The sequence below is a fragment of the Semicossyphus pulcher genome, unplaced genomic scaffold (assembly GCF_022749685.1).
Source record: "Semicossyphus pulcher isolate SPU_LCO1_2020_fin unplaced genomic scaffold, fSemPul1.0.p SCAF_11, whole genome shotgun sequence".
Classification (NCBI taxonomy): domain Eukaryota; kingdom Metazoa; phylum Chordata; class Actinopteri; order Labriformes; family Labridae; genus Semicossyphus; species Semicossyphus pulcher.
Genome location: NW_027211615.1, coordinates 9,056,048 through 9,127,526, shown reverse-complemented (window position 1 = coordinate 9,127,526; position 71,479 = coordinate 9,056,048). Strand labels below are relative to the sequence as shown.

At 42.0% G+C, this 71,479-nt stretch overlaps 1 protein-coding gene across 1 annotated transcript; it reads left to right on the top strand.

The window, feature by feature from the left end:
• Positions 1-12,464: 12,464 nt before the first annotated feature.
• On the top strand, positions 12,465-51,150 carry kcnk3a (potassium channel, subfamily K, member 3a). Its single transcript, XM_069657467.1, has 2 exons — positions 12,465-12,750; positions 50,231-51,150. Exons 1-2 carry the CDS (start codon positions 12,468-12,470, stop codon positions 51,148-51,150), a joined length of 1,203 nt encoding a protein of 400 aa, XP_069513568.1. The 5' UTR covers positions 12,465-12,467.
• Positions 51,151-71,479: the final 20,329 nt, after the last annotated feature.

Below are 71,479 nucleotides of genomic sequence, written 5' to 3'. Positions count from 1 at the left end.
GCTGCAGCTTACGGGTGTAACAGCTAGTCTCTCCAGTGCTGTCAGTCACTGGCGGTGGGAAGGCCAAGGTGTTGGCTGGCGCTGCCTTCATAGCCAGTCCAGCAGCGGCCTAAGCCAGGTGGGCCGGAGAGCCGTCCGATAGGGCCGCGTAGCGGTTGGAGAGGCTCAACCGAGGGGGTAAGCCTGACCTGTCCAAGACCCTGCCTCGACCGCGGCCGAGGCAGGGTAAAAATGAGGTGAAAAATCAACTTCTAGCGGAGCTGATCCGCTTCAATCTCCGTTCACTCTCGTAACTCATTCGCACACGCTCACACTCACTGTGTAATTTTATTCATCTGAAAAACACTGGAAGCTACAGTCTTCGCTCTGTGACCCACTTGCAAGACTTCATTTTCACATGTAGTGTAAAAGCGCTCTCAGAGGAAGACTAGGCAAGCGCTATGCAAGTACAGTCCATTTACTTTAATGACTAACCTTAAAGTGCTAATCTTGAAGATTTCAGTTTCGTTCTCTTTGGCAGCACCTATGGCGATAAACAGTAACTGCACACTTCCCAGATATCCAGACAGTGTTGCATGTGTGACGTCCACGGTTGGCTCCGGTTGTAACTCTTGATTTTCCTCGCTGATGGTCGCTTTCCTTTTCAGACTGTTTGCCTTCATCTGAGCGTCGAGTTTGTTTCTTTTTCTTTGGATTTTCACTTATTTTTGAAGTTGTATCTGTAGTCATCGATCTTTTGTTTGTTTGTTCAGCCATAGTAGATTACTGTTTACTCACAACACTTGCAGAGACCGGAAAAGCAGCCGCTTAGCTCCGCCTACCCTCTCTGGCAGACCAACCACTGCTGGGTGATGGAAAACACGTCACTAACTGAGCTCGGCTTGTGATTTTTTCCGCACAAGTCGTCACAAACACCCAGTCTGTAATTCTGCAAATGCAAAGGCTTTCATCAGTGGGCCATAGGCTCAATCACCATTGTGTTACCTCATTCAGCGATAGATAGAGACTTAACAGATATTTATTAAAATTAAAATCTTCGAGATTATAACTTTAAGGTTTCATACAGTTGTTACATTTCTGTGTGTAGGCTTTGTAAATAAAAAAAAGGAATAGCAACATTTTAATCGTCCATGCTTAATTCTTAGGACTCCAAAAAAAAAAAGTATCTCCAAAAGTCACAGTAGAAAGTACAGACAGAAAGTGTGCTACATTGACAGGCCACAAAAGCAGCTTGCAGCTTGTTGCAACAAAGCCGAACAAGTTGGTTTGACAAGCTGGCAGCAAGGTCAGACTAGTCATCAGTCACTTAACATCATCGGTTATCACATTTACATAATTTGTGTTAATAGCCTTTTAGCATTTAATGTCTGAGGAACATGTGAACTAAAATAAACCTCTTAGACCTGAGAGACAGACAGACAGACTCATGTCCAGTCCACGGGAGGCTCAGCTGGAAAGCTAAGGAGCTGTTAAGTGTCTCATTACTGTTTGTCAGACGTGTCACAGTGGGACGCCAGACTGCACCAAGAGCCCCAAGTTAGCTCTCTCAATCATTAACTTCCATCAATATTCCAGCAGGAACAGCAAATCAAACTGTCACCTCAGAGAACCTCATGAGATGCTGGGACGCTTGTCATTCACTCTTATTGTGCTTTTTTTCTTCTTCTTTGAAATTGAGCTAAATCAGACTTCAATTTTGAACGTAGAACATGTGGATAGGAGCGGCTTTACACCGAGCTGAACTGTCAAAAAGTTGAATGAAGTAAATGTATATATGATAATGGCATTGTCCTGGATTTAATATGGAGTATTTCTAATAATGTGTGCTTTCAATTTATATTTCTAGTACAGATAAATAGGTTTTCAATTCCATAACATCAAAGTCAAAAGTGAAAGTGAAACTATCCTTGTCTTAATTTGCATGGCCTTAGCCATCAGTTATACCTGAAAGCATATCAATCTTAATGTCTGTATTATATCACCCACATGAGTTTATTTTTAGCCCGATCATTCTTCCCTGTGTTGTCAATTGCCCATTACTTATAAATATATCCCTGCTATTTGGTGTGTCATTGATCCATTTTGAGCTAAATCAATAACCCTAAGCTGATGCGTGACCTTTCACACTGTAGGTTTAATGAGGGTCATGCTGTCAGTGTTGATTGTGGATCTATGCGAAGAAGCTTCTGACGGGGGGGTTAATCACCGCTATAATATTCATAAAGAGAGACAAGTCTTATGTAATGAAACAACAGACATGTGACAGAGTTCACAGAGGATGGTGGACATGCAGGGATGACTTGTTAGGAAGGACAGAGACTGAGACACGCTGTGGGATACTTACAGTATGTGTATTATAAGTAAGTGTGTCCTAAGAGCGGCTGGTGGGTGGATGTTGGCAGAAGTGTAATCAGCAGCTAGTGTGATAATCAATTAATCATGAGGGTCATTTTTTTCAAGCAACACTACCTAAAAGAAGGGTTCAAGATTGGTAGATGTGAGGACTGTCTGCTTTTCTTGGTTTTATGTGATTAGTTACTGAACATGTTTTGGACTGTTAGCGTGGTGGAGAACAAAACATGATCATTCAAACACATAAACATGAAGTGTTCAGCAGTGGTGGGGCAGTGGTTAGCCCTGTCGCCTCACAGCTAGAACATTCCTAGTTGGAATCCTGGGTCAAACAAAGTGGGCCTTTCTATGTGGAGTTTGCATGTTCTCCCCGTGCATGCGTGGGTTCCCTCCGGGTACTCCTTCCTCCTCCCACAGTCCAAAGACATGCTCGCTAGGTTCATTGGTGACTCTAAATTGCCCATAAGTGTGAAGCTTGTCTGTCTCTATGTGTCAGCGCTGTGATTGACTGGTGACCAGTCCAGGGGGTACCCCGCCTCTCACCCAGTGACAGCTGGGATAGGTGCCAGCCCCCCCGCAACCCTGAACAGGGAAAGTGGTTTATATAATGAATGGATGGATCTTCAATTTCAACAGCTATTTGTAATTGTACATTATTTTGCAACGTCCCATTCTTGTAAGCCTTGTCGTTTTGTTTGTATTTGTTTAATATTACACACTGTTGTATACAAATGTATCAATTGCAGTTGAACCATTTCCTAATTCTGCAAAGATATAATCAGCAAAAACACTAATAGAAACCATGCTTGCATCGAGAAATGTGTTGATTTTTGGGTTTGGTTTTGGTCTCTGAGGGATAGCAGAGCTTTGAGCTAATTGCTACATCCAGATGCTAGCATTCTATCAATTTTATTGCTAATGCTACAGCGGAGTCTGGTAAGAATGTCATTAGTATTGGATAAAATCTGATGGCCCTCGTCCTCTGGGGACCTTTAATGTCCTTTAAACAAAACGTTATGCCAATCAATCCAACATGTATCGAACATTTCTAAAATTGAAGTTTTCAAATTTGATCGCACTTCTGACATTTATCGTTCACATTTTCCATCACAATGTCTTGAGTACATTTGTTGAAGACTGCTGATACAACATATGTTCATAGCTTCTCCATTTTTAAGTCCTGTATTCAACCAGATGGAAGTAACGATCAATATAAGAACAGTGCAGGATTGGGGAAAGCATCCATGGTTTGACAGTCCGATAAGTTTCCTTATAGGATAGAAAAGTATCTGTTTCCCCACAGATAAAGCAATCAATTCTGAAATTAACAAATGTCCCAGTGGATGATTTCAGGTTTGACCCAGAGTCACATGGTTCAGGAAAGAAGGTCAGAGGTGAAGACTCATGAACCAGAACTGTTTAAACCTTCTGTACTCAGTTCTAAAAATCTACAATATCCTCCGTCTGCCATCCTGCACAGGTGTGTCTCAGTCAGCGGGGTGTCGAAGCCAATAAATTGATTCACCTTTAATTAGAGGGATAATAATTATCCAATGACAGCAGGAGCAGAGTCACGGACGCAGAGCAAATGATGGGAAAATTGAAGACTTTAATTGAATGTCAGTGGGAAGCTTCAGGACACGTCGAGCCTCATGTAATGAAACGTAGGCAGCCGATGGCCTCCCCTCCCAGGATGCTTTGCTGGTGGGGATGAGGCGAGGGTGCAGACTCGAGGGGTTTGGGATGGCTCCTGCGTCCCGGGCATTTCCTTAATGATGTCCTCATATTATGTCATTATGTAATGTGCTCTTCAGTGATGTTTAGTCAGCCCTATTCACCCCGAGCCCTGACAACGAGTGCTAGCTAACATGTGCATGCTTGTGTGTAGGACTTCTTATGTACAGTATATGTTGGTTATAGTTCTTTCCCCCTGAATGGTCTTAGAATCAATGTGCGTCATCGCTACAGGCCGTATAGATTTTTCTTTCACCGCAGTTTTTCCAGTTTTCCAATAAAGTACTTAAGAAGACGATCTGGGAATTCCTAAAGGGACATTCAGACCAAAGTCTCAGGTAAGGACTGATCAATTTTCAGTGACTGGTTTAAAGATGCTGTTCTCCAGAAAGACAGACAGTATTAGCTGGAGCACCTGCGTGTCTTCACTCATTTCAAACCAATGTTGTTATTCTTCCTTTCATTCAGCAGTGTCTGACAAAAGTCATGTGAGAGATGTCGTATCTACAAGAAACTATTGTACTGTTGGTTGTGAAAGGCCAGGTTATCCAATGGGCCCAACTGGAGGCTGTTCCAGGTTTCAAGGCCTTTCAGGGACTCAAGGCTCTTCTCATTTCTCAGTTTGTACCTCCTCGAGTCCTTACCTCGACTCCTCTCCTTGCGTCTTAGTCTCTCCCCCCGGAGATGCGAGCGGAGGAGGCGAGGAAGAGACACGAGGAGAGAGGAGTCGAGGCAACAGACATTTAACAACACGAGATATCCCTGCTTCAGAGCCGTCATTTAAAAGCGACGTCAATTAAATGTGATGTGTGACACAGCTGCATCATCTGTCTGTTTTGTTACAGCCTGCTGTTTTTATGATCTCTGTCAGCAGAACAGTGTTTATGACAAGTTACCTTTAATTCACTTCTCAACGTGGCATAATGTGACGCGGATGTACAGAAGTCATACATGTTTACTTTTTAATTTAACATACACACTCACACAAATAAGAGGAACACTATTATAATCCTCAAACATAACTACGTGGCACCAACAATCCTGCCCACAGATATTAACTGTCCAGTGTCACGTGAGCACACAGCCGTGGGATCCAGCAGCAACAATAAGTAAATAAACATTTACAGCCGACCTTTCTTTGATGGTCAGCACAGAGAACTTTAATAAACATGAGATCCTGTCCGGACCTGACGGCGTGTCTGCAGATTTAAATAATGAATGAGTTACCTGCTGTGCCTCGCATGTAAATGTTATGTTTTGTTTCTGCTCAAAAACAGTCAATACATGAACATCAGGCTGTGGAAACTTAAAATAAAAAGTCCAGGCCTACACCTGTCCTTATTTTGTAGGAGACAATCTGTCTTCTGGTTTTGATGAAGAAATAGCAACATGTGGACATGCTGTGGGTTAGCCTGGTGTGCCTTCTGTTAAATGTGAGACACGCCGCGGAGAATACCTGCTCAGACGGAACAGGTGTCCCAGGAGCAGAGATATGCAGCAAAAGGCTCCTGCCGTGGTTTGTATATTCCAGCTGTGTTTCCCGCCTCTTTTTACGCCACGAGTGCCGGAAAGACTTCCGCAAAGGATATACCGGTGTATCCTCGCTCATAGCTCCTCCGGCAAGCCTCCTCGATCCTTCATCCTCTCTCCTCGAGATGCATTTTATGAATTGAGACATCCTTCAAGATGGCGTGCTGAGATCGATTTCCGCGTCACAGGAAGGAGGAGCGAGGAGGCACAAAATAGAGAAATGAGAAAGGCCTCCTGACAGGTGTAAGAATCTGCACTTATAAATCAAGTATAACATGAAAATGGCCATTTTGAGGTCCAGTCTTGAACACTATTGGACACAACCTCGAATCTTCTTCAGGTCTGAACTGAAGAAGCTTTTTGCACCTGTGGAGAACCTCCACAGACATCTAACCCTGCCAAGTGTCACACTTTTGTGATAACCAGAGCTGCCAATGACTGCTGGAAAACAGAGACCATGCTCCCATCTTCTAATTGGTTGTTTTGTCTGACCAAGAGTGCGACAAAACAAAATGAAAATATTGACAATATGGCAGTGATTTTTTTGGGCTTCTCTGCTTGATAAATTATTCTTTACTTTTCTATTCAGTTTCTTTACTGACCACAGAGCACAACTGATACTTTCAAAGCCCCATATTACTGCCGACATTTCAGTTACCTTAGCTTTTTTAAACGCATCCAAGTGGCCAAGGCGTTAATATTTTGATCACCTGTCGCTCCTTCCCCTTAATTCCTGTCTAGCCTCAGCTGTGTAATAACGGCACAAAATAATAATGATAATGTAATTTGTTCACTTAAAGATGACAGGATGCCCAAACCAAGGTTGCAGGAAGAAGAAGAGGGCTAATGTTTGCAGGTCTAATAAGGTTTTATCAGTCATTTTTCAAGGTTTGCAAACTCTGCTGCGAGGTCTCACTTCTTCCTCCAGCTCAGCCGCAGTCACACGTGGTGCCTGGTGACCTGCCCGCATCTATTGTTTCTCCTCCTGAACTTTCCGCTGACTGCCTTATTATCTGAATGTCTTTGCACATCACAGAGGACACGATTCAAGGAGTATGTCATCAAACTGAAGGCCAGGGGAGGGGATGAATCACAGCTAAATCACAGTTAAGAGATGCACAGCAAATACAGTGTGACACTTATTACGTCCGCTGGGTTTTCCTGTTTACTTGATGCATTTAGAATCAGATAAAAGTCACAGCACTTTAGAGACCAAATAAATATTGCAAGGGGCTTTACTTTTGCAATTATAAAATGCCACTTTGCAGTCTGGAGATTTTCCCTCCGTCAAGTCATAAAAGAATTATGCTTTGGTTTCAGAAACCAATTTTAAAGCACCACAGCATTAATAAAACAAAAATATAATCAATATTTGACCTATTTATTAGTTTTCCTCAGAGGACCTTCACCAGTGGGAAGTTTAGCGAGGCGCTAGTGTACTTTTTGGAGGCTCCATTTCTGGACACACACGAGGTTCAAAGTACATCAAAGCTGTGACCTCAGTGGGGACTCTGCAGCCTCTCCAAAATCGCAGTAATGAGGGTCCAGGCTCGATCCCCTGCTCAAACTGCCGGGGGTCAGAACCTGCCACCGGAAAATTTGCTCTGATGGGTCAGTGGCTACAGGAAGTGCTGGGGCTCATGAGGATGTATTGGCGATTACGCAGTGGAGGGTACGCAGAGAGCTGCCCGCCCTGCAGCTGAAGCCCTGCAGGTCCGCTGGACTCCACAGCTGAGACCAGCACTTTTATTTCAGATATGGAGCCAACCTGAGAGATAAATAACACAAATCAGAGCACTGTATTAAAAACATTTATATTTGTTTCTGTAGGCTTGTTAGATTGTGAAGTGGTTTCTTGTTTGCGTTTGAGATCTGTTTGGTTCCCATAACATTAAAACCTGTTGGTATGTAACCAATGTAAGCATATTTTAACTGAAAATATTAATGAATGCTTGGGTTCATAATCACAATATTCGCAAGGCAGCCATTTCCTGTGATGTCAAACTCACAGTGGGATTCCTGTTACATTTTTGTACTGCTGTACTTAAGGTTTGCAACTCCTATACATGTAGAAAATCAAACAAGTAGCGATAATTTCACTGCTTCCCAATTGATCAGCAAGAGGGACTTCTGGCAGTATATCAAGGTTAACCAACATACTTGATCACTCATTAGCTAACATAAGACAACAGCTAACATAAGCATTGTACCACTTCCAAGGTAACATAACTCTATGATAGTGGAACACAATACAATTTGAAAGGAAATGTAAGCCAGCTAACATTATTACTATAGCTAACTATCATGTTAAACTAGTAAATTAAGCAGGAATGTAAGCTAGGAATTGGTTAAATGCTAATGTCCTTTGCTAACAGCTTACAAAAGCATTCAACCACTTCCTCTGTAACATAACTGTATGATAGTGTAACACAATACAACAGGAAAGGCACAAATTCCTAGCTATAGATAATGTTAGCTAGCTGAAGGTAAGGTACGCCAGCTAACATTATTGTTTAACTAACCTCAGTGAGGTAAGCAGAAATTTAAGTTAGGAATTGGTTGAATGCTAATGTCCTTAGCTAAGGTTTGACAACAGCTAACAACTGTAAGATAGTGTAATATAATAGGAAAGATGCTAATTCCTAGCTAAAGTTAGTGTTAGCTAGGGAACTAGTTAATGTTGTAAGCCAGCATTATTGTCATCTAGCTAACTATAATGTTAACCAGCTGTGAAGTAAGGTAAGCAGAAATGTAAGCTAGGAATTAGTTAAATGCTAATGTTCTTAGCTAAGGTATTACAACAGCGTGAGCATTCAACTACCTCCAAGGTAATACAACTGTATGATAGTGTAACACAGTACAATATGAAAGGTGCAAATTCCTAGCTAGCATTACTGTAAGCCAGTTAACATCATGGTTATCTAGCTAACCATGATGTTAACTAGCTATCAGTAAGGTGAGCAGGAATTTAAGCTAGGAATTGGCTCCACGCTAAAGTTAGCTATTGTGACTAAGCTGTCATTAGCTAATGGGTTATCAAATATGGGGTTTACCTTGAAATATTGCTCGACATCCCTCGGAGTTGTTGATGAACAGTCTGAAAGTATTGAAATGATAAAGATTAGTCAGATTCCCTGCTTTTTTAATGATTTAAAATCTGACACACACATAACACATAAGCTTCCCACCCTAACAGAGTCACAATCTTTCTGTGTTTTATCTTGATTAAGCCAAACACCACAATAACCATTCCTCTCATAAATACATGATGTGTTCATATCACAAAGCATCTTTAGACACAGGGGCATAGATGCTATGTGCTTAGTATTTACCTCCCAAAAGGCCCTCTTTGAAAGGCCACCTTTTCGATCAAAGTGTCATGGATTAATTGACGTATTGATCGGGGCCGGGGCTTGCAGCACTTCAGTTTGTGAAGGGAGGATTTATGCAGGCTCAGTCACGGTTCACTTGACTGACCTGGTTATTGAAGCCAGAGCTATTTTTGGGCGCCGGCTCACAGCGTGCAACTGAAGATTGGCCAGGTCCTATCAGTCGATGATGGAGCAGGTGAGGGGCAGTACAGATGTCACCGTCTGTCACAGGTTGGAAGAGTTAATGTCATAGATATGTTTTACATTGTAAGGATATCTGTGCACACTGAATAAAACACATAGAAACGTAGAAACAGATAGTAAAAGCATTTCTTTTCCCCATGAGTGATGTTTAAGTAGAGCAGGAACTAAACTATGAACATGATGTCTACACTCTTTTGACCCCATTTGTATTTGGGCAAAATAAAGCATTTTTTCTGAGGATAAAAAAACAGTGATGACAGAATAAAAAGAAATCAAATCAGATCAGGATTGCCGTAACTTTGCCAAGCAGTGTCCCCATTTCCCACTGACGTACAAGCATCAGGGAACCACCGACTGGAAACCATTGACACTAAAGGTCATCAAAGTTGGCCCCAGTTAGACTTTCACTTGACATTTTGTCTCTCTACGTCAAATCATCATCATCACATGCTTCTCCTTCTGCGTACGCACACAGAACATTCACTCAGCACACACCGATTCTTCAACCTAATTGTCGCTCAGAGTAAACATACAATATTTTAACAAGGTTGGAAAGTTTCATATGAGGTTTATTTAAACACAAGCTTGAAAAAAATGTGCGTGGTTTATTCGTGCTGCACAGGGGAGAGATGAGGTCAAAGAGCAGACGTTTGAGTTTTCCTTGGAGCAGAAGTAACAGCTGGATTCTGGAGAAGTTTTGTGGTGAGTCATGTTGAGAGCATCACTCATAAATGGAGAAGTTTCCTTTCAATTGAAAAAAAAAAACCTCTCATAGCAGTAAAAGCGAATGATTAACTGGCTTTTTACCCCCAGCTGCTCTGCTAAAGTATCTGAATGCACCCAAAAAAATAGTCCACATAGTCTCAGAGGAATTCTTGTGATGATTTTAAGTTAAAAGTGACATACTTGTCATGGCTAAGTTGGTCAAAAGTCAGTTTTGTTGTTGTTTGAGAGTGAAATAATAAAAGGTCCATCACAAAGCTCAAGTTGACTCCTTGAAAATGCTCATGTTGTAATACAGAGGAGTTGCAGATCTGCGAAGATGACAGGAGAATGATCAGAGTGGAAGATGGCATTTAATCACACTTTATTTTGAATATGTGCTAATGATTGTGCACTAGCGTCTGGGTTTTCTGTTTTCACTTTGGTGTCTTTGAACATCTTTTTTCTGAGAAGACTCACTCACCTGTCAACTCACTCTTCAGACATCCTGACAGCCTGAAAAAGCTTTTCACTAACAAGACAACGCCATTGTTCGGTATAAAACATAGTTCATTTGGAGTATGCTAGAGGGTCAAGGTAGGGTAGTTTGAGAAGGGGTTGAGGTAGCTGGAGCTGTCGAGACTCATGGTGGGGGAAATGGTAAATGGATAGTACTTATACAGCTCCTTTCTTGTCTTCCGACCACTCAAAGCACTTTTATACTACATGTCACATTCAACCTTTCACACACACTGATGGCAAAGGCCTAAGTACCAATCCCCGATGGCTATGCAATTCAGGGTTCAGTGTGTTGCCCAAGGACACTTTGACGTGTGATGGTAGCAGTCAGGGATGGAAACCCCAACCTTCCGACTGAGAGACGACCGGCTCTACCACTGAGACACAGCCAGCCTGTCCCGACTCCTACTGGTTGAGCATCCCCTGTGCTTCCTGTACTGAAAGAGGAGAGAGGAGAGGAACAGGGTTTTCGGGGGTCTTCAGAACTGAGCTGAACAGGAGGGAAGGGGTTAGGTAGGCTTCTGTACAGTATGCATTCAAAGGTAAAGGCAATAGGGAGGCATAGGTGATTAAACTAGTAAGAAAGGCGTATCAGTAATGATAATCCAATTCTGTCATACATTATGATACAGATCTGAATTACTCTGTATAATGAACAGGCACTCAAGCACCGTGCTCAAGCTACGTTATAATTCTACTCCACTATTTCTCAGAGGGAACACTGCTAGTAGAACTAATTTAAACTCCACTACATTCTTCTGACAGCTTTAGTTTCTCCTTTTTTCTTTTTGAATACCCTTCCTGTCCAATAGAAATCATACAGTATGTATGCAAATTTAGTGAATTTGTTCAGATAACTTTTTATAGATACATGATTCACACAGAACAGAAAATTGTTGTAAATTCAACTAGAATATGTACAAAGTATAGTTAAAGCTCCTGTGAGGAGTTTTTCACTGGTTATGAAACAGGCTGAAATTTATTCTGATATCTATATGAGCTACAAAAGCAAACCAGACCATCAGCAACAAGATTGATTATTTCTATATAGTTATTTTTAATGCATGAAACTGGTTGGGGGGTAGGTATCAGACGAAGCGATTAACTGCACACTGCCTTTGTTGACATTTTCCAGTGCAGACATTTAAAGTGAGTGATATGACTGTTAAAGAAAGCAGGGTGAGATTTTTTGTTAAAAAACACCACCTAAGCATGTACAGGACAAAATCAGCACAGAGATAAGAGGCATGGCTTTGTCCACAGGGGGCGCCAAAATCAACACAAACTGAAAGTTCCTCACAGGAGCTTTAAAGTAACATTAACCTCAAACATCCAGCAGTAAAATACAGCATGCACATTAATGCAGCGTTAATATTGATCCAAAAACATTATGTATAATAGTAAAAGTCTGACTGGGACCAGTTTCTGCAGAATGAGTTCAAAGTATAACTCCAATGATAAATACTTTTACTTGGGTAACGTTGCAGGACTTTTACTTTAGCAAGTTATTAGTACCTTTATCTAAATGTAATACTTGTTGCATCACAGGTGATGAGTACTTTAATTTAAGTGTATTTTGCTGTTAATGGTTCTGTGTTTTTCTGTAACCCTCTGACTGTAGGTTTGAGTGAGACTTGTTGTTGGAGGATTTTACCTTGTTGTAGTTCTACCTTTACTTTAGAGAAAGATGTGAACAATTTCTGTAACAATGCTGATAAAATATGACACATGCAATGATGAGAGCACTCAGTATTTTCAGTGAGGGTCACACACAGTTTTTCTCTGCTATGGGAGGGAGAAGGGAGAGAGAGAGAGAGAGAGAGAGAGAGAGAGAGAGAGAGAGTGAGAGAGAGAGAGGGGTGGATTGACGGATGGGTGGAGGGGGAGGATTCCTGTGGTGGGAGGGAGACAGGGAGGGAGGGAGGGTGGTGCTGAATGAACAGCTCCTCGGCTCATAAAGTAATCAGAGAGCTCCTCTGCTCCTCCGTCAGAGCCAGCCATGAGCCAGCCGAGCTCCCCGTCCTCCAGACCCGCGCAGACCCTCAGCTCAGCACCATGAAGAGGCAAAACGTGCGGACCCTCGCCCTCATCATCTGCACCTTCACCTACCTGATCGTCGGCGCGGCGATCTTCGACGCGCTGGAGTCCCAGAAGGAGACGAGCCAGTGGAGGGAGCTGAACCTGCGCAAAGCGGAGCTGCTCAACACCTTCAACTTGTCCACGGAGGACTTCGACGAGCTGGAGAAGGTGGTGCTGCAGCTCAAGCCACACAAAGCCGGGGTGCAGTGGAAATTCGCCGGATCCTTTTACTTCGCCATCACTGTGATCACCACCATAGGTAAGAGACTGAATCACTCTGAGGTCAGCGGTGGATACTTTAACTTTATTTCACTGCTGGGGGACAAAAGTTGACCTGTTGGATTATTATTAAGAGCCAATTTCTGTTTGATTTGAAGCAACATCCCTGACTGTGAAGCCTTGAAATTAAGTTAATATTTAGCCAGGCATCCATTTTTGACAGACTCCAAAGACTCATAAATCCTACAGGGAATATTACAGCAGGTATCACGGAGGAATTAGTCTTCACACACTCACTTAACCTAAAAAAAACACTTCTAGGAACAGAATATTATTTAAGTAACAAAACAGGTTGAAGAAAGGCCCAGCATTGAGTACAACAGGTAAAAAGTGGTATAAGGCTGCAAAGATGAAGTAAATATTCAGATGTCTTGACATTTTAAAGTAACAGTGGTAATACTGCAATATAAAATATTACAGATTAGAAGAAGCCTAATATCGTAAATTGGTATTATTTGCAAAATAAGCTTAAAGTTTCAAAATAAAAGTCCTCAAATTGCAGAAAAATTTGTTGTGGCTTAAAGCATTCATGTGAAGCATGTTACTGCTGTTTACTGCAGATTATCAAGCAACTCCTGTACTCCTGTAAAACTCCTGTGAGGAACTGTTGGTTTGTGTAGATTTTGGCGCCCCCTGTGGACAAAGCCGTACCTCTTATCTCTTTGTTGATTTTGTCCTGTACATGCTTAAGCTTATGTTTTATAACACAAAATCTCACCCTGCTTTCTTTAACAGTCATATGTATCACTCACTTTAAATGTCTGCCCTGGATAATGTAAAGAAAGGCAGCGTGCAGTTAATCGCTTCGTCTGACACCTACCCCCCCGCCAGCAGTTTCACACATTAAAAATAACTATATAGAAATAAGCAGAACTGAACAAAGAGAAACCTGTTGAACAAACAGTTTTTCATCAGCTCCTTTTGTATTTGAGTATTTTTGCATCAAAGTCAAACTGCAGCAGTCAAGTGAAAGAGGATAAAGGACAAGCTTCGGAGGTCCTGCTGCTCGTAACTAAAGGATTCATTAGAGAAGATGCTTTGGGGAACTTAAGTTCTGAGACATTCATTTGTGCTCGTGCTCATTATTCCTGCTGCAAAATGCCTCGAACATTTCAAAGCTCCCGGCTCTCACTTTATTACACAGCCTTCACATGTAGTTGGCTTTAGTCATTTCATTATGACACGACTTCAATTAAATCTTTGCACAACGCTTTGCTTGTTCATCAGACATTTTAAATATTGGGAAAGTGATTTAGCCAAACTGCCTTGGTTGTGTTTAAGCAGTCATCCTTACTGCAATGCATTGTGGGATATTAGGCCGACATTCAGTGCTTGCATGCAGTGATATTTCCTCGAAAATAGTATTAGAAACATTGGTTTAATACCAAAATACCTTATGTACATACTTAAAAAAAATCACACAGTGTTTTAACAGAGATTTTGGGAAGCAGTGTGGTACTGGCTGCACACCTGTGAGTCTGGTTGTGTTTGAGGTTTCTGCCTGTAAAACGAAGTTTATCTTTGCCACTGTTGCCAAGTGCTTGTTTATTGGTGGATTATTGTTGGGTGTCTGTATATAATATTATACAGTACGGTCTAGAAACAGTTAGTGTCTTGTGTCGTTAGATAATGTGTGATGTGATTTGGTGCCACATAAATAAAAACTGAAACTTAGCTTTTGCCCAACAGTGACCCCCTTTGGCCATGAGTGGTAATTACATGTGATAAGCTACAACATGCTGTAACAGGAGCCCAAGCACAAGTAATTATTGTCAATTACATTCACTAACAATAGCTGACATTAGCTACCGTATGCTAGTAGCAACCACAATAGTGCGTCTGCATGCAAAGATGGAACCAAACAATTAAGTGATTTTAAACATATATTGGGCCCAGAAAAAAAGTGTTTTTTAATGTCACGTCAGAGCTTCCTTTGTTGTGCTCCGCCATTTTCTTATGTTGTTGTCGTCACTATTGCATTGCATTGTGGGATATTTATGCTGGCTTTGTTTCCGGTGCTTACATACTGTAATATCTCTCCTAAACAATATAATTTCATGTATACTAAAAGATATCACGTACTGTTTCATTGTGGCATTTCAGACAGTAACAGTTGAGGCAGATGGCTGTTTTCCTATGAGTCTGGTTCTGCTTGAGGTTTCTACCTGTTATAAGAAAGTTTGTCCTTGTCACTGTTGGTGCTTGTCTATTGGTCGAATAAGTTGCGCCTCTGTAAATAATCTTATAAAGAGTATGACTGCTGAGTGTGTAGAGTCATAACATAAATTTGATGGGATTTGGTGCTGTAAAAAATCATTGGAAAAAGTGAATTTAAACTGATGTTATGCGCAGCAGTGATCCCTTTGGCCACAAGTGGTAATATGGAACTGAACTTGTCTTAACTTCTTTAAAATCATTTGTTTTAAAGACATAATGTTTATCTGAAGCTGAAACATCTTGCAACTGGAGCACATGTAGAAAATAGTTTATGAAATCAGATATCATAATGTCAGTTACACCACATCTATCTATCTGAAGTTAGCTAACATTAGCTTACATTAGCTTGTACTCATACCAAACCAACTGAGGCAGTAGTGGGAGAAGTAAACATATTATATAGTGAAATGGCATATTTTCATGTTTAAAAATGAGACATTTCAATTATAAGAGAGAGATAAATGTAATTTGTTGATACAAGTGACACAGCCTCTCTCTCTAACAGGTTGTTTCCATTTGTTTTGAACCGGTCCCTATCACCCTCTCTATCTGAGCTTTCCTTGTGTATTTAGTAACCAGGCCAGTCGTCAGTGGTGACCTGTGACTTGTAACCAGATCAGATGTTGGCCACTAATTGCACACCAACCCAACCCCGGGTGTCTGTAACTGCATTCTGTAATTGTGAGCCCAGCGGCTGCAGCAAACACAGTGATTGGCGTTTCAGCCTGCCATTAAGTATTAATGACAACACCAGACCCTCGCTGTTCCACAGGCCCGCTGGCACACAACATTAACACTGTAGATACCGCACTGTACAAGCTATATCAGGCAGCCATGACTTACAGTGGAGTCCACAGAACAAGGATGAAACATCTAATTTGTTCAGGTTTTATATGATTAACTAAAGCTGGGATTTATTAACATTTTCTCATGATGAAAGAGAGGCTAAAACTATTTCTGTCACCAACCGGAGTTTAAAAATAGAACCTCTTATTTCCTGTCATATTCTTTAAAATTATAATTAAAATGAGGACTGACGACATTCAGATCCAACACAGGACACCTGCAAAGAACAGGGTGCTCCAGTGAAATCAGTGTGTATCTGGATGTTAAAGTAGGCTCCTAAAGAGAGGCAAAGCAGGCGATAAGCTGGGGGATTTCTACACTGAACTTACAGTAATATAAAACAGCAATCACATGATAAAACGTGGCCCAAGCATGCTCTACTTATAATCAAACATAAGTGAAGAAGGCCACAATCAGTCATCACTTTCCACAGTGGAAAGATGAGGCGCAGGGCAGGGTGTCCATTTACTCCCCAACTGTGATGTGACAAACATCACAAGGGGGAAATTAATGAGCTTTCAAGATGGCCGCTGATTTTGGGGATCTCCTCTGCGCGTTCAGGATCGGGTTTGATAGAAGTGTGGGGCCTCTGGGTTGCTCTCCAAACAGTCACCCACCTCCAGGGCTGCTCATCACATTATGCGACCACAGTGCTGCAGTTCAAGGTCATCGCGAGCGCGTAGAGGACAAACACACCACATGAAAACCTTGTTGTACAAATAAGGGGCGGCCTCATATCCTCTGTGTGTTATCTGATGTGCGGTATGACATCTGATAACGGAGGGAACATGTGAAACGAGGACATGCAGGGCTGTGGTGTTGTTCTTGGACAGCTGGTCTGTGTGTGTTTTTCTTTAACGCATGTTGACATACAGTAGTCTTTGTGGGACGTGCAATATGATATCTTATTATGTTTATACAAGCTGAATTAAAGGACCAGACACACTAAAACATCATTACAAACACACACACACACGGCATGGTGCATCATGATCATTCCTAGCCAATTCCCAGTCTAATAGTTCCCTCACTAGCCGTCACCATGTTTAAACATACATGTTATTAACAGCAGCTGTTCCCTCATCTTAAACATCAGATAAAAAACATCTTCCAGCTGTGATGTTTTTGTGCTGTGATAAGGTTGATTTTGACTTATCTGACATAGTTGTGTGTTGTACAGTTAAGTTAAAGTTATAATCTTTAAGATTTTCATTTAAATAAGTCACTATCACCGAATGAGGTAACACAATGGTGATTGAGCCTATGGCCCACTGATGAAAGCCTTTGCATTTGCGTTTTCCATCACCCAGCAGTGGTTGGTCTGCCAGAGAGGGTAGGCGGAGCTAAGCGGCTGCTTTTTCGGTCTCTGCAAGTGTTGCGAGTAAACAGTAATCTACTATGGCTGAACAAACAAAGAAAAGATGGATGACTACAGATACAACTTCAACAATAAGTGAAAATCCAAAGAAAAAAAAACAAACTCGACGCTCAGATGAAGGCAAACAGTCTGAAAAGGAAAGCGACTGTCAGCGAGGAAAATCAAGAGTTACAACCAGAGCCAACCGTGGACGTCACACATGCAACACTGTCTGGATATCTGGGAAGTGTGCTCCCGCAATTACCATTTATCGCCAAAGGTGCCGCCAAAGGAAACGAAACTGAGATCTTTGAGATTACAACTTTAAAGGACCCAAATATGACAGGGCTGTCTTACCAGGTTTTCTATATATTTGCAGAGACATTTGGGTGTCTGTCTCTGAGTTTTCTGCCTTCATACCAGATTATAGCGTTTTGTATGTGGCACTTACACAAAGCATTAAAGATTGTAATGGCTATGAAATATATAACTGCTTCCTAACAGAAAAATAGTCCCTAAATAATGTGTGTTTGGTGGAATATCCAGTTTAAACAGGACAGGAAGTATTTTAAATAAAATGTCTAGGCAGAAACCTCGTGGTGAAATCACAAAAAACTGGACACTAACTTAAAACATTTATAATAGGGAGGTAACAGAGACAATATGGTGGTATTGGTGATGGTGTACTGACCCTTTAAATGCTAACTGGAAGTTTTTTTCTGCTCTCCTCCTCGGAAGGTCTATCTCACAAGTAAAAACACATTTTGACACATTCTGATCTTCAGTCTAATATCTAATCCCTGCAGTTATTAACCGTCCTCTTGGCTCATGAACAACACTCATTTCAAGATTAGGACCCTTTAAAGTCTCCATATGTTTGCAGTTAGAAAAACATTCCTTTACAATCACCTGCTACATCTGCATTTTTATTATTGTGAATCACCTCCTGTTAAATAGTTTCTGTTCACAGATCATTTGGCCGTTTGCCTCTTGTTTGATCCGCAGACATGAGCTCATCGTCTGTCGTTTATGAACGGAGTCTGTTGTAGAGAGGAAGCAGGGGCATGTCCACACTTTTAAGACTGAGGGGGGCCCAGTTGGGGCAGTCACGTATTCAGGGGTGGCACACACATGTCTGAAGAGCATTAATTCGCCGTTTCAGTCTCCATTAATCAGGTCTACTTAAACTACTAATACTAGATATCATACTGTTGTTACATTCCTGCACTTTTTTATTTAAAGAGCAACAACAGAGTGGCGAAATATAAATCCGCAATGCTTCATATTTTCAGGAACAAGAAAATGTGTTACATTGAGATGCCATAAAAGCAACAAATTTAGCCCAAAAGGTTAGTTTGAAAATAAGTCCCGCCTCTGACTGGGCAGACAGCCAATCATGGTTGAGGATTACTGGGTAGCACCTGGGGTGGCAACCCAAGCACCGTTTACACTGCCAGTTCAAGCCTGGACTGTTACGTCTCTGTTGCGCCTCGTCGCATACGGAGGCGAATTAGAGGGGCGAAGTCGTTCCGCCTCTGAGCCAGCATCGGAGGTAGCATCAGTTTAAATCGCGCCACCAGGGTGGAGCAGCGGCATGTTTGTTTACACGTTATGCACCTAATGCTTCCAGAACGCCTGTTCGCTGTGAAAATACACACACTGGGGCGGTTTTACGCCAGTGTTGCTTGGTTGAATGTAAAATGGCAAAGGCAGCGTATAATGGAAAAAGGGCAATAGAGGGGGCCCAGTCCACCCCAGGCCACCCCCCAGACACGCCCCTGAGAGGAAGTGAATGCAAATTCATTCAGGGCATGTACAAACAGCTTTAATCCCAAAAGATAGCATCAAGCCAGCGTTAGAGCCTCGGACTAGTGAGGAAAATCTGCTGGTAAATTTGCAGGCACCACTCCTTCTTCACATTAAAAGAGTCTCGGATCAGAAATGGATCAGACCCTTCCAGCACTGGTTCTGTCGCTCTGTCACCACCAAAACATCGTCTGTTGATGTGCTGGGAAGCTACCGAGTGTGGAAGCACATTAGTGCTCGAATGTGAAACAGGCTGAGGCTGAAAAAAAAGAGCAGACAAGCTCAGCAAATCCTCTCTGGGTCAGTGAATCTGACGTCTGTGTGTGCGGACTGACAATGAATTAAACATTTGATCATTTTTCTATTTTCATCACTGACATGGACTTTGAATCGGCACCAGGCGTGAATCCATTTCCAGCCGAGGCGTAATTAGAGGGCACGTCCTGAATTATTAATGATAATTACTTACATTAGTATCATCATTATTATTCAGTCAGCTTAAGAGGTTAGTGCGGTAAGTGGTTGAGTGCACAAAGTATATAACTCTTAGCAGCTATTCCACATGGGCACCGATCATCAGACGGGCAGAGTGAGACGGGTACTTCAGCACTTTGTCAGAGGAGAGGGGAGGAGTGTGGGGACTGAGAAGATTAAAAAAGGTGACAAAACAAATAAACATAAATCTTTAACACGACATGTGACTGTGAAATATGCATCACTAAATGATATATTGTCATCAGTAGTGAGATGATAGAGATGTTCTCCTGTGAGAGGGCATGAGGTGAAAACCTCATTTAAGGGATTCTTTCAGGGAGTCTTCTGGCTTTTATTTTGACAGGAATATAGCAGGAAATGACTCTCGTGCACTTGTTCAGCTCTAGCTTTTATAAAACATGAGCACATCAAACAGGATGAAGAGCTTTCTGAGACTCAGGCTGTGATGTGTTTTGGTTCTTTTGGCGCCTTTGTGGATCAGACAGAAATGTTGCGACCAATTGATTTGATTGATTTGGAGATCTGACTGTTGATCCTTTTCTTTTAGGACTTAATGACTAAGTGCCTGCAAATTTCCAGTACCGGTATCTAATCAACTGGTCTTACACTAATTAGCAAACATTGTTATGCTAACATGCTAAACAAAAATGGTAAACATTCCAATTACTTCTAATTTCAATCATCAACATGTCGTCATTTGTTACTGTTAACGTCAAGCACCACTGTGACCCATTAGCTACAGCAGGACAACAGTTAACGTTAGCATTCAACCACTTCCTTTCTAACCATTTGATATTGTTTCGTGATACAGTACGAAAGGTCTAGTGTGTTTTACGACCAGACTTAAATATCTTTGTGTCCAAGATGTGCGTTGCTATTTTGGAATTATTTTAAGTCATTTCTATTGTATTGTGCGACGCTATCAAAAGGTAATGTTAGCTAAAAAGTTGAATGCTAGCGTTAGCTGTTTTACATTGATGTATGGTCAGATGTCCCTCCGTTTTTTCACAACGTGGTCTTTTCAGTTGGGTATCAATCTTTGAGTGGTGAACTTCCCTTCATTTAAACAACTTGAAACCTTGAACACAACAATGATTAGTGAGCGTGACATCAGAGGAAAATGGCCGCCTTTTAAATATGGTGAATGGATCTCCTGATCTTGCACAGTAGACCTTGAAGTTTTTGCAATTCTTAGTGATGTACCATGTTCAAGATGAGAGCTTTACTCATCGGCATTGTTAAGTTAATTTTAAATGATCAAAGGAATACCACAGAGGCTTTTGATTGTTGTCCTGTGAAAGAGAAAATGCTTCATGCGTCCCATCTGTAAAGACGTTTTTAGATTGAAAGGTTTATAATCAACCAGATCAGTGTCAGTTTACACTTTAATTTAATTGGATGGTGAATGGATCCTGGCCCTGCTGAGGAGCTGCTGCTCTGCTTCACTTGATTATGGAGATAATGTAACTGTAACTCTCCCTGCTGGTTGCATAAAGAGCCCAAAAACAGAACAAATTAGCTTGTATAACACAGTGTCAAGCTCTGCAGGGAGGCGCTGCCCTCCTCACTTATCAGGCGGACACACTCAGATGTGATGTGACAGATATATTTTTCACTAAGGACAGAGTGAAGGTTCAGTTGTAATCAATGCTATAAAGTATTTGTAAAATTACACAACAAATAAGTGTCCAAAGCTCAGACCGTGCATGACATACATATTGTATATGTCCACGTTAGCATTAAGCTAATTAAAAAAGAGAATAGGACTCACAGTCTTTGAGTCAGTGCTGCTGCAGGCCTGTCACTGAAAGGATGAATAAGCTCTCTTTGTTTGCTGTGTGCCACTAAGGTTACAGGAAGATCACCAACTTTAAAATACAATGTAAGTGTGAAGCTGAATAAGACAGGCGGGTGGAGGTAGGAGAAGGTGTCAGCGAGGGAAACTCTGTACTCCATCAGAAATGTCAGCTAATAGCTATGGGCAAACTAATATAATAACTCATAAAACAACCTCTCTACACACAGCGTGCACATACAGGAGGAATCATAAAGGGTCAAAGGTCAAATTGTGTTCAAACTGCAGCTAGAGACAGTTGTTTCTCACCTCTTTGACCTTTGACCCTTTAAAATGATGCAAAGTCAACTCACAATCCCTCCTTAAAGGTCTAATACTGTATCTCCATCGAAAGTGAGCAGTTAAAGCAGGAAAAAATAGATTTTTCTGTTGATTTAAATATATTTTAGAGACAACAGCGTCAGTTGGTTTAGCCAACCCTTCAGCCCTCTACTAGCAGGAGTAAGTATGATGAGAGTGGAACAAATCCTATAAAAGGAAAACAAACCTGAACACATCGACTTGTTTTTTGTTTCCTATTTCACCCAGACTGTTCGTTTTTTTAAGAATGACCTCAATCGCTCCCTAACCTTAATCACATGTTTATTATTGTAACTATGACGGCGAGGGCACCCTAAATTTATCCAAGTAGTCTTTGTAACCCAGATCAGGATGTTTCCATAAACCTAACCAATCATTTTGGTGCTTTCACATAATGAAATGTTATTCATGATGATTCATTGACGTCCTCTCCGTTATGGAGATAAGAAGCGGTTCTATGCATTGTTAAAGAGGGCGTGGACATGTGCACCACAAAAATATTTAATTTAAGGGACTTGTTGAAAACTATTCTAGAAGAAAACAAATCTATTTGCTATGTTTTTGATATGTTTGTCCTTTTGGTCGAGTTAATCAATACATTATAGCTCCATGTCTGTTATCAGTGGATGAGCCTTGTTTGAATGCTAACACTTAAACACATTTTGATATATAACTGTAAGCTTAAAGTGACCATGAAACCATGGAAACTGAGATGGACTATAGTCCCAGTTAAAGATGTCCTGATGACAGTTCTGAGGTTTTCAATGTTATATTATTGGTTCCTAATAGACGTATAGTGAAGACTGATGATTTGCTCTCAGCAGACCGTGAACCATAGTTAACCTTAATATACAGTACTAAAAAGCTTCTGTCTTCACACTGTGGTCAATGCTAATCGTATCTGTTTACATGAGTCTCCACTGTTAGGCTAAAGTGCTAGCGTACACACAACACCACCATTAGCGGTGGCACAGAGGTTCATTTGATGCCTGTCCTCTCGTTGTGTATTTGTTCAGGTTACCTGCTTGGCTCAGATCTTTTCTTTCTACACATCAGACCCACCTTTTGCATTTACAGAATGTGTCTAATGTCTTACGTGGATGGTTTGATGGGATTCTTTTTATCTAGATGTGCCTACTATTCCCTGAAATTCATGTTGATTTGAAATAGCATTTTATTCAAGGTTTGGAAAGGTACTCTAGAAATGAAGTTGCCTTTTTTCCTCACACATGAAGAAGGATTGCAAGGTCTCAAATAGTTAAGAAGGTCTAATTTATGTCACATGATGTTGTAGAGTGTAATTATAGAGGAAGGTCTGTTTTGTCAAGGTCCTCTGTTCTTAGGATGTTTTTACCACGTGAACCTAAGTGAGCAACAAAAGGGAACCTAATGGGACAGTAGCATTCCAGTAACATACATTTGAATAGTTTTTTTATTTTGTAATACTGCACTTATTGACTAGAATAATATTACAGAGCCCAAGAAAAGTAAAAGACACTATATGTCAAGTAGGAGGTTCAGGTTACAAAGTAAGCTATCATCATTGGGCAGAGGAATGTATAAATCCAGCCAGCAAGTTCAGATTTAGACACGGTTCATTTTCTCTAAATCAAGTCTGAGCAAATCTGGGCTGCACGGGTGTGCAGTGGTGAGCGCTGTTGTCTCACAGCTAGAACGTCACAGGTTCAAACCCCAGTTTGGACAAAGTGGGCCTTTCTGTGTGGAGTTTGCATGTTCTCCCCGTGCATGCTTGGGTTCTCTCCGGGGTCTCCAGTTTCCTCCCACATTCCAAAGACATGCTCATTAGGTTCATTGGTGACTCTCAATTGCCCGTAGGTGTGAGTGTAAAAGGTTGTCTGTCTCTGTGTGTCAGCCCTGTGATTGACTGGTGATCAGTCCAGGGTGTACCCTCCTTCCGCCCAATGATAGCTGGGATAGGCTCCAGCCCCCCTGCGACCCTGAACAGGATAAGCGGTATAGATAATGGATGGATGGAACAAAACACACGGGATGTATCAAACATACCGAAGCCCTTAGCGGACATGCACCCATACATCATTCCCGTGATAACGAGTTATTTCTCGTTTTCTCGAGATCTCCACTTATTTATTAGGTTATCACGATAACGATGCAGCACCACCGTAGTGTCAGATGATCGTAACTTGTATCTACAGAGTTGTAAAAGCACAAAATAAACATAGAAACAGGCTTAACTTACCTCATTAGTGTGGGCAATGGCAGCATGGTATGTCATAGCCTGTAATATCACTGCAACCAGCCTGTTGGTTCACTGGAAAATGAAGTTTAAAAAATGTTCGGGTGCATGTCCACTAAGGGCTTCCGTACAAACCTGCTAAAAGACAATAAACATGTGAAGGTGAAACAGTGAGTGTAAGGGAGGGCAGCCTTAAAACAAGGAGTAACCAGGTGAACTGAACTGAGGTAACGGGGACTGACAGAGCATTCAAACAACAGCCAATCAATGATGAGGGAAGGAGAGGTCGGGAAGTAAATACAGGAAGTGAGAAAAGTGAGGAAGGGAAGAAGTACACAATAAGTACGTTTACATTCAGTCTCTTTAATTAAATTAACAGCAATCCTTTTATTTTAAGCATCACTGGTCTGTGCAGAGAGAAGCACTGAAGCATCCACAGCTGTTATTGGCAGAGACGTCTTGTTTCTGTTGAGGATCTGAGTAACGTCTGAGAAAGTAGAGAGACGTGACTCTCAGTGCTGCTGCTGCTCCGTTCACATGACCAGCCAGTGTTTACCTTCTGTACGCCTGTTTTACGCTCAGTGGAAAGTTGCCTGGCTCACTAAACAAAACATGACTTTGTATTTATTAGGCTTCATAATCCAGTGGGGCCCGGCTGGAGTTTAACCAAATAAAATAGTACACAGTAGTGGGATCTGGATGTGAAGTCTCCTACTGGTTCTGTTCCAGAGGGTAAATACACACTGCAGGACGTGTGAAGTCTCAGCTATCAGGCAGTGTGGAGTTTATTTGATTAGAATTTAGAGTCTTTACTTTTGTCTCAATGGAAGAATGCCAATAATCTAATGTGTTTATATATTAAATTATGCAGCTCTCTATGATTCAGAGCTTTTAGTGAGCCGGACACACGCTGCCGCTCGATTAATGTCCTAATCCTTCAGTGGAAATTTGAGATTAACTGAGATGTGTCCCAGCGCTCCAGACAATAAACATGTGTCATAACGCCATCAACACTGTAATGGAAATATAGAGCATCTGCTTATATGAGAATGATATAGTAGAGTTACATCTTTTAAGGGTGACTCTGGTATTGTTCTATAATTTTCATACGGTTACCAAATCCCATAAAAAAGAAACACTGTAAATCTTCGTTTTCCTTTGTTCTTTCCTTCAGGCACATCTGGTTCATTCTTAAGATCTAAATTAAAAACAAAAAAACAGAACATCATTTTTTGAAATACTAGGCCATTATAGTTTCATTAAAAAAAGTTAGAGAAAACAGGGCTTTTATTGGGGACTATTTTCAGCAGCGGATTAACCCACATTTGTTACTCTAATGAGTATTCACAGCCAACCCTGTCTCTTAGAAAGTATGTTGTAGATTACGAAACTATTTCCTTATTACGTTAAGTGGACAATGTAATCACTGCATGGATTATGTTCAGTGACAACCTTTTTTGTTTTTTTGTTCCGAACTTTATTCACAAGGAGGTGGTCTGGCTGAATGGTGCGTACAAAGAGCAGAGGAGTCCCGGGTTCTGTCCACACTTTAGGCAACAAAACACTCTGGTTAAAGTTAAAGTATACCAACTTTATCTGTATTAAACACAACTTGAATTAAAGCTCTAGCGACACTTGTAAAGTGTATTAAAAGATTGCCAACTTTGGGGGGAAATAATTAAATACTTCATCAATACACTTTAAAGCTCCTGTGAGGATTTTTTCACTGGTTATGAAACAGACTGAAATTAATTCTTTTGACTATATATGAGCTACAAAAGCAAACCAGACCATCAGCAACAAGATTGATTATTTCTATACAGTTATTTTTAATGTCTGAAACTGCTGGTGGGGGGGGGGACGGTACATATGAAAGCAGGATGAGATTTCATGTTTAAAACCACCACCTAAGACTGTAGAGGACAAATTCAGCAAAGACATAAGACGTACGGCTTTGTCCACAGGGGGCGCCAAAACCAACACAAGCAGAAAGTTCCTCACAGCAGCTTTAAACTGAAACTGTTAATAGAATAGCAAGTCAGCTGGCATTACATTTACCCCAAGAGGTATTTACAACTACAAATTAGTTGTACGTGAACAGACAGGGCTGTTATGTGGCAGTGTGTGTGGGATATTTTCAAAATAAACTACAGCGCTGATGTTTATAATAAATGAAGGCACATGCCTCCTTTGTTTGAATAGTATTTGGACACCAGGGAAACAGGCATAGTGGAGCTTTTATGGGATTTGTTGACAGTAAGAAAACAGTAAAATATCATCAGATTTACAGTTAAATATGGAATGAAATTGCATGCTAGAGGATTTTTGAGTGTTTCTATGCTTTATGTTTTTATATTTGTATTTTATTTAATGTGTTTCTGGTGTATTATTTGAAATAAGGAGCTCAGTCTTAACCTTTTTCTCTTATCAGCCACATAAAACACCTCTGACTTACCGAGACACAGAGGGAAATAAAAGATGTTACATGTACCTCAGTGCAGTGTCGACTCAGAGTGTCATGGGGCCGTCTCCTGAATATGGCTCTGTCACTGCGTCTCATCTCCTGACCTGAAAAGGAAAGGTATTAGAGACATGTTCAGAGTGCAGAGTTGGGATGTGATTCCAGGAACAATGCTGGTAATAAAGCTCTTTGTCCTGTAGTGTTCGCTGCAGAGAGGAAGGAAGGATTTACAGAAACCTTCTCTGCACTCAGGGCTGCCAGATTTTCTGCAGAAATGGGAAACGATTAATTTGTAGCTTGTGGTTATTTGGGTCACGTTTGTGCCAATTTGGCAGCTTTCATCAATGAAAGGCTGTCAATATTGTTGGCCACTTCTGTCCTTTAATGAAGCCTCTTTTATAGACCTTTACTTTATTGTGATGTCAGTGAAACATGTTGGGCGTGCAAGTGTTTCAGAAAATCTGCTCTCATGTCTGAATTAAGCCATAAGACATCTACAGTGTGTTTGTATACCAAAAACGTACCACTTTACCAGATACAGGAAGTCAGCAATGTTACACAGAGAAAGGGAGAGCTAGCAGATTCAACATGCAAGGACAGATGACTTATATAGGAGAGAACCAAGTAATATTTGTTTAAATTATTTACACAATATCACATAAGAGTGAGTGATGTTGTGCTCTACATCAGCACTCATGCAATGCCTCTTATCCAATCAGATTACCCGGTCTGAAATTACTGTTGTATAATTTGCAATACCCGTCCCTGGATCACAGATACGACAATGTTCTTTATACAACAGTTAGTGCCGTCCAAGTAATCACTGGGACTTTTCACTCTGTGTATCACTCCTCAGCCAGGTGTTCGGAACACTGTTAATTAACATCACAGCAGACCGTGCGTGTCTACATTAATCACGCTGGCACCTCGTGCCTACGTCTGAATCACAGCAGTGCTGATAATCAGAACATCATCACTCCCTCTTATGTGATATTGCTTAATTAGCCAAGGCTATAAATGCTGTAGTGTGTGGCAGCCGTTTACTTGCTTGTCCCCACAAATAAACATTAAATAAACAAGTAACATCTCTTTATATCAGTGAAGACGTGTTACATTTAGGCTAATATGACTTTGTCCAAAGGACTTGGTGGTCACATCATCACTGTGACACATTTTACATATTAAACAGAAGACTGTAAACGCTCCTTTGGACCAATACTTGGCATGACCACATCATAAACACGAGAAGTATGTCACTCACTGTTGTTACTGAGCTCTACCTTAAAAATTCAATGTATAAGACGCACTTTTAACACATTTTCTTCATCTAAAAAATGGGCTGCATCCTATATTACAGTGCGACTGATACACCAGTATGAACTGCAGAGAGAGGTATTTTATTTTGTAACAGTATTCTACCCAGACAATGTTGCTATAATCTAGCTAAAGCTTCGTCACGGACATGCGTCGTCATGACCGCCAGTGCGGCCGGCACCCACACAACAATCAACGTTAGCGTGGCTGAACTACGGCATCACTAGCTAGCAGGATTGCAAAACTCAACATGGCGCAAACAGATGTTAGAATATATATTGAAATAGTGTTGAAATAACTTACACATTTGTACACATTTTAGAAATAGCTATACAATAGCTATAGAAAACCTTTTTTCCCTCTGGGATACCCCCCCAAAAACAGACTCATCTTATATTCCGGTGCGACTAATATTCTGAATTTTACGGTACATGAAGGCAGATTTGCGACCATGCTGAAGGCGCTATTAAAAAACCCGTTATACCTGACTGCAGACTTGAAAGTCAAAAAGAGAGGCTGCTTTTATGACAGTTGGGCACTTTTGAGGCCTTCATTTAAAAACGTAATGTGCCTCTATTCTGCCGACATTACGTACATGTCAGTAATCGAACAAACACTTATGGCGTTCATACTATATACCCAGAGATTTACTCTGCACTTGTTGTCCACTCTGCTGCAGTTCACAACCTGAGAGCATGCAAGCCATTTAATACAAACCAACTGAAACTAACATGCATTGTGTTTTGCAAATTATGCAGAAATGTGGCAGAAGGCACTCACAAAAACATCGAGACACTTTCCCCAATGATACTTAAGAGACGAGACGTTATAGCCCGCACTGAGGCGCAAATTGTCTGCGTTTATTTCACCGAGCAGTGTGTGAATGCTGATGGGACACTTGCACAGAAAAGCTCATTATACATAGGCATGTGTGTGTGATTGTGTGTTGAACTCTTTTTACCCCGTCAATGAACACAATTACAGCCACGGTAGATGTGTAGTGTGTACACTCACACAGCACACACACACACACACAGATTAAGTGAAACAATATAAGCAGACGGATAACATTTATAGAAGCAGAATCATGATTTTAAAATGATTGTAATGACTGTTTTAAATTACAAATGTAATCTAAATGTGGAGTGGATGTGGATTAATTTTAGGGCACGAAAACCAAAATACCAGCTCTCCTCTGCTGCTATAAAAAAATCAGATTCACAGCCAGTCACACGACCGCACTAGTGAAAATCTCCCCGAGGAGCACACAATGTCATGAAACACAGCTCTCACACACATTTCTCTGAGTCGGGAGGGGGAGAGGGGGGCTTTAAACCAGCCGTCTGAGGGCTGAGCCTGTGCCCAAAGCGCTGAGCTGTCTCCCCGACGCCCAGAGACGCTGGAGCCTCTGTAGCCTTAGCTTTTCTGCCTCAGTACATGCATGTGCCATAAAAAAAATCTTTCCACATCAAGCATCGTCGACTCCTCAGCAGAGAGGAACGCGTGCTGTGTGTTTATGGTTCACAGACGGAACAGAGCGCTCTCATCATCCTTATCATAACAACCTGGAGTGATTTTCGCACAACTCGCTGCCTTCTGACTGCTCAAAACTTCTACCGAGTCCACAGAGAAGGACTGTGCTGAATGCTTTGCTAACCTGGCTGTTGTGTTAGCTTTACGCTAACTGGCACAAAGCACTTCAGTGATTCAGTCGGACACGTGCCAAGCGTCTGCAGCTCGCCTCGGCATATATTCTGTCTCCTCGGGGGAGTTTGTTTTCCAATTTGTTCCCAGCATCTGCTTAATCTCCCAACAAGCCAACCTGGATGAAGTGCACTGTCACACACTGTGGGCATAATGATAATAACAATAACTGTGGTAGGTGAGTTTTGTTTCCCCCCCGAGCGCTGCGAGCGGAGTGTGAGCTTATGAGTACATGTTTAATATCAGTTAAAAAAAAAGAACACTGTGAGAACCTCGGGCGACAACAACAGGCTGCTAACCTATTTTCTCCACTATAATCCTGATATCACAGCTGTCAGTGGTTATGTGTCAGCTCCCAAAACACATGGTGAGCAACAGGGCCAGGGTATTTATTGTTCATGGAAATGTACACAAATGGCTGCAGAAGCAATCTGATTGGTCAGAGAAGGATTTCAATCACTGTAACTGTGCCGGTAATACCAATCATGACACAGCGGCCATGTGTGTGCTTTGCAAGTGGGTTCTGGTCAAGCGGCAACCTCTGGTGTTAAAAAATGAAGCCAATGCGGAAGTGCAAAAAACTGCAGTTCCTCGAGTGGCCACTTGAGGCTGGCTCCAGAAAACATGAAATAACATTACAGCAGGTGGGAAAATGCCAATTTTTACAGCAGAAATAAACATGTTTACAGCCTGGTACAAAAAACGGTTTTGTTATAAATAGGTAATTTTATTGTTCAGGATAACTGTACAGGGGGTGAATTTTTTTATAACACACCCGTTTTAATTATATTAAGCCTTAAATCATAGGTGCCGGATCAATTGATTGACAGGTGGATCCTGCTGGCTGTCTGCTAGACGTCAACACAGACACAGACACTGAGCTTAACTTCACCTGTTTGTGTTGTTGGAGACTTTTGGGGATTTTTTCATTCAAAGTTTGGACAAATAATCCGCCTCTCTCTCTCTGTGGGATTTATGGAGCTTTTTGGCTGTGCAAGAAGTCTGAGCTCCAGCTTTTCGGTGAGTTAAATGTTAGTGTTATTGTACTGAAATATTTTTAGCACTAAGTAGCAGGTATACTGTGCTCCCTTTAGCTGCTTGTTAGCCGGTGCAGTGTTTATCAAACATTTATTTAATCGTCGGTCAGTAAATAGGAGTCAGGAGTTGTTGGCTTTTCCCCGGAGAGATTACAGCAGACTGCAGTGTTGAGCAGAGCAGTTATTTTACGTTTCCCGTTACGTGTCGGCTCGCCGCTCTCTCATCGGGTGAGCGAGCAGCGAGTCCGCTACTTCTTTAGTCTGATAACTAAACACCTGCAGTCAGTCACCGACAGAATCTCCTCCTGGCAAAGTCAAACTAGCTCATTCATTATTTCTATGGCTAATAACCGCTACACTGAGGAGCATATAGCCTAGCTTCATAGCCGTAGCTGGCTGACTCATGCAGCCCATACCATAGTCCTCAGCCATAGGCCTCTTTGCCTGCCTCTGGATTAGCCGGCTCTGGCATTTCCAATATGGCGACCCCCAGCGACGGCGCAATTCGGGCTTCAAAACGCTTCTTCAGAAACCAATGGGTGACGTCACTGAGACTACATCCATTATTTATACAGTCTATGGTTCTGCCTCATCATGTGTCTATATTTTCCACAATAGACAAAACCTTTTACCTCTGAAGCTAACCAGAATTTGGCCAAGACAGGTCAAATCAGTCCGCAGGTCCTCAGCCAGACCCCTCTCGAATTTGGTGCCAAAGAAGGAAATATTGTGACTTTGCTATGTAGCCAGGCGCAACGTTAGAGAGGTTTAGTGCAGGTGTAACTGGTGGACATCCGTGTTGTGTTCGTAAGAGAGGAAAGACGCCTTAACACTAGGATCTTTTTTGGCTGACCATCATTTAATCTGAAAAGCACATAGTGAAACCATAGGCTGTGTTCAAAATCTGTATCTGACTGTATCCCACAATGCAAAGCGCTGGAACATCAGAGCAACAGCTGAAATGGCAGACAGCAGTAGCATTCGTACAGAAGGGGGCGCTATAGGTAAAGAAGCAGTGGTTTGCTTTTAGTGGGCTATTGTTTACTTTTGCTTTCCAAAACCGGAAACTGGCGCCTGGCGTAGCATACTGCAAAATACATTTGAACAGCTCCGTACAACATACTAATGCCGATTGCCATATGTAGTATGCAAAATGTAGTATATAGTATGCGATTTCGAACACAGCTACGGATTGTATAAAAAGATGGATGACATGACAGCTCCCCCAAAGTGACGCCAAACCCTCTCTATCGCCCCCTGCTGACTGGCTGCAGTATAGGTCATAAAGCACGCCTCCTCCATGTTAACAGGTGGGACATGAGTCAAACTATAAAATCAAAATACACGTCAAATACATTTTCCTCAAACATGGTTTCTGTCATTATAGTTTGTTCTTATCATGCTGATTTAAGTCCAAGTGTTCATTTTTGGCACTAGTTTAGTTTAATTAGTTCTTTGATGCTGTCTTATCAAATGCAAGAGAGATTACTGCAAGGTAAGCAATTGAAACACAGCATTCATGTTATAAAGTAAGATATTTGCACTTATATTTAAGTGACTAAATCAGCATGTTTGGCAAAGTGTCGCAGCAGAAGTTTAGTCAGGTTCAGCTGTTTTATTGAAGCCATCTGCACTGGCAGCCCTACAGTGTCAAGAGAGCGGTCTCATTCAAATAAATGGGGGGGCCTGATGGTGCCAGCATGCTTCATCAGAAGTGCTTTTTGGATGGCCAAACGGCTTCAGAAAAAACATCTCCTGACACCTTTTTGATGTCCAACAATTTCTGTGACTTTCTGAAACAAACAGTGAAACATTAAAAAACCCTCAGAGCTGTGACCGGCCGACTGTAAGGAGGTGAGACAGTGAGCAGAGTTTAAAAGTCTCTCTCAAGCTCTCTTTTATCATTCGTGACACAACTGCCTTTCTTATCGTCAGTGCAGCGCTATGAATGAGTTCAAGGGAAGTCGGATTCAGCTGTTTATTCCCATAATCAACCAATTAAAGTGTGACCAATCAGAACATTAAAACAAATTTCTGCCCCCCAATTGTGTCACATATAAAGTAGATCCTTTCTAGCATGAAGTGAGGCGTGTGGAGTGGTCATGTTGAATGGGCATTAAGAGAATAAGTTTTCCCAAATCTTAAAGGGCCAGTTCGCCGATTTTCAACCTCAGTCCTATCATGCTATTACAGGGAGCTAATGCCATTATGTTAGAAAAAAATGCCATTTGGTTCTGTGCCTTTGGAGGACGCTATCCGCTTCTCCAATGGGCCCTGGAAAACCTCCGCCAGACTACGTAAAACGTGTCCTCTGGTGGAGGCCAGGGAGCTTGCTAAACTACACTTCCTCTATCTAAGACGCCCGCCTCTGATGTCATGTCTCGTTCAAAATCGTCAGGTTTGAAATGTAGACTGCAGACCTGAAGATTTTTTAGACGATCCACCGGTATATTCTCATCGGATTTAGGATTCTGTTCTGCTCTGAGCCATTGAGCCATCTCGCAAAATCTCTCGCCGTCAAACAAGACTTATGAGTAAACAAACATGGTGGACGACGGACAGGAAGAATTGGCAATGAGTTTTTAGACTTTTTTTACTGAAAATTCATGAAGAAAAAAGAAAAAAACTCTGGATGAAGTCGTGGAGACGAGGTGAACATGGGCTGCGTGATACAGCACGAGTTGTGCTTCCTCCTTTTGTCAGCTTGCTTCCCAATTGGCTATCGTTTTGTTCCACCGGACAATCCAATGAGTGCGTGCTCAGCTGTCCACAGGGTTCCCTGAACACAACAGGACATTGGATCGTAAATATTGAACATGTTTAATATTTACAATTTGAAATCAGAGCAGATTGGGGAAGTAAAATCACTCTTAACATGCCTCGCACCCCAGGAGAATCGGCCAAGATAATCTTTAGAACCATCATACACTTGGGACTTTGGTTACTTTTGTCTGAAGGGGGCAATCAGGTCCAAATTAGCCCAAACCAGGGGCGGATCCAGAGGGGTCGCCTGGCCCCCCCTTGAAATCTGATTGGCCACCCCAAACACCACCCCAAAATTCTAAACTAGGATTGGCTATTAGCCTTGTCTGAGGCGGGACTTGTGTTAAAATCAACTTTAAACTTTACTTTGAATTGTTACTCTGACCACACACCTTCTGTTTGAGTCCTTAAAGAATTAAGCTAAGAAGAGGGGTTATTTAAATGCTTTTCATTTGTGCGTCTGTGGACACATACTTCATGCCACCCCTGCATAAGTCAGCGCCCCTGTTGGGCCACCCCAGTCAAAAAAGTCTGGATCCGCCCCTGGCCCCAACGTGTACCCCGCTTAAGTCGTCTAAACTTATCATAGCCATAGTTTATTCGGCATTAAAGGCAATCTCTTCTACCATATCAATGCTGTTATTGCCATGGCCAGTAATGAAGAAATCTTAAAGTGCGTACCCATTAAATGTGTTGCACTGGAATTGTCCAATATCCAAGCTCTTGTCTGGAGACATCATTGTATTGATTGCATAAATATTATAAATCATAAAGACAAACCATTCTTGTGTGTGATCGTGGGTACACTGAAGATGCTCATTCCCATCATTAGAGTGAAGCATGTCCTCTTGAGTGTACTCGTCTGTCCAGCATTACTTCATTACGTCCTTTCCTGTAAACTGCAGATTTCTTAATGGATGCAAACTAAGAATAGAGTTTGAGAGTTAGCGCATATTTTTTCCTCTCTCCGATTATGGTCAGATTTTGATCGAACGAGCCTCTGACTAATCCTATGTATTTGTTTGTACCACCCAGCATGTCTGACTGTGGAGTGATCCAGATACCAAGAGGGGAGTTTTTGATCTCCTTCTTTGGTGCTGAAACAAAAACACATCACCTACAAGATATTTACACTACCCTGCCAGTGAACCTATCATTACAACAATAAAAAGTGTTAGTGATATTTATGGTCTGTGGTTTCTCTGAATCACCCATCAGACGTCAGAACAAATTGGATGTACTACAGTTTCAGACTGATAAGATGCAGTGTTATGGGAAGTACAACACACTGTAGGCTTCATGTGCTGTATTTCTCTACACGAGCTTAACACATACTTGGGAACAAAACAAGATAATAACACGAAATTTCCAGACAATATTGTACAGTATATACAAGATTCATGATAGCAAATTGAGCTGTTGGTATTGAATCACCAGCTCGGATGAGATATTATTGTATTTATCAAAATCATGATGCTGCAGCATTATATCTCATCCATCCTGTTCTCCACGTTAAAACAAAAGCTCTGATGGACAGATCCTGTGTGACCCCAGTCTGCTGAGGTGAACCTGCAGATTGAGCGGAGGTGGAGCTGATGCTCTCCTGTCTCTCTGCTCCCGCCATATGGGCTGCCTGAGGCAGTGGTTACCTCACCAAGGTGACAAGGAGACACGGCACACAGTTAAATTTGGATTCAGCAATAGTTTGTATACAATTATGACACATTATAGGTCTGATTAGGAATATGTTGCATGTTACATTACACCTAATAAAAGCACAAACATGCACACGCTACTGACAGGCAAGTTTATCATAGGACTTGAAGTTGTTATCTTTGGCGATAAACGGTAACTGTGGGAGCACACTTCCCAGATATCCAGACAGCGTTGCATGTGTGACGTCCACGATTGGCTCCGGTTGTAGCTCCGGTTCGATACGCCATATTTACACAGCGGCCATTTCCTCTGACATCAAGTTAAGGACGGGAAGGTCGAATGCTGTCATCGTAATGTTGTATCCCTGTGTTCAAGCTTGTAAATCATATTAACCCAGGGAGTCTGACTATTCATTATTATTTTACTGTTACTGAAGGGTTGGCTGGGCTCACCTTAGAGCTAGGCGACATCCGGAGGGAGCTCGGAGAAGAGCTGCTACTCCTACGCATCGAAAGGAGCCAGCTGAGGTGGTTCGGGCATCTGATTAAGATGCCTCCTGGGCCGCCTCCTTTAGGAGATTTTCCGGGTACGCCCAACCGGGAGGAGACCCCGGGGCAGACCCAGAGCTCGCTGGAGGGATTATATATCCAGGTTTAGGAATGTCTCGGAATCCCCCAGGATGAGCGGGAAAACGTTGCTGGGGAGAGGGACAGCTGGGTCACCTTGCTTAGCCTGATGCCACTGAAAATGGATAGATGGATGGAAGATTGATTAGCAGCTGAAACAGACAATGGAAACTCTGTAAATTCTACAGGATACATTTACAAAAGTCTCTGTAAGCAACTGACAACAAAGCTTTACTCAAAGAATGCATCCAAATTTAGATACATGCGCAGAAAATGTAAAATGTTGCACTTTGAAAAGCTATTTGTTGCTTTTGCAGATAATTTATTCTACATGACTTTAAATGTTTAGCTTTGCAGAGTTTTACATTAGAAAAATAAAATATTCAGAATATAAAAATGATGTTCAGTTCAGAGGAGGATCAGTAGCAGCAAGCGGTGCAGTTAGCGGTTCATGTAACGTCTTAATAAGATCCATTACTCCATTTAATTGCATCAGGTCATTAAGTCAGGTGCCAGCGTTAGCCCCATGCATAACATGAGATGACATACGATAGCTTTACACTGTGGCAATGAGCCCAGTCAGACAGCTCAGACGGGACGTTGATGGGCACTTATGTCTTCAGTAGAAAGCCATTGTCCACAAGGACCACACACACGCTCCTGCCTCTGTGAGAGTGTTGATGGGTGTGCTGTGTGTTGTAAAGCGTGTGGGTACATCTCTTCATGAAGTGTGTGTGTGTGTGTGTGTGTGTGAGGTTACAATCAGCCTCTGCTAGATCAAACAGTATGTAGCATCATTGATTCAACTCGACTAGAATCATTTGGACTTCAGTTCAGAACAAAATGCTTTAATTTGATCCAAGAGCACAAATTCCTCTTGACTTACATATGTTTGGTTTCAGTGTTACATTTTGCATTTTTTAACTTTTAAACATTTACTTTTTGGAAAAACATAAACTATCTACCCTAGTCCACTGTAGCTTGTCGGCCTCGTTTCTGATACAACAGTTAGTAAGCTGTGACAATAAAAAGCCAACTATTTTGCTAAACATATCCTGACTGTGTAAAAAAAAAAAACAATTATTAAGAAATATAGGGATGTGCACTTGTTAGAGGAGAAAATTAAGATACATATCATACCCCCCTCCTTCTATATGAAGATACCAACAAGAGACTGTTAGCTTAGCTTAGTTTGAACATTTGAAGCAGAGGGAATATAACCTGGCACTTTCCAAACATAACAAAACATAAAATGGTTTTTCGTCCAAAGAAAAGGAAAGGTGGGTGTTACCTTTTAAGAGAGCTAAGCTAGCGGTTTCCGAAACTTTCCGCTCTTAAGAACAGAGTGCACAGTAACGTTAGCCTAGCTAACGCAACCTCAACAGCCTCAAATAAGTTGTTTCTCATATATGAAAATGAAATGAAACTTAAAGCTTACTTGCTACCATATTCTTCCAAAAAAAAATTGGTGATAAAAAACAGACTGCCCAGTTTTCACAACTCCTTACTATGGGCGGAAATCCCAGGGGGGTGTTGGGTCAGTAGCCCTTTTTACACAGCGGTTCCACCTCAGTGCCGTAACAAAGCTCCGCCGTCATGCAGCCTTTGCCATTTTACATTGGACCAAGCAGCACCTGTGTTAAGCCGCCCCAGTGTGTGTGTTTTTACATTGTGCCAGCGTTGATGAAGCAAAACGTTTCGCCTCTGTTACTACCTGTGATGCCGGCTCAGAGGCGGAACGACTTCGCCCCAGCATTCCGCCTCCATGTGTTCTACATAGAGCACGGAACGTAGTGGAGGTAAAATAATCCCGCCTTGAAATGGCAGTGAAAAAAGAGCTAATATTAGGGTTGGGTTTTTGGATTCGGTTCCTAACTGATCGGTATCTACCGGACCGAATCACAACAAGGATTACAGTGTCTCATTTCGTTGCCACTTATATCTAACCTAAAGCTGTCGATCGAAATATTTGTGTTTGTAGACTAGCTAGTTAGTCAAAACAACTGCCATTTATGCTAACAAAGCTACCCAGGGATTTAAGATTTTCGGAATTATGGTTCCTCATTAAAGCTACTTTTGATGTCCCCCTCAGGAATTACTCTTGCGAAAAAGTCATGTAATTGCCCCCCCAAAAAAAGTGGATATCACATTTCCGCCGCTGTTCCTTACACTGAAAGGCCAAACCATCTTTTCTGACTAACACAAGCAGTTGGCCTCAGGACTCTCTCCTTCCAGGTGCTGAATGATGAGCTGTGTATGACCATGTTTGTTCCTCACAGATGTAATATGAAAAATCGAAACCTCTAACGCCTCTTCTTCATTACCCCCATACACAGAAAGATTTTTTTCTTGCCCCACATTTACTCTGCACCATTAAATTGTGCTAATGTGACGCACTGATTTTCTACACGGAAATTATTGTAAACAAACATTGTAAATTGCTTCAGACCTCCCACTAACATTATTTTAGTAATTAGAAGTTGTTATCATGAATAAAACAGCAACACAAGGGTAACAAGGTTATATGGCTCCCTTCAGTGTGTAGCCTACAGGATGTCATTTCTGGTTGCATAATTAAATTAAAATTCTTTGTGTAACCTGACACTGATGTTTATCATCGTTCATCTGTCCTCTCATTTAATCCACGGTTTTCCATATTGTGTTCCTTTTCCTAAGTAAACTGATCCGTATGTGCTATGTGCTGGTTTAACCATGCTTCCCCTTTGCCAGCACATGTCAGTTTAGGACAGCATCTGCTCCCCGAGAGCAGCTGAACAGGGGACAGAGCATGTGCGCATATATCAGTGGAATCAGGTGTCAGAGGCAGGTGCCTGTGCTGCGCAGGCTGCAAATAAAGAGCAAATATATCTCTTTGAATTAGAGACTAAGAGGACGGAGAAGTGGAGAGAGAGGAGGGCAGAAAGTCAAATCTGCATGGAAAATAAATGAGTGAGGGAAAAGAGATAGCAAGACAAGCAGCAGCTATTTTTAAAAAGAGCATTTAACTGAATAAAACATTACCCGGCTGCAGTCCAAATTACCAGAAATCACAAGGCAGGCGTGAAATAACCACGTCAAATTAAAGCAGGCTTGTCACATATGTTTTGTTTTTTAATGACACCAGCCTGGACTATTGCACGTGCAATTTCTCACATGCTGAACCAGAGAGACCTCTCGAGTGTGTCAGGATTAACAACCACAAAATGCTGTGTATGTTCCCAAATATCAGCTGTCGCTTTACAGTCACGCGTGGCGAAAAAACTAAATGTTGTTTGGAGTGCAAATGGATCAAAGGCAGCTAATAGTGTGTGAATTTTAGCAATCGTCTTCTGATTCACACTTGGCCCAGTTCCTAGCCTAGATGTAAGTGTGTCTCTGCTCTTTTTATACTCCACAGAAAATTATCCTCGTCATCCTCACCACCATCATCAGCAGCGACATCTGTGACTAATTATGCATACTGAACTCTAGGCAAGTGCTTCCCAGTCTGACGTACCCACAGCCCTGTCAGATGGACTCCTTCATTTACAACAAAAAATATTTTGTTCTTTTACTGATTTTAAACTGGATTGTAATTTAACTTTGGCTTTGTTGTACTACCATTCGGACGTTTCAACCATTTATCTATTGGCCAAAAATATGAGCTTTCGATGCTAACTGTTTCTATGCTAGGCTAGTTTGAGATATTTCATATCTATAAATTACTTTTAGCTATCTATGAAAAATATTTCTGAATTGCTTTAAGCTCCTTTAAACGGTAATTCATTAGCTATTTAAACATGTTAGCTAACCTATTCAGCTGTTTATCCTTTACCTTTAGCTATCTTAAACCCTTTTGAACTATTTTCTATCATTAGCATAACATAACATTTACTTTTAGCTACTTCAACTGTCTATCCATATATTTAGCTTACTATTACTACTCTTTATTCAATACTTATAGCTACCTTTTACCACCATTTTGTTTTATTTGGTCTAACTGACATTTAATTATGATGTTAGCAACAATTTCAACTGTTCTTCAAACACTGTAAGCTAACTATTACAAGACTTTTAGCTAGCTAATATGTCTTCTATTCGTTAGCTAAGAACTTCAACTGTATATCAGTAATACACGTAACTATCAGTTTATTTTATATCTTTCTTTGACATTTTTTTATTAACATTACTGTTAGCTAACATTTTACACTTATACTATCATCTGTCTGTTTCAGAGGTTTCAATTCCTTTTAGCTAACTATCCATTGTTGAACTATTTATGTTTAGCTAACTAAGCTAAATTTGTCACTTTTAAACAAGTATTTGAACTGATAATTTATAACTTTAAGATTTTTAAATGTAGCTAACAAACCATTTATCAATAATTGTTGCTATATTTAACACACGTTTTTGAGATCAAGCCATTCATTTTTCACTGGCTATTTCAGCTAGGCTATTTTTTTTGCTAACTATTACTTCTTTTTTTACAACTGTTTTACTTTTGATGTTATCATTCTTGACAGTTCAAGGCACATATTTTCCTCACAGCTGTTTACCACAGGGAACTAGCATCTATTCCCAGAAGTCCCAGAATCATATTACACAACACATCAATATACTTCCTCTTCACTCTGTCGGCTATCATGTCCTCAAAGGCAGATAGCCCAAATTGAGCCTTTGAAACAGATACATGTTATTTGAGTTGACCTCCTAAAAGCCTGGACAGAAATCCCAACACAGACTTTCTACATTAGCAATGACTACAAATTAAAGACTTCCTCCTTTAACTTGAGATTTAAAGCTTTAAATGCCTTCATAAATATTTCTTTTGGTTTATCTACACTGTGCAGCATGAGTTATGTATTCGAAATCTGTGTTTCCCTTTGGTTTCATTTCTATTTCCCGTCATATTTCATCCCTCCTGTCCTCTCCTACTGTTCCCTCTGTGTACAGTATCCACACATGTGAGCCCCACTTTAGTCCAGCTGTGTTTTAAGTCTTAAAACAAGTCCAAATCAACTGTGTATCAGGTACATAAATCATGTGATTTATTTAATTAGCCAACCCTCCCAGAGATCTCACACTCTGCCTGGAATGCCTTGCTTACTGACCTCATGGAAAACTGAGGCCTGCCAAGGTTTTCCTCTCATATCCCCTAAAAAGGAACCTACCGAGTACTTTTGGAAATAGACCCTGATAGAGATTTTTTTTCACAGTGAAAGCAAAACATAAGACTAGGATTGTTGGACGCACACAGACACAGATTGGTGCTTTTGATGGAGGATAACGTGCAGATAATGTGTGAATGTCGTGGGTGTTTTGCGTGACAGTGAAAGGCTTTTACTACAACACAGGTACACTCAGCTCGCTGACAGCCGAAGTCAAAGCTCTCTGATCTAACCGCTGGTCACTTTAGTCCGCAGGCGTGTGATGCTTCAGCGTTTGGGCCTCAGCTGTGAGCTGGATGAGAGCAGCACATGCTCCCAGGCCCGATCTGGAGCCCACACAAGGGGTAACCGAGTTAAAGCGAACCCAGACAGACGCTTTGCCAACGTGCCGTCTCCTCTGGCGTTACATCAGATCGCTTGTGATGAATACATCACATTCCCCCCACTTTCTCTCCCTGTCGTAGAGGCTGGACTGGCTTGTTTTTCACTGTCGGAACATATAATGAAAGTTTGATTAGAGAGATTATTCGTACTGTTTTGCAGTCTGCTGACAGCAAAGACTAAATAATGTATAAGTTGTCATAGTCAACACTATTGCAAGAACAGTTTACAAGAAAGTACATCAGATATTGAGGACAGACCATGCTCTATATATAGTGTAGTTTCAGTAAACTTAGAGTGTCTTTATTTGCTACACAGTGAACATACTGTATCAATATAGCACTTTATACTATGCAGTTAATCACCCATACAGACACACACACTGTTGAAAGTGAACTACTTTGCAAGACTGTTGTCTAACCATCCGGACAATCAGGTCTTTGGTGTCTTGCTTAAGGATACTGTCAAGTTGAGTATAGGAGAGAAAATTGAGTCAAAAACCCTGTAAGTAGTAGAGTAGTACCTCTCCTGTACTTGCTGAATTTGGGTTTGGAAACAATACATCAATCTCAGAAAAATGCAACTTAAACTGTGCAACATTATGAAACTTTTTGGTGACATTTAACCTGCAATCTTTAAAGACTTTTAACCTGGTACATGTTAGCATGGACCCAACATGGATTCCTTTTGTTGTACTTTTACTGTTACAGTACAACAAGTTACTTTTTCATTAAGTAATCCATTACTCAAAAGAAATATTGTTGTACTTTCGTTTTCCTTTTGTCACAAAAAAAGAAAATCCCAGAAGCACTGTTTCTGTTACTCTCCTACTTCTTGGCAGGTAGAAGTAATATTCCCATATATTGTTTGGGTGAAAGGGACAAGAGCAACATGACAGTGAAATGTAAGTTGTGCCTGGAGGATAAGTGCTCCTCAGCTGTAAAGAGCTCTACTTCAAATGTGAAGAAGCTACACACAGCTCCGCAACACTGGTGGGACTAAGAGCCTGTGTTGTATTGTTGTTATTGAAACACCTGTGCCTAATCCTGTATGCCTCTGCCCAGTTCACTGGCAGATTGACAGAATAATAAAGACCTGTAAAGGTTAATGCAGGAATGCTGTCATTCCTGTTAACAGGCTGCAGATTATGGGCCGTAAACGAGGCTGCAATGAGTCAATACATTCAAAGGTAGACGTATAGGCTACACGCTGTCCTGATGATATAATCAACATGCAGAACGAGTCGCACAGGAGTTTTAATTTTTGTTTTAACACAGTAACGTAAGAAGTAAATTTTAAAAGTAACGCAATACTGCATATAACGCAATGCTTGCACCTTTGCATCAGTAGTTATCTATGGAATAATGCAGCGATTAAATTAGTCATAAAAACAGCAGAAAAAGGGCCACTTATAACTCATTGATAAGAAATGAAGGAACTCTCTTCTTTCCCAGATTAATTCTATTGGTCAATGTTTTTAGATATTGATACTTCTTTCAAATACAAAATATTTCTTGTATTCTTTGTGCTCACACACGGACATTACACAGCAGCTGTCAGCAGAGCCTTGTAGGTCAGAGGCTAAACAGAGTAATGGAGGGAGGTAGGAGGACGAGAGCTGTGTTTGAGTGCCTGAATAAACAATCACAGGGTCGTTTGGAGTTTGAGGTGTCTGTGACGGAGAATTGATGGGGGTCTGCGGGGCCACGTTTCAGACAGAGATGAGACAGAATTCGTGGGAAAAACAGGATAATAGTTGATTTTTTTACGTAACATCTTTGGGTGTTATCCACGGAAATGCTTGATGCCTTCAAGTGGACATGAGTTACAGTTTTGGGGTTAGGTAATGGTATCTTTGGTCAGACGCAGCTGGAGATGAAAGCGGGCTGCGGGGAAGGCGTGCTGGGAAGAAGAGAGGGCTGCTGCTCAAAGACAGCCTGTACCAAACACATGACATGATCAGTGTTTACTTGCACGATGATACAGAGCATTCCACAACCTGCGCAGAGTATTCGGGATGGCGTAAACGCAGATAAGAGTGACGTCACGCCACCTGTACGAGAAAAACTAGGCTGGCCTTATACGGCTGAACATTGTGATTGTGTGAAACACCTCTGAGTTCTTCAGCGTCGCAGGAGGAATTTGTTTACAGTCCACTACAGTGATACACGCTGACGGTCATAACCTCTTAGCACAGACGTAAATTGTTAAATCAACTCCAGAAACTCTGTTCCGGTGGGAATGTACAGCTATGTAAGAAAAAGTTTGTGTTTGTTTTTCGAATTTGGTGTGTCAATTTGTCACTTTTTTTGTAATTTACTGCCATACTCCAAATGACTCTGACTTCAAAATGTTGTCACCCTCTGTTGTTACCATAAGTTACCACATAATACCTACTTTGTATTATGTACATTTATCTGTATGCTTTAATTTATTATCAACCAGTGAAGAGTCAGCTGTGTGATTCAGAGGTACTAGCTTGATCAATGTAGACACACACGGTCTGCTGTAATGTTAATCAACAATATTCAGAACACCTGGCTGAGGCGGAGTGATACACGCAGTGAAAAGTCCCAGTGATATCAGCACTCATGGAATGCCTCTTGTCCAATCAGATTACTTGGTCGGAACTAACTGTTGTATAATTTTCTATATAGCATGATGTATACAACTGAGAGGTTTCAGATTGATTACCATTGTATTTAACTTTACAAGAAAAAAAACATGTTTCCCTTTTTTGACCTTAGGTAGCTTTAGCATTGGAGAAATCATGTATAATGACTCTCTCTGTCATTTACATTTCATCAGGTTATTCAAGCGTTTCCCTGAGGCCTCCTGGTGCTCCATTAATCGCATATATTTTAACCTAATGCATGGTGGTATGCACCACCTTTGGAAACCTTTAAAGTCCACCCAAATTAAAGTGGTAATCTCAAAGATCTCAGTTTCATTCTCTTTGGCGGCACCCATGGTGACCAAACGGTAATTGCAGGAGCACACTTCCCAGATATCCAGACAGTGTTGCATGTGTGACGTCCACGGTTGGCTCCGGTTGTAACTCTTGATTTTCCTCGCTGACGGTTGCTTTCCTTTTTAGACTGTTTGCTTCATCTGAGCGTCGAGTTTGTTTATTTTTCTTTGTATTTTCACTTATTGTTGAAGTTGTATCTGTAGTCATCGATCTTTTCTTTGTTCGTTCAGCCATAGTAGATTACTGTTTACTCGCAACACTTGCAGAGAGCGGAAAAGCAGCCGCTTAGCTCCGCCTACCCTCGCTGGCAGACCAACCACTGCTGGGTGATGGAAAACACGTCACTAACTGGGCGACGCTTGTGATTTTTTACGTGAAAGTCGCCACAGACACCCAGTCTGTAATACTGCGAATGCAAAGGCTTTCATGAGTAGGCCATAGGCTCATTGTGTTACCTCATTCAGAGATAGATACTTAAAAGATATTTATTTAAATTAAAATCTTACTTTAAATATGAAGTCATTTAGGCTTGAACAATAATTAGGTCACCACAATGTTGTAAATGGTTAAAAGGGAGAAGAAAATCTTTAAAACTGTAATATATCAATAAAGTTATTTTAAATATCAAGTTAAAGCCCTTTACAAATACAAACCGTGTCTGTTTTATGTATAACAGAATTATTCCTAAAGTAATGAACCACATGATGTGCTGTTATTTCATTATACCTGTCTAATATAACAAAGACAACAGAATCCAGTCGGCCCCTGTTTACACCTTCACCTCTCAGTGGAGTGAAACCCCGCACCACACACACGCAGATGAGCGTAGTATACAGCATGGCTCTGGCTGGTCTCCAGGGCGCAGAGATGTCTGAGGACATTATCAGTCACCAGTGAGGCCCGGAGAGCGATGCTGCCGCCAGCAGTGCTGTTACCACAGTCCACATCCAGAAGTTTCCTCTCCAGAGACTCCGTGGAGACTTCTTGTCGGATACACTGTATGTGAATACTACATGCCATGTTTCATAACGAGATTTCCCACTCGAGGGACTGTGGGACTGAACTGGCATCTGAATTCACCTTTTAGGTCTTTTGTTTGCACAGTTTAGATATTTTTAGTCACATTGCTTCTCCATTTTTACGAATCCCTGGTAAAGATAAGACCTTGATAAATGCACCTCCTCTCTGAGGTAATGTTCTTGATGAACAGGCTGTGCTCCTTATCTCGTTGGTGAGAACAAATTGTGTCTGGTAATCAATGAAAATTTAATCGAGGAACAGAGAACCTGAGCTCTTGCAGGGACAATGTGCCAGCCTTTCATGTATTTTTAAAGCCTGTTTTATCCTTACCTAATAAGTAATTAGTACTGCAACTTCAGAGTGGGCCCCTGTGTTACCACAGCTTCTTTGGCTTTTCATTCATCACTGCATTTTATGCAAATAAGAGCTGAGAGGCACAAAGATGCACAATTTTTAGAATGGGACTAAAATGCAGTTTTTATGCCTCCCTGCTGTGTTAACTGTAGCCAAAGGCATTTTTTCTTGGTTGTACAGTCTGTCCATCCTTTTGGCATGAGCGCCCAGAGGCAATTTCTTCAAATTCCCTTCTGACTCAAGGATTAGAATTTGGTGGTTGAAGGTCAAAGGTCACTGTGGCCTCAAAAAATATGTTTTTGGCCAAAACCATAGATTCAAACACTAAGTGACAAAATTTCACACAATTGTGAATGACTTCTCTTTATCAGTTCTTTGTATTCGTCTTAAACATGGTCTCTAAACGCAGGCAGTTTTTCTCTTTCTGAAATCATACTTATTATTATAGCTTCCATTTGGCAAAAAAAACCCAAACTTAATACCTTTTATATAATGTCTCAGAGTCGTCACTACATATATTAAATTTAAACTGATGGAATATAGATCCATCCATTATCTATACTGCTTCTCCTGTTCTGGGTCGCGGGGGGCTGGAGCCTATCCCAGCTGTCAGCAGGCGAAAGGCGGGGTACACCCTGGACGGATTGCCAAACACATAGAGACAGATAACCTTTCAGGCTCTCATTCAAACCTACGGGCCATTTAGAGTCACCAGTGAACCTAACAAGCACGTCTTTGGACTGAGGGAGGAAGTACCGGGAAAATAGTCACACATGCACGGGGAGAACATGCAAACTCCTAACAGAAAGGCCCACTTCTTTTAAACTGGGATTCAAACCAGGAACCTTCTCACTGTGATGTGACAACGCTTACCACTGCACCACCATGCAGCTTCGAACATGGGTGTTAACTGCAAATTGGATGGTTACAAAAGGCAAATTCAGAGTGGTGACTCTGGTTTAATATTAAATCTTGACTATGCTATACATGGAGGATAAACTTATAACTGTGTGTTCACTCCGAACGCGAAGCGAATATTTGCCTCGCCTTACTTGCGCGACTTTGACCGCCGGATCAAAATTCACGTTTAAATAACAAGCGAATAAGCTTCGCTTCCGGAATCGAGGAGAGGAAGCGGGGCTTATCTCCATGTCATCGTTACCAACGATGTCAGGAGAATCTGGGTGTTGATAGGCTTTCGCTACACCACGTGACGCGAATTTGCCGAGGAAGTTCTATTCTTTCAACTCTGTTACTGTGCGCAGTAACAGATATGTGTCACTACACTGACTTGTTGCATGAAGAATAAACACATACAATGCAATGATGTGACTGTGAAAAAGCCTCGGGCATTTTGAGACCTGATCTAACTTAAGAATTGTGTTTGAAGTCTTGCCTTAAACTTCCAAATAATAAAATATTGTCAGTGTTTTCAAGGCAAAGATATCAAAAGGGAAGAGTTCTCCTCTCTCTGATACAACTTGTTCTTACGGATTTAAATGAGGCCTATAAGCCTGTTGCTAAAAGGCTTAAGCTTTGAATGATTAGCTGTGAATTAGGACTCCCTAATGAGAGGCAGCAGAGAGGGAATGAGGGTTTAGAGTGTAGTGCACCTGTGTCCTTTAAAGTCTTTTAAAGGCTGTTATCGCCTCTTAGTGTTATGCAATTAAAATGTTTCCTTTTCATTATAATTACAGACAGATTAGTAGACTCATCTTTCTAGTCTTTGATACTTTGTATATACTTTGTTTATTGTGTCATCCTTACACAAATTGAGGACAGAGCTAATTCTAAAAGGGAGTTATTGTTTTCTTGGAAAAACCTGTTAGCCTGAGATTTCCCAGATGTCTCCTCTGTTTTTATCAGTCTCCTCTGTTTTTATCAGTCTCCTGATGAAATTCGTGCAAATAGTTGCAACTGCATGTGTTCAATTTTAATGCTTTGGCTTCAGACAGCTGGTGCAGGAGTCTGGGATTCTTCAGATGTCAATCAAACCTCTTTGGTCCACTTTTTTCAGAGCAGTTAGGTTGCACTTTTTCTCTGCTAAAAGAAATCCATGGAAACAAGAAAAACGAGCAAGTGGCCCTGGTGGCTGCGTGCCAGGACACGCCGTTCAGTAGACGTCCTGTGTCGTGATAACTTTGTCACATTTGTGGGGAGCAGGAGAGGCTTGGGGAGGAGAGGGGTGGATGAGTCTGTCATGCGAGCCTCTCCACTCTCTCACACAGCGGCGGGACTGGTGGCCTTGTCGCCTCCAGCTCCTGCGTCTGCTGGTGACGAGCGTTGCTGTCACTCCAGTCGTCCCCGTGTCTCGATAAGCTGCTCCCTGCTACTAACAGCTCATGACAGGCCTGCAGCTCAGCCTGTGTGCTCACCTGAACACACTGTCCTGTTCTTACTGTACTAAAGGGTAAAATAAGTGTACTTACTCTTATACTTATGGACAAGACTTAAGGTGAAGCACCAGTTACACTTTATAGAAGAAAATTACACAAACTTCCTTAAGATTTAAGCCTCATTTCAATGGGATTAAAACTTCCCTTTGCTCAATTGAATGAACAATGAACCTTACATTGTCTGGTATGACCGCTAGGTTATGTTAGCAAGGGTTAACAAACATTAGCAAAGTGTAGCTAGATATTGCTTAACAATAGGGGGAAATTCTGGGAACATATGGCTGAATTTGACACTTTAACTTTCAGTAGAGATCTATTTTCTGACAAGTTCCCTTAAAAAAAGTGACAGACGCATTAAAAACAGAAATTGTTCCAGTTTGAAAAGTGTCTATGTAACTACGTCAGGCATACATTTTAGCTAGCTAAAAGTACCAGAGAAACATTAGCCTGCTAAAAGAAATAGAAAAAAACATTAGCTAGCTATAAGTAATGAGTAGACAGTTTAAATAGTTAGCTAGTATTATTAAACAGTTGAAATGGGTTATGGATAAAGCTGGCTTGAATTATTGTTAGCTAAGAGAAATAGACTGCTAGTTAGAATGTTTGCTAATGTATTTAGCTGAAATAAGAAAAAGATCATTGAATCAATGTATTGAATCAGTTAGCTACAACAAGCTAGGATAGTTTAAAGTTAAGAAGCTTGAAGTAATGAATTGTCTACTAAAGTACAGTTGGCTGTTAGCTTAAAATAGCCTAATGGCAAATGGTAGAAGTCGTTAGCTAAAAGTTAAAAGGTAAGATAAAACTGGACTGCATATAAAACACCTTTCTAGTCTTCCACTCAAGGCGCTTTAAACTACGTGCCCACATTCACCCTTTTGCACATTAATTTGGTGCCATACAAGGCAACCGACAAACCAATCATCAGCACACATTCATACATCGTAGGCTGTGCAGCAATTTGGAGTTTAGCATCAAGGATACCTCAGGAGGAGCTGGGGATCAAACTATCAATCTTACGATTGAAGGGCAACCCACTCTACCTCTGAGCCACAGCCTCCCACAAAAAAGTAAAAAGAAATTCAAACGTGACCGATCTGTTTAAACACAGAGTTCAGCTGTATGAAACATGGTTGTCAGTTCAACATCCATCCACTTTAAAAGATATTTAACTGAACAAATTAGGAACATTGTGAGTGGTGTTAATGGAGAGGTAATTTTGTCTTTTAGACAGGGGTGTTGTGTTCAGACAAAAAAGTCATCAATTGGCCAAAGAATCAGCCTCTCCGGTAAAGTGGACTGTAATATATTGTCTACTTATCAGAGCAGAGTCCTCGTCCGTCATCTCTTTGTCATCAGAATTGGGACGAGACCGGCAATGCTACTAAGAAGCAAAATGTCTTTCTGCTCGGCACAGGGTCAGGTTTTTCCTTCCACAAGGAGATACATCAACTTTAATGGCTCTCATTTTGGCGGCACAATTGGGAAAGCTTTAAACAGATTTGGCACCAGACAGACAGATGGCTCTGCAGCACGGATCAGCGTGACAATAAAACCAGAGCCTGTAGAATTAAATCAACCCTCAGAGTAATTACATTTAAACTGTTGGTCAACCTTTTCCATTTGCTGATCCCTTTGTTATCACGGACGTCATCTCTCAGCTCTTGTGTGCAACAGGTCCACATGAAGGGGAATAAATTGTAGGCGGTAATGATGTTGCATGCGGAGGCACCATGTCCTTCAGGACAACAGGAGGGAGAAGATGACGTTATGAAATGAATGGCTGACGCTTTACCTGACATGTGCTGGAAGGAAGATTAAATCTGTACTGAAATACATGAGCTTTACAGTGCGAGTGCGTACAGAATAATTCTGCCATATTGGAAATTGGTTGTTGGTGAGCACTTGAGTAGTATTCTCCATGTGGCCTTTTTAGGAAGTCCGTATGAAGTAGTAAGTTGTCATTCAGCTGTCTGTTTTTTGGGAAATCTTTTGGCTGTGTCACTGTCAAGAACACTAACTGGATCGCACACAAACCACACCGCTGAGTTTCCCTATTGTGCTTTAGGGGGTTTTATAATCAGAAGACCCAAAGGACTGCTGGACAAAGAGAGGTTAAATTGCATAGACCAAATAAAGACAGATATATGCAACGGTCCTTATTCTTCTATGTTTATTTGATCTGGAAAAAAGTAGAGGACTAATTAGGTGCAAATGTCCTCATTAGCCGGAGCCACTCTGCAGGGAGCAATTGTCAATGAATTATTCAAGCTCTCTTCCCATACACGACATCAATACTTGGTCATTCCCGCTGCCACACTACTGTGCATTCTCATCTTCAATTGCGTTCTGTCGCTGTGAAATGAAGGGTCTTTGAATTTATCCGAAGTGCTGCTCAATGAATACAAATCAGTTCTATCTGTCTAGTCCAGGTTTGACTATCGTTCACAGCCTCCAGCCTTCTTTTCTGAAGCCCCTGTCCTCTGCACTGTAGATTTAATTAGTTCTACCCCAGTAACCCTCTCCTTCTTCCCCTCAGGATATGGCCATGCAGCCCCCAGCACAGATGGAGGGAAGGTGTTCTGCATGCTCTACGCTCTCTTGGGAATCCCTCTCACCTTGGTTATGTTCCAGAGCGTGGGTGAGCGGATCAACACCTTCGTCAGGTACCTGCTCCACCGCCTGAAGAAGTGCCTTGGCATGAGGCGCACAGAGGTCTCCATGGTCAACATGGTGATCATCGGCTTCATATCCTGTATGAGCACGCTGTGCGTAGGAGCGCTGGCCTTCTCGCAGTTCGAGGGATGGAGCTTCTTTCATGCTTACTACTACTGCTTCATCACGCTCACCACCATCGGCTTCGGGGACTATGTAGCGCTGCAGAAGGACCATGCGCTGCAGAACAAGCCGGATTACGTGGCCTTCAGCTTCATCTACATCCTGACGGGCCTGGCTGTCATTGGAGCCTTCCTCAACTTAGCAGTTCTGCGGTTCATGACAATGAACGCAGAGGATGAGAAAAGGGATGCGGAGCAGAGGGCTCTCCTCGCTCATAACGGTCAGGCGGGGGGACACATCCACTGCTCTGTAGACCCAGCCTCCACCTCCTCCACGCCGACAGGGTGTGGCGGAGGAAGTGCGGTCGGAGGCAGTGGTGGAGGAGCAGCGAGCCGTGGTCTACGTAACGTTTACGCAGAGGTCCTACACTTCCAATCCATGTGCTCCTGCCTTTGGTACAAGAGTAGAGAGAAGCTGCAATACTCCATACCCATGATCATCCCACGGGACCTCTCCACGTCGGACACCTACATGGAGCAGGGGGAGGCTTTTTCAAACCCCCTGCACTCTAACGGCTGTGTGTGCAGCTTGCAGCGCCACTCGGGCATCAGCTCAGTTTCCACTGGTCTGCACAGCATCAACACCTACAGAAGACTAAATAAACGCAGAAGCTCCATCTAAACCAGGAGGACATTATGCTCCGAGGTCAAGTCCCACTTGTGTTCACCATATGGTGAGGGGAAGGCCCTCAACTGGTCCTAGATGAGCTGTGGGCATCAGGTAAAAACTGCTCCAGTCCTAAAGAGAGGCAGTTATCCTGATGTTTGCTTCATTCTGGCACAGAAGACTCCGGCCGTGTATTTAACTTCCATTAGCTGAGCACAAACCGTTCAGGACTAACATCATTATTGATGTCTCTGGGAAATAATGCTAATGGTTGTGTAACAGGCATTCATAACACAAACTCTGAAACTGTTGCTATTCAAAGACATGGGGAAAAGGACACGTGGAGCTCTCTCTGCATCTCTGAATTCTAATATTTAACATCATAATATTTAATTCAGTCAATTCTTTGTTTGTAAGACAATGTAAAGGGACAAAATACACTGTGAGCAATGTTTATAAGTCAGATTGGGGTGTAATAACTGTATATAAGGCCCTGCTAAGAAATATTTTATTGAATATTCTTAAATCCACTTTCCTTTCCCAAAGGAATCTTTGGTTGTAAGTATTATACTCACTTAAGTGAAATTAAAATGTGTATATATTTGGACACTTCACTTGCAGGTGATATTGAGGGAAAGCCTATTTTTTCAGTGAAAGATTTCAAAAAAAGTTCTCAGTGTCTTTTCCTTTGTTTCTGTAACTGAAGTTCAGGTTCAAGCCAAACTTTCTGATCCATTTCTTCTTTTGACCTTCCACGATGAAACTCATGTTAATGGCATTTAAACGATTGTGCTGATTGAGATTGACTGAGCAGGTTTGGCCTAAATGTCTTTCTGAAGGACGGGACACTAATTATTGTGGGGATCAAACTTGTGACAGTGTCTCTAACCACTAGGACTCCATGCCGGCCCTTTCAGATCTCACTGTCGTATTTTGTACAAACCACTCTGAATTTGTTTTCATGGTTTCTTCCTGTATGTCAAACTGTTTTATTTACTTATTGCTCACATAGACTCTACATAAGACGTAGATGTAGCCACCGTGATGTTGCCCATTTGTTTGTGCACTGCAACTTAGAAACCTCAGTGTTTAGGTTGCCGCCATCTGGTTTTGGGTTGCCAGAAGTGACCATATTTGGACGAAATGGAAGGGATCTAGGGTTAAGCTAGCATTAGCTTATCAGCTAGTACTAGTGTGGTTATCTGGGTGCATGCATCATACATGGTAACTTTAGTATTGATTGGATTTTTAAATTTGGCGAGCCAAAAACAGGCTTTAAACAAATTGTACTTACTTTACAAACAATGGACTCCTTCGAGTGTCTTTTTGTACACCTAAAGACTGTACAAAATACTGTAGGAGGCTGTGCTGAAGACTTGTCAAACACAATGAAGCTACTCCATAAAACATTCCAAATGGGACCATAACTTACTCACTGAACACCGTGATGTATTGAAGACGACTTAAACTAATCAATAAAGAAAATAAACTCACAAGGAAACTGTCTAGTCATGCAATCTTGGGACCCATCAGCTGTCATCGTGATGTAGTCGTTGATAAAGCCTCTGGCAGCAAAGAGCATAGGATAGACAGCGGTTATTAAGTTAAGTTATAAAAGATATCCAGCCAAAACTTCCTTTTCCGTGTGCTGGTCATTGTTGAGAGTCCGACGGGCAACACGAGAATTGAGCAGGAGTTGGGAGACGACTTCTAAGAGCGGATTTTTAGTTGCATTGATATACATGTATCTGTATAGAGAGATTAATAAAAAGCTGAATGTTTGTCCGATAATAGCGGATGGGTTTGAGGCTGCATTATGGTCGATGCTGTCCACCTCTTTTGCAGCCAAAGCCCACTGTAACATGGTCGGACTGTACCACTCAGGCAACAAACAGAATCCTGACTGCTTCAAGCTACCAAAATCTTCTCCCTCACCAACAGATACTGTCATTGTATGGAGATATCTGTTTATAGAGATTATTAGGGAAGTAATACATCAAGTGAGAATTCAGGTAATTGCCCTGTTGGCCATTAGAAAGAATGCAGGCTCCAGCTACTGTTTATATTAGCTTCCCTTCTCAGACTCGGAGGCTACGTCTACGTCTTTCACATGGTCTGTGGTGGCTCGTCATATCTTTTCATATAGCACAACTATATTCTAATAGTTTAACTAAGAGCATGTAAGCTCACCATAGTAGAGAGTCATATCTTACCCACTGCCGCACCTTAGAAAACTGTTGTATATGCTTTAGGACACTGGAACTCAGTGCACTATTTCATTTGATTTTTTATTTAATGGAATCACATTATGTTTTGTTTTGTAAATTATAAGCCCTACATAATTCTTTCTTGTGTTATCAGTCTGACATGTTTGACTTGATATATATGTTATGAATTATTGACAATAGTTGCAGTAAATCTAATTAATAAATGGCCTCAGAGTTTGCACCTCATGCACTTATAGGGGGGTCTCTGCCCCAGCCCCAAACACACTTGATTCAGCCAACTGAGGTCTTTATGCAGTTTTTGTTCTGGTTTTAGACCTTGTGAAGGAGTTTTCTTACATAAAGTCTTTATTATATTTATTTTTTATTTTATTTTTGTAGGTTTACTTTACAGTGTCTCGATATTTTAGTCATATTAAATTCATTTCTGTCACAATCTTTTTTTTCCACTGGAACATTGTTATCAACTGCAATACGCTTGTTTGCTCAGCATCTCTCAAGAACTGAAAGAGGGATTGCAGTCGGCTATGTGTGTGGCTATACATTAACTGTATGTTTTTTCTTTAGTCATAATAAAATATTATTTAATTTAAAGTTGAATTATTTGAGTATTCATTTGAGTGTCTCTACTTGGACTTTGGCCTTTTAAAGGAGAATTTTAAACCTGGGCCGTGTTTGTACAAATTTGCGTGTCGAAATGACTCATAGGAACAAAAATGGTCCAGTTGATGGCCTCTGCTGTAGCTACGATACGGCCGCGATGGCTGCAACATAATCCAGGGCAACTGTGCCCGATCAAAGTACGTCCACTAAAAGTGCTTGTTTTTGCCGCTGGCTCAGATTGTTACTCCAGGTGTCTGACAACATTACGGAAATTATCCCAACAAAGATCGTCCTTTTTGTAAAGAGTAAGATCCTTTTTGTGTAACCAGAAACAGACGTCTCGCTCTGAAATTACACGATCTTTGTAGGGATCATTTCCGTAATGTTGTCGGACACCTGGAAGTATTAATCTGAGCCTGTCAGTGGGGAAAAAAAAAACTTTTAGTGGACGTACTTTGATCGGGCGCAGTTGCACCTGGATTATATTACAGCTATTGCAGCCGTATCGCGGCTACAGTTGAGGACATTTACTTGACCGTTTTTGTTCCTATAAATCATTTCGCACACAAATTTGTACAAACACGGCCCAGGTTTAAAAATACCGAACTTCTCCTCTAAGAAACTACATGAACGATCAGGGGACATCAATAGTCATATAATACAAAATGAACTCTAAATGTTTGGACAATTTATCATTGCAACCTTGAACCAATGTTTTACTCTAATCCTACATCTTTCACCTCATAATTTATTTACACCTCATCATTTGACCTGCAGCTATCTCTAGAAAACTGTGTACAGCCATGAAGCATGTAGTAATATAAGTATGCATTGATTTTGCTCCTATACATACGTACATTGATGCGCCTTGTCATGGAATATACCGAGCAAAAAAGTTGAGTTTGCAGAAAATGGTGGGAGACATGGTTACATATAATGCAAGATGGAAGCACAGGTAAAAGGCTACCTGTGGGGCATTGCTGCCTGTCGTGATGGTGATGGTGCCACTGGGACAGCTGCAGGGTCATCAGCCGGGGGTCAACCTTCATTTTGCTCCATTAACCCCGAAACATCTAGTGGTGGTGAAGCAACGGTAAGGACATCTCCCCACCGCCCCCTGCAGCTGTCCCAAGGACCCTTGCCTTCCCCATGTCTGATCCTCCTTAGCCAGAGCCAGAAGCTACTCTGCTCTGCCTCCTCAGCTAGATCTTTAAGGGCCTTCTTGAGTTTAGAACCAAACACTCCCACGCTCCTCAAGAAGTGCTGGGTGGATGTTCCCATGAAGCCTCTGCTTCCGACTTCCACGGGGTAGATTACAGCTGACCACCCGGCTTCTCTACATTCAGCTGTCAGCTCTGTGTATTTGTCCTTCTGCTCAAAGGCTGACTCCAGCCCTCCCTCCCATGAGACAGTGAGCTCTGCCATGATCACCATCAGGGCTGTGGTGGACCATAGGACAATGTCTGGACGTAGAGAGGTTGTAGTGACTTCAGTTGGGAACTGTTGATCGAGGTCCACTCTCATGTTCCATTCACATCCAGGTGTAAAGGCTGATCTCTCTTTTCGGGAGATGTTCTGTACTGTGCCTCCTTGTCCAACAAAGTGGATCACCCGCTGTGGTGTTAGCGGGTGGTCTCTGGTCGCTTCCAGCCTGCGTGTCTCCAGGACTTCTGCCAGCTTCCGCAGGACTCGGTCGCGGCACCACCTGTACCAATGGTTTTGTACAAACATGGCCCAGGTTTAAAAATACCGAACTTCTCCTCTAAGAAACTACATGAACGATCAGGGGACATCAATAGTTATATAATACAAAATGAACTCTAAATGTTTGGACAATTTATCATTGCAACCTTGAACCAATGTTTTACTCTAATCCTGCATCTTTCACCTCATATTTTATTTACACCTCATCATTTGACCTGCAGCTATCTCTAGAAAACTGTGTACAGCCATGAAGCATGTAGTAAAATAAAGTATGCATTGATTTTGCTCCTATACATACGTACATTGATGCATCTTGTCATGGAATATACCAAGCAAAAAAATTGAGTTTGCAGAAAATGGTGGGAGACATGGTTACATTTAATGCAAGACGGAAGCACAGGTAAAAGGCTACCTGTGGGGCATTGCTGCCTGTCGTACCTCTGATGGTGCCACTGGGACAGCTGCAGGGTCATGGGCCGGGGGGCCAACCTTCATTTTGCTCCATTAACCCCGAAACATCTAGTGGTGGTGAAGCAACGGTAAGGACATCTCCCCACCGCCCCCTGCAGCTGTCCCAAGGACCCTTGCCTTCCCCATGTCTGATCCTCCTTAGCCAGAGCCAGAAGCTACTCTGCTCTGCTTCCTCAGCCAGATCTTTAAGGGCCTTCTTGAGTTTAGAACCAAACACTCCCACGCTCCTCAAGAAGTGCTGGGTGGATGTTTCCATGAAGCCTCTGCTTCCAACTTCCACAGGGTAGATTACAGCTGACCACCCGGCTTCTCTACATTCAGCTGTCAGCTCCGTGTATTTGTCCTTCTGCTCAAAGGCTGCCTCCATCCCTCCCTCCCATGAGACAGTGAGCTCTGCAGTGATCACCATCAGGGCTGTGGTGGACCATAGGACAATGTCTGGACGTAGAGAGGTTGTAGTGACTTCAGTTGGGAACTGTTGATCGAGGTCCACTCTCATGTTCCATTCACATCCAGGTGTAAAGGCTGATCTCTCTTTCCAGGAGATGTTCTGTACCGTGCCTCCTTGTCCAACAAAGTGGATCACCCGCTGTGGTGTTAGCGGGTGGTCTCTGGTCGCTTCCAGCCTGCGTGTCTCCAGGACTTCAGCCAGCTTCCGCAGGACTCGGTCGTGGCACCACCTGTACCAATGGTTTTGTACAAACACGGCCCAGGTTTAAAAATACCGAACTTCTCCTCTAAGAAACTACATGAACGATCAGGGGACATCAATAGTTATATAATACAAAATGAACTCTAAATGTTTGGACAATTTATCATTGCAACCTTGAACCAATGTTTTACTCTAATCCTGCATCTTTCACCTCATATTTTATTTACACCTCATCATTTGACCTGCAGCTATCTCTAGAAAACTGTGTACAGCCATGAAGCATAAAGTGAAATAAAGTATGCATTGATTTCGCTCCTATACATACGTACATTGATGCATCAGGTCATGGAATATACCAAGCAAAAAAATTGAGTTTGCAGAAAATGGTGGGAGACATGGTTACATTTAATGCAAGATGGAAGCACAGGTAAAAGGCTACCTGTGGGGCATTGCTGCCTGTCGTACCAATGATGGTGCCACTGGGACAGCTGCAGGGTCATCAGCCGGGGGTCAACCTTCATTTTGCTCCATTAACCCCAGAACATCAAGTGGTGGTGGAGCAACGGTAAGGACATCTCCCCACCGCCCCCTGCAGCTGTCTCAAGGACCCTTGCCTTCCCCACGTCTGATCCTCCTTAGCCAGAGCCAGAAGCTACTCTGCTCTGCCTCCTCAGCCAGATCTTTAAGGGCCTTCTTGAGTTTAGAACCAAACACTCCCACGGTCCTCAAGAAGTGCTGGGTGGATGTTCCCATGAAGCCTCTGCTTCTGACTTCCATAGGGTAGATTACAGCTGACCACCAAGGCTGCCTCCATCCCTCCCTCCCATGGGACAGTGAGCTCTGCCATGATCACTGTCAGGGCTGTGGTGGACCATAGGACAATGTCTGGACGTAGAGATGTTGTAGTGACTTCAGTTGGGAACTGTTGATCGAGGTCCACTCTCATGTTCCATTCACAACCAGGTTTTAAGGCTGATCTCTCTTTCCAGGAGATGTTCTGTACCGTGCCTCCTTGTCCAACGAAGTGGATCAGCCGCTGTGGTGTTACCGGGTGGTCTCTGGTCGCTTCCAGCCTGCGCGCCTCCAGGATTTCAGCCAGCTTCTGCAGGACTCGGTTGTGGCGCCACCTGTAACGACCCAGAGCCAGTGCTGTTTAAGAACTGGACAGGATGTGCTGCAGGCTTGAGTTCAGGGCTTGGCAGACATGGCAGTTTTCCTCTGAGAAATACAAAAGATGCAGATTGCTGAGGCTTGGTAGAGTGTCATAGGTGGACCTGATGAGGAAACTAAGCCTAGCTTGGGGCATTCTCCACATGTTAGTCAAACTTATCGTTCTGTTGACCTCTCCATCCCAGGTTGTCCAATCTCCTTGCTGACCCTGACTGAGGGCTCTGATTTTGTATTGCTCCTCCTCCGTCCTGGACAGCTCTTGTATCACTAGATCTTTACTTCCTCTCCTTCCTCGAGGCTTTGGACCACATATGGGGAGTTGTTACACATCCTAAGCCAGGTCTCCCTGATTGTGTCCTGTCGACGATCTCACTGTGCTTCGGCCTACTGATGGCCTGGTCAACAGAAAGTGTACACGGTCGAGTGGTTAGGTAAAAAAGACTGCTGATTGCAATGTATGTATGTCCTTCTACATACATTCAACGTTCAATGTTGTATAGATTGCAGATAAAGAGAGCACTCTCAGCCTTTTGTACGACCTGGGAATGAAGTCACAAGCATAACAGAAATGATATTTACTCTAAAAACCAGTGCTTTGTGGCATTCATAGCAGGAGAAAACAAATAATTGTAAATCAAAGAAATTATAGTTTTGCAGGTGTTGGTTGCTTCTTTTGTTTTTTCTTAATTTTTTTTCACATAAGTTGGGTTTTTTTAGCTGCGGTAAATCACCTGGAAATTGCTTTGTAATTTAACAGACTTCATATGGATGTTTTTTTACGCTACTTTCTCATCACTGCTTTTCTCCTGGCTAACTTTTTAGAAAGGCCTTGATTCTGCGTTACATAAGAAAAGTTCGAAGGGGGTGACTCTTATGTTTACCCACCCCTGTTATGATTTTCATTATATAAGTGTCACGGTCACACCTTCATAGCTACCAACCATGAACACTTCCGCTGCACTTCCAAGAAGAACGTTTCCAGATGATTGGCTGAGATCTTGATGTCTGTCATTACCTTTCATCTTTCACACTGTGAGTCCTGACAGGTACAGTAGCAGCACTCTGCTTGAGACTTGATGTCTCTGTGGTAGAATGCTTGGTTAGTTTTGATGAAGATGAAGTCTTACAGGACAGAAGTTTGTGTCAGTTGTTATTTTGGGTAATTATGTATTGCAGACTCTAAATATTGACAATGGAGTTCCTCAGGGAAGCATTCTAGGCCCTATTCTATTTTCTTTGTACAGTGTATTTTCTATATTATTAGCAATTGTTTGTTACGAGTCCATCACACAACCCTAATGATGATAACATGATGGTGTGAAATCTATTCTTTTCTGTAAATATACTGTTTTTCCATATAAATTCCTGGGCTGCCAACAACAACAACAAGGACGAAAGCAAAATATGATGACATAGACCGATTCACTTTTTAAACTATTGTTGGATCTTATATGCTTAATATAGGGGCTGTGTCCATGATTTTGGAGATAGTGATGCTATCTCAAAGTGTCAAAGTGTCAAAGTGTCAAAGTGTCCTTGTGCAACATTTGTATGGACCCCCCCCCCACCCAAAAAGGTAAATGTTCTTTAATAAAAATGTTTTCATCAAAGAATTCCATTGAGTTTTGCCTAAAGTTCTGAACGTGATGACACTGACTTAAAGACGTTTAAGAAACAGTCCTAACAAAGATTCTAAGGAGTAATCTTGTGAAATGCAATGTAAGCTACTGCGTCCTTCCCATATATCCTGAAGCCATACTGAGCACATCGTGTCCTCTGTGTACTCAGTGGTAGCTCCGGTCTGATCGTCACGCTTTAGTGTCAGTTTATTTAATCTCTGATGCCTTCAGTCTTTTAGTTATTTACCATTTAGACATGTGTTGCAATGCTATTTAAACGGCTCTGAAAATGTTATTCTCAATCCTGTTTAAAAGTCCCTGATGAGCACGACTTTCGAACTGTGTTAAATGACAGAAACGCTGCATGGATCTATGAGTTTAAGGACATAAATGACATCTGACAGGCTGCAGTTCTTCATGCTTGGATGGCAAAAGCATTACACAATGAGCTGAGGAAAAATTCAATCTGAAGTGATGCTTACATTTTTGCTTTTATAGACACCAGATAAGGTTAATGATAAAAAGTAAATCTAGATATATTGGCTGTTTTCTTATAAAAGGCTTTTCTTTACTTGAATGAATGAATGTATAATTTCTTACAAGTGGCAGATGAGTGGAAAAATAAAATGCAAGGCCACTTCAGACTAAATCCATACTTGGGCCTTGTTCAAGCCACAAGCAAAATATGTTTGATCAGATCCAAACAACGCTTGGAGGTGGTTAAACATTTCTGATGCCACTATCGGTGTCAGAATTCAATCACCAATGTCACCAATTTATGCACCAATCTGAGATCACAACTTATCAGTCCCGAAGACTTGTTTCTTCTTTTTAATTAACACTAGCTTACAGAGGTATTTAATGATGTTTCATGTTAAAGATCAGTGTTTATCTGACCTTCTGCGAACGTTAACTCTGCTTGTTTCTCGGTGCTCAGCTTGCTTTGAGGGTTTGGACTAGGGCTGTCACGGCAACCGCATGACCGCAATACCTCAGTTATGTGACGGCAACCGCAGGGTGGACCCAGTGACCATCATCATTGCTATTTTTTAATATCATAACAAAAGAAACCTTGCTGTCAGAGCACCGCTGTTTCAGCCCTCTGTGCATCTAATCGGCGCAGACAAACAGTGTGCAGTCTCGCGACCGGCTAGTTTGGCCGCTACAACAACAACTAGCCCGTCACCACGTATTCCACCGCTCATGTTAAATAAACAAAACATACTCCGGCAGGGGGCTGGGGCGGCGATTAACCGTTTGTGTTCAACCACGGTGAGAAAAATTCAGTACCATCACAGCCTTAGTTTGGACTCCTACAGTGTACTGAGGCAGGCCATACCATGATGATAGCATAAGGAAATTGTGCAATACTCCAGACTAGATATCGGGTGGTATGAGAAAATCTTAGTACTCTCTGCTACATGAGCTGCCATAAATCAGACTCAAAAGCCAACTGTACCAACAAGAAGTGTGCTGGAGAGGGTAAGCTTTACGTCGTCTCGTTACGGTGCACACAGAGTAAACAGCATGCTGTCAAATCAAGGCACTGATGAGCGTAAACTAGCAACACAAGTGATTGTGACATAACAAGAAGACTTAAAGGGGGCTGGAGATGAAACACTTAAGTGGGCCATTATTCTAAACATCTGTGTGCTTGAAAATGTGTCAATTTTTCTGTATGTATTCCACTCGTTTTTCTGCCTTATTGAACAGCAAACACAATCACCTCCTCCTTCTGTTCCTTCATGCTTTTCCAGTCCTCCTTCGCCTCCTGAGATTGGAAACCTGTAGGCCAACTGTCATTACTCCACAGAAGAATCCATGAGTCCTTTCAGAGGTGGTGGAGCATATTCACAGAGATAAATGAAGCTGGAGAGGACGTCTACTGTTGTCTAGTGGCTGATGGATTTTCTAATCTTTCCTCCTCCTCTGAATGTCCAGTATTCGGTTCCTCTCACATCTTAGTCCCATTGAACTGCATTAAGCCAACTCATTTTTCACAGGAAACTGAAAATACACCTGTGTGCCAGGACCTTTATCTCACGAGCGGAGAATGCCATTAACAGCCTGCTTCACTCTCTGTTGTTAATCACATAGAGAGGAAATGTCTTTTTATGTGCTGGAAACCATCTCTCCTGAGGAAAGCAACAAGATGTGCTAAATGTGCTAAATGTCTAAATTACCAATCACAATCTGTCCCATCATGTTTTTTGAGTTTATTTCATCTCTCAAGCATCCAGACACTTTAATTGCCTTCTTGACATTGACAGCAAATAAACGCTTGAATATGAAACGATTTGTTCCCACATATGAAAGAAAATCAACAAGATGTCAGCCATCAAGAGATGTCAATACCAATCTGAGAAGTGTGAATTTCTCTTCTCCTTATTTATTACTGCAAGAGCCACAGTCCTTATCTTCCTCTCCACATTCCCACTTCTCCAGGTTCAATGCCATTTTTTCTCTGGACTACGAAGACTTTACTGTCACTTGACTTCAACACCATATCAAACAACACTGGAGAGGTGCCTCCAGGATAAGGACCATTGACCAAGACGCCATATTGGAGGGTTGGGAGAGAGAAAGCCCAGCATCCGTCCATCCATTTTCTTCCGCTCATCTGGAGCCAGGTTGCGGTGGCAGCAAGCTAAGCAAGTTGACCCAGACGTCCCTCTCCCCAGTAACGTTTTCCAGCTCCTCCTGTAGGATCGTGAGGCGTTCCCAGGCCAGGTGAGATATATAATCCCTCCAGCGAGCTCTGGGTCTGCCATGGGCTCTCCTCCCAGTTGGACGTGCCTGGAAATCCCCCAAAGGGAAGCAGCTTTACTCTGAGCTACCTCCGGATGTCTGAACTCCTTGCGCCTATCTCTAAGGCTGAGTCCAGCCACCCTTCGGAGGAAACTCATTTCGGCTGCTTGTGTCCGCGATATCATTCTTTCGGTCACTACCCGAAGCTCATGACCGTAGGTGAGGGTTGGAACGTAGACTGAATGGTAAATTGAAAGCTTCAACTTCCTGGTTGAAAGCTCAGCAGGTGACTGAAATGCTAAAGGTGGTCACATGATAACTAAACCGTCTCTTTGACAAATAAGAAACATGATTTTGCTGAGGAACATCAGAGGTGTGGTTAAAAGTGTTAAAGGGCCAGTTTGCCGATTTTAAACCTCAGTCCTGTCATGCTATTATGGGAAGCTAATGCTGTTATGATCTATGCCTTTGGAGGACGCTATCCGCTTCCCCAATTGGCCGTGGAAAACTACCACCAGTCTACGTAAAACGCGTCATCTGACGGAGGCCAGGGAGCTTGCTAAACTACACTTCCTCAATCTAGGACGCCCACCTCCGTTGTCATGTCTCGTTCAAAATCATCAGGTTTGAAATGTAGACTGCGGCCCTGGAGATCTTTTAGACAATACACCGGTATATTCTTGTCGTATTTCAGATTATGTACCGCTCTGAGCCATTTCCTTCAACGATCAATGTCCTTGACTAGAAAACGGTAGTACTTCACTCCAGTGTCTCTCGCTGGGCCGATCCTTTCAGAGGGAGGGGTGCAATGCATGCTGGGTAGGGTGACCATACCTCCCGATTTGATCGGGACCGTCCTGTTTTCAAGCTCCGTGTCCCGACAAATATCTTTAAAACACTAATATGTCCCGGTTTTGACCAATTGAAATAGTAACGATGCACCATGCTTACAACACTGATTTGTCTGTATATATGTCAATCAATGCCGTTGCTAAGGCTGTTGCTGTTTTAACCAATAGAAAACATCACTATGCACCACCAGCCAAAGTTCAATAGTCATTTGTTTGTACATGTGTACATGTGTCAGTCAATCGGTGTGCGGCTGTTGCCTCGCTTGCCCATCTTATCAAACTGACAGAACCTGCTGCATAACATCAGGTAGGCAAACTGTCATGCCATTTTTATGTTTTCATTCATCTGTTTAAGTTATATTGGCCTCAAGGTATTTCCAGGCCTACCTTGTTTTTCTTAAAACGACTTCCAGTCAAGACTTCCTTTTCCCGAACCCGCTTTTCCTGTGATGTACTTTAAATAACGGGTCTTAGCTTTGCCGACATTTCAACATCATGATTCAGATCAGTAAAAAGTAAAATTGACGATTTGTCAGGTCTATCATCAAGAGGAAAACAAAACTACTTTTAAAATGCTCGTTTGTTGAATGGAGGTCGGCTCGATCATCTGATGACGCATTCAAGGAGGTCGGGAAATCTGAACGTTGATCGGCTTTCGTGACACAGCGTCAAGGGAATTTATCTCAAGTTGAATTTTTCGATCTAGTACGGATTTTTGGCTGAACTAACATACAGACATCTGTTTATAGAGATTACTCAGACTACAAGCATACTACAAACGGAAACCAGAACACTTGCAATCCATTAAATCCACTTTCCTTTCTACAGATTCTACATTTCTAGAATCTGTATATAGAACTTACCGATCTGGTAATAAATAAATGACTATGTTTTGTATTTACTGGTGTTATATAATTACATTTTTCAAATAGGCCTAAAGTTTCGGTTGATCTTGAGAGACATGATTTTTCATTTGCTGAGGCACTTTCCATGGTGTTGAAAGGTGCACTGATGAAATATCCAGTTGTACCATAGGCTCATACATGTGGGTTTGCAGTAAAATCAAAGTGTCCCTATTTGGAGGTTTGAAAATATGTTATTGCTTCTATCGATTACAGAGAACACCAGCTTTGACTGACAGGGGCTTTTTCCAGGGACGGACTGCTCCTTTAGGAAACAGAAGAAGGCTGGGCATTGTGTGACAGTTTTGCTTTTCAATCTGAGGAATAAATCACGTTTTTTCTTGCAGACATGAGAAGATTCATACCACCATCATGTCTTTCTTGAGCAAACAGGTAAGATAGTGACATCAATCTTCTTATCCAACTTTTTCCCAAGATACTGACGTATTTGTTTAATTAAAAATGTTAAACATTTTGGAGGGCAGCTGTAGTGTTGCTTTTCTTTCCTGTAGTGTGACACGTCTACACGGGATTTCAGAAATAGGGGGGTTATATTTAGACAAAAATGAGGCAAACCTGTTCTGACTCCTACTTCAGGCTCTTATTTAAGTGTTGCTGTTTGTGTTATGGGTGAAATGTGAAAGAAGAAGAATCCAAATGTAGATGCTTTACACTTTTGTCCAAATCCATCAGAAATAGATGCTCCAGAAATGATAGATAGGATGTAAGGGCACACTTCTAACAAATATCTATTGAAGCCAGAACACAATGACCTTATTCCATCTTCATTGTGCACCTGAATCGGATGGACACACTGGTTTGAAGCGGCCGGCTTCCACATCGCACATGAGCTGTAATGTGATTAGTTTAACTGATGTAAAGAGAAAATGGCATCCAGCAACAGGGAGGCTGCGGAGGCTCTCATCTTATACCATGGTCTGACATTAGTGGTGTTACATAAGTGTGACCTCAGGCTCTGCTGCTGCTGCCGCCAACTCTGGTACAGTACCCCCCACTAGCCCTCCAAGCTCCCCCCAACCCCACCCCTCCCATCTCCTCTGTAATCATTCTGCTCACATGGCTTCAGACATGAAGCCAGCTCTGTGGCCAAACAAGCTGTTGGCACTTGCCAAGATGTTCCTCTGATCAGCTGATGCCGTCAGCGGAGACGAGAACAAGCGGGAACTGGCCAGAACATGAAGAGCAGGAGCCATGTGACTGATTTCACCACGATCACTGATGTGCTGCAGACGCTAAAGATGAGGGGTGAAGGGGTGAGTTATGATTTCCAGTTGGGGAAAAAAGTGAAGGCACTAACAGTATAAGGCAGGGAAGTTCACTTTGAAGGACTTGACGTGTGGTACAGAAAATACTTGATGATCTATTTCACTTGTGCTGCTCTGTACTGTTTTCTGTTTCGTATTCAAATTATCTGGACTTTTTTTTACATTTTGGATTACTCCATTCTAAACCATCAGCCACACTTATCATTTTAAACTACCCACAAGAACCCTACAAAGGCAGTCATTGAATTCTCAGACCATCCGTCCGTACCGTACAAAAACCTGGAACCAATGGTTAACAGTGTGAAACAGTCACAGATAGATGAGGTTTAAGCCCCAAAACTTCTTGGTTAGGTTAAGAAAAAAATGGTTTGACTTTAAAAAGTAGGCTCACCCGGTTAGTTCAGTTATGGTCAGGACTTGTTACGTACAAGACTTCACGAAAGTGGCGTTACGCACGTAATTTACAAGAAGTCACTGTTGACTTTTGGCGTCACAAGAGAGTTGGACCACGGCCGTCTGGTAGACACTAAAGAAAACTGATAAGAGTTTTGTGTAGGGGCTAAAACACAAGGTTAGATTTTAAAAATATACATATTATGGTTTAGATTTTAAAATAACAATCTCACAGATTATCATTTAAATAAATGTCTGTTAAGTCACTATCTATCGCCGAATGAGGTAACACAATGGTGACTGAGCCTATGGCCCACTGATGAAAGCCTTTGCATTTGCAGTGTTACAGACTGGGTGTCTGTGGCGACTTTCAAGGAAAAAATCACAAGCGGCGCCCAGTTAGTGACGCGTTTTCCATCAGCCAGCAGTGGTTGGTCTGCCAGAGAGGGTAGGCGGAGCTAAGCGGCTGCTTTTCCTGGTCTCTGCAAGTGTTGTGAGTAAACAGTAATCTACTATGGCTGAACAAACAAAGAAAAGATGGATGACTACAGATACAACTTCAACAAGAAGTGAAAATACAAAGAAAAAGAAACAAACTCGACGCTCAGATGAAGGCAAACGAAAGCGACCGTCAGCGAGGAGAATCAAGAGTTACAGCCGGAGCCAACCATGAACGTCACACATGCAACACTGTCTGGATATCTGGGGAAGATCAAAGAGAACCATCTTCAAGATTACCACTGATAAAAAAGTGTCTGTATTTGAGAACCTGAGAATGACAACAGGCTGGTAGTTCGAACAACAGTCAAGCAAATAAGCAGAAAGCTCTGGACGCAGCAGCTTGATACAAAGCTCGTTGAAGATCTGCAAAAGTTCCCCTTAAAACGAAATCTGCTCTTATGAAACCACGACTGTTACAACCACTGCTGATATTATAACTATACTTGAAATGAACTGGTTGAACTTTGTTTGTAGGTAAACTGAGATTATTATCGATCCAAAACTCTGATCACATCTTTCCGAAGAGACACACAATATACTTTACAACCAGCCACTTTACAGCGTTAAAATCTATGTCTATGTTGAACTCGCTCACCCCTCAGAGTAAATGAGCCATTCCTGGAAAGCCTTGACAAAAAAAAACAACTAAATCAAAGCAGCTGCAAATTACCCTTTTTTAAAGAGACTACAAATGTGTTCACACACCAGGGAACAAACAATTACACTGTTTGAGGAGTGTGTGCGTGCTGCTGTGCTCCCTCTTCCATGCTCTCTTTTCTTCTCATTCATTAATCTTTATTTATGCTTAACTGTGTTGTAGTTCGCACAATTAATCAAATATTAATCCTGATCGTGATTTTGGCTTCGCACGATTAAATAATTAATTGACGGCGATATTGACGTTGAAAGTGCTCCACCCGCAGAAAAGTAAAAAAATAATAATAAAAATAAATAAAAAATATGCTGCTGCATATCAAATCAAGCGACTCCTTAACTAACACTCGGGGGCGTGCGAGAGGTTCTGGCTTCACTTATTGACGAGCTGGCAAGTCATGTCGTTAGTGCCTCCATTGCAACAGCAGGTTAAAGTGAAAGACTAAACAACAGAAACGGTCGGGAGAAACCAAAGTCAAACATTTGGAACAGAAGACGAAGATCTGCTCCCCCGATGCGGCTCGTCACCGGTTGTTTGGCGGGTATTTTGGTGTTCGTGTGCAGCCCCATGTGAGACTTTTTGCTGATGAAAGTATCTGGTGTTGGATCATCAGTGGGCCTGTGTGAAGTCAGAACTAGTGCATGACTAATGAGGAGGTATACCAGGTTGATTTGATAGAGCAGGACTGCAGAGGGACAATCAAAAGAGCCTCAAACATCAGACATCAAATAACACAAAGCTCCTCCATTAACGCAGACAGAAGGCCGAGGTCATTAGAGGTAACACTTTCTCTTCTAAACAACTGTTCAGGAACAGACAGGAGAAAGGGTTGTTGCTGTTAGAATGATTCATCTTCTTGTCTAGTCGCATCGGTGAAAACTGGCAGGTTTTCAGAACATTACAAGTAAGTAGTTTTAAATTGTATCTTTTCCATTGTCAGAAGATTGTTGATGTTTGATCTCAAAGCCCCTCCTTCAGTGTTCAGAAGCTCCGCCCCCCAGATTAGTGGACGTGCATTGCCACATTAAAAGACTTTTAAAATCTGAGCAGATGTTGAAAATGTGAGAGACCCCACACATGCCGACAGATAGTGATAGATTGAACTGTTTTTTTCCACACACAGATTCCCGACTCTCAAAACTCGCAGTCATATGTAACTTTAAACAAACATGGCGGACGACGGGCAGGAAGAATTGGCGATGGTAAATGGACTGTACCTACGTAGCACTTTTCTAGCCTTACGACCACTCAAAGCTATTTTACACTACATGTCACATTCAACCTTTCATACACGCTGATGGCAAATAGTGTTCGCGACCGATACGATTCTTTTGAACGGCTCTTTGGTGTGAACGACGGGAACCGAGTCGTAGGCAAGAGCCGCTCTTTTTGTAGTGGTGCCCAAATTCACACTGCCCGCGCTAGATCCACTCCCTCCCCGAATTACTACAGGCAGCTTTTTTTCAACTGCAACTGCGAAGTCACATGTCGTGCCTTAGTGCTGACGGTAAATTGTTTTTTTGTTGACGTCTCTGTAGTCATACAGAGTTGTATGATAAATGATTGGCAAATTGATGATGATGGATTACTTGTTCCTACATTATTCTGCAGTTTCCTCTTAAATTTTAAAAGTGCAGAATTTTAAATATGCATGTGTTGACACGGGAGAACAGAGGCATGTTCATGAGTCCGACCACTCTCTCACCTTCATTCCTTTCAGAGAGCCGTTCGAGGAATGGAGCCACAAGTTCCGGCTCTCCTCAAAGAGCTGTAATTCCCAACACTAAAGCCAACCTCCTATCAGTATCTATGCACATTCATACCTGACGGCTATGCCTGGCAGGAGCAACTTGGGGTTCAGTGTCTTGCCCAAGGACACATCGACATGTAGACTGCAGCAGTCAGGGATCGAACCCCCAACCTTCCGATTGAGAGATGACCGACTCTACCACTGAGACACAGCTGCCTCGATCATAGTTTTTGGACTACGTTTTACTGAAAATTCACAAAGAAAAAAACTACAGATGAAGTCGTGGAGACGGCTTCACATGTTCCAGCAGTTGTTGTGCTTCCTTCTACAATTGGCTACTGCTTCATCCCATGTGACAATCCACAGAGTGCGTGCTCGGCTGTCCTCGGAGTTCCCTCATAGGTTTGCCCCCCCAAACAACAGGATATCGGATCATAAATATTAAATATGCTTAATGCTGTCCTGGTTTCATTCGGTTGGTAGAAGAATTGGCGATGAAACTTTTGGATTTTTGACTGAAAATCATGAAAAAAAACGATGGATGTAGTCGTGGAGACGGCATGAACATCCCGGTCTGCCGATCATTTGGTGCCTCACACCTCACCTCACTCCTCACACCACAGGAAAACCAGGCGAGATAATCTTTAGAAACTTCAAAACATCCGACCTTTGCTTACTTTGCTCAAAAGGCGGCCCACTAATCCGCTTGATTATCTTGAAGTGTGTACCCGCCTCACTAAAAACAAGCTACATGGCAGAATCCACAGCGTCTGATGCCCAATGGTAAGTTTTCCTCAACAGGGGAACCATCATGGTGTAGTACCGTTCCTGGTGGGCAAGGACTCTTAGATGGAGTGTAGAGGTCATAGGTCAGAGTGCAGTTCACAATCACTACCTGTTGCTAGTTTTTCTTTTTCAGAATACACACAGAGCAGACTGGAGGACTGTGAGGAGATAACCACTGCGTGCCTTAGATTGGAGTTGCCTACACCTTCTTTAGTATATTTGGTGCCCTTCTTACCTTTCCCTTCTTTCCCCAGTGTCACAGTAAATTGGGCTCAAAACAGAAAAAACAAAAGCACCCTTTCGTTTCACGAGAGTAGACAGAGCTCCAGGGAGACTCTGTCATACGTCAACCTTGGAGCCTCAACTCTGCTTTGGCAGCCAAAAAGAAGAGCTCATCGTGTGTTTTATTTCATTCCTTTTTTAAACCTCCCTGACACATGTCTCGCTATTGTACTATGTTTAAAAAAAAAATGTGGAAGTTAAAAATAGATTCAGGTAGCGAAAGAGACAAAAGGTGCATGTTGAGGACGTTGCTACATTCATGCATTTTGTAAGAGAACAGAAAGCCTTTTATTCAATGACGAGTAGAGCAGCACATGCCAGGAGAACACGTGCACACACACAAGCTGCCGTGTGTAGATTTTATATCTTGATAGTAAATTACTTGGAGGCGTAAAGTCAAATTTTTTTTACTCCTTACTCCTGGCCTGAGGTGGTTTTAAATGATTGAAATTGGTTTCACATCCACAGCCTGCATGGCACAATTTCAATTGTGCCCTTTTCTCTAGAAAGAAGCGCTGAGAGTCCTGGAAATGTTTCTGACTTCAGCATGGATTAGCATCAAATCTGCAGAGCTGCCCCCGTGTCACTTGTGATTAGGTGTCCTCCAAGTAGATCTGCAGGAAAATTTGTAACGCCCTCTGTACCCCGCACACCCCGGCCATGTCGCGAAGCTCCTCTGCGGTTAGATAATCAGCAAAGATATGAGCAGAAGTGATTGTTGGGAAATCCATACACACACTCAACTGACTGGCATCCTGGACAGTGAAATGTACAGAGATTAATGATACCACTAATAATCATCCTGTGATAGCTCTACTTATCATCATAATCATACCTGACAATGTTTCTCAGAATCACTTGAGCCGCAGAGGGTGTTGATATTATAAAAGGCTCCATCAAGGAATAACAAGATTAAAGGGCCCTCGACATTCCTCTTTAAACTTGGCTACGAGGTTAAGTATCAACACAAGTATTATCAGTAACTTAGGGAGGCAAAATTCAGGAAAGGCAAAATTCAAAAAGCTCAAAAAACCAACTAGGTTCACGAAAAGAAGGCAAAAACACCAGGGATGATACCAGGAAGGCAGCAACGCTTAAACAAGGTTTAAAGACAAACTGGTAAAGACACAGAGGAAGACACTGGATGGACTGGGTAGGGGAGCCTAATCAGGTACAGGTACAAACAATAAGTGGCGGGGCACGCTATCACCAACGCAGAATGTCAGGAAGTAAAGCTACAGACACAAGAGAGAAGGGTTAGTGACAGATTTAAACAGGAAATGATAACAGAATGCTGAAGTACAACAGATTGTTAGCTATTAGCATGCAGATGTCTGTTTATAGAGATTAATAAGAAGCTAAATCATAATCGGATAGCCGCTGATGGGAGCCGGGATGTCATTACGGCACATTACGTTCCGCCTGCTTTCACTCTCCACACCGACTGTTTTTCCTGCATACGCCGCAGCCTGCTGATACGTGATTGGTCAATATTACTCAGACTACAAGCGTAGTTCAAACGGAAACCAGATGACTTGCCTTCCCGGAAATCCACGTCCCTGCCAAATCTGTAATAGAGATTATTACTCCACTAATTCGGAACAGGCCATCTGCAGGAGCCCTATTTGTCAACAGAGCTGTCAATCATTCCATTAGAGCCCCTTTTTATAGCATAAAATAACTTATTAAAAGTAAACTTGGACATAAACCAGCATGATAATAACTAACTATAATGACAGAAATAAA

Coding starts and splice junctions, on each gene's coding strand:
- kcnk3a (XM_069657467.1), top strand. CDS start 12,468: ATGAAGAGGCAAAACGTGCGGACCCTCGCCCTCATCATCTGCACCTTC. Junction 12,751..50,230: donor CACTGTGATCACCACCATAG/GTAAGAGACTGA, acceptor TCTTCCCCTCAG/GATATGGCCATGCAGCCCCC.